The 72,089-nt window shown below is 41.1% G+C and overlaps 1 protein-coding gene across 1 annotated transcript; it reads right to left on the bottom strand.

Moving 5' to 3' along the window:
- Positions 1-19,145: 19,145 nt before the first annotated feature.
- PTCHD1 (patched domain containing 1) lies at positions 19,146-69,334 on the bottom strand. The gene is made up of 3 exons (XM_063085109.1): positions 68,984-69,334; positions 32,073-32,733; positions 19,146-20,800 (listed from the first exon to the last, which is right to left on the bottom strand). Exons 1-3 carry the CDS (start codon positions 69,332-69,334, stop codon positions 19,146-19,148), a joined length of 2,667 nt encoding a protein of 888 aa, XP_062941179.1.
- Positions 69,335-72,089: the final 2,755 nt, after the last annotated feature.

The following is a 72,089-nucleotide window of genomic DNA, read 5'->3' as shown; positions in this document are numbered from 1 at the left end:
TTCTTGTTTGAGCTGTAGTGATGGGTAGTTACATTCTTTTAGGGCTCCCTCCCAATGGATGTTTTTGAACTTGATGGTTTAAGTGGTATGACTCAGGGGAATTTTTTTGTTTTTTTATATTCTGTGAGTCAGTGATGCTTTCTGAAGAAATGAAGATTTTCATATAGATGATGAAATGTCATCTCAGTGTATCACCCATGGGGAGATAGCATTTGCCTCCAAGAGGGTGGGGCCTGGCATCTTGAGTCATGCCTTAGTATGAGAAATTTTCATTTTCCCACCCCTCACTCTTCACTTGTGATTATTTTTCTTCATCCTAGGAAACAACTTTTCCATTTTATAAAGTAAAATCATCGCCTCCCCCATGGTGATTTTGAATACCAACTTTATTTACTCTTTATCAATTTTCTAATTCTAAAAATGATATTTCCATTTTATAAAATTTAATTATTGCTTCTCCCCCTATTTTTGAATGCAGACTATCAGCACCCTCATCCCTTTATTATACTATCCATTCAAGTATGAAGCACAAATAGGAATATACTGCAGTGAGTTTAAAAAAAAACACTTATGTTGAAGATCAAACCCTGTTGTCTTGTTGATCTTTGCCAGCTGACATATACAGTGTTTCATCCTATTTTGTATCCCAGCAAAAGCTAAATACATCATAAGTTGCAACACTCACCAACTTTGCAGAGGGGTGTGGTAAAATAACCTAATTCAAGATCCAAAATCATCTATGGTTTATTTTAAAGTGAAAATTCTTTAAAAAGGAACCCATATTTTTGTCTTTTCTCATGGAGAAAAGGAATAGAAATGGGAAGTAAAATATTTCCCCCTACCAAAAACTGTCCATGTATAGAAGACATCCAGGTTGCCCGATGACCTCATTGGAGGAATATGGAAAGGGACAGTATTCATTCTGCTTCCAACTTTACTGTAGGTTTTATCAGTGCCCTTTTATAGGCAGCAATTTGAGTGTTGGCCTGTATTCAAGAGAGATGTGGACTAATATGGAATTATTTATTATAAAATGTCTCCATAAATCTGGAATGTGCACATATTATTTTGCCATTAGAATGGAAACTTAACCAAGTATATGTTGAAAAATTAAAATGAACTCATTCACTTTCTCTTTTCTTTAGCCCTTATTTTCTGGGCTATTTAGGGAAATGTCAGTGCTTCAGAGTAAAGCAAAACAGGCAAAAATCCAAGGGATTGGGTTTAGTTTCTGTGGATGTCTTCTCACCATAAGATATTTCCAAGCTAGCTAAATTAATTGAACATGCAGTTATAAAATGGAATGCTCCAAGGAATTGGTAGCAAAGGCCTGGTGTGATATACTTACTTTTCTAACCTGAACTTTTCATCTGCATTACAGGTTTGGCTTCTGAAAAAGAAAGTCAGCCTGGATTGCTGGCCTTTCTTCCATTTGTTGGAGCATTATCTCTGATGAGAGTGTGTTCATGCAGAAATTATCCTGTGAATCCTTACACACACACACACTCTAGACATTTCCCCGTGTGTGTGTGTGTGTGTGTGTGTGTGTTGTGTGTATGATCTGATTTCAGTTTCTATGGAAATGGGCTAAATAAGGACTTTAACAGACAGGAGTATGAGTGCAACTTCTTCTTTGCTATTCCCAGCTGCTAGGTTCCAGCTCAGTTCTATTGAGACAAAATCTGAAATCATCCCAGTCCTTTACATTATGAGATCAATATTGTAATTTGGTACCTGTAACATATAATTATGGATTCAAACTTCCTTTTTGACAGTGATAATAACTCATCCATTCAGTTAGCCTGTGAAGTGAACTAAAAAAGAACACCCACCCACCCACCAACCCCAGACAATTGCTTTGACACCTTATGCATATATACTGCTTTGTTACTCCCCTCCCAGGTTTTTCTCCTCCCTCTCCATACAGTTGTTGACCTGTAACTAATACACCCAGCATTTCCCCTCCGCCCAATCCTAAATGCCCGTGGAAAGCCAGAATTCTACAGAAAAAAGAGGCCAAATATATTTTTCTTAGGCCTCTGTTGACTTCCTGTAAGCCCAGGCATGTAGGCACATAGGGTGTTTCCTGCTACAATTTTATTGCCCCATTTGTGATCATATATTAAAGTAAGGCCAGAAAATAATGGATTTTCTTTTCTTTCTCCAGAGACTGAGGTGTAACACTTGTTACCGTTAAGCCAAAAAGGCACCATATGCAAGGTTTTATAAAAAGACATCTGTTGCCAAACAAACTGAAAACCCCAAATCTCTATGTGTAGGATATTGAGTCATATACACTATTTTTTTTTACTTATCTGGAAACAAAACAAATCAAAACAAACAAAATAACAACAAAAAAGAACACACATTAATTGCTGTTAAAGAGCATTGAAATATCTGGACATAAAGAAAAGAGAGTGGGAGGGGAGATGGTGAAAGGGTGGTCAATGGACACAAAATTACAGCGAGATAGGAAAAATAAGTTCTAGTGGTGTACAGTAGTACTAGGCATCTATAATTAACAATAATTTATTGTAGGTTCTCAAGGAGAGGAAAGGAGTTTAAATGTTCTCATCACAAAGAAACAATTTTTTACAATGATAAATTTGCTAACTATCCTGATTTGATCACTACACATTGTGTACATGTATTGAATTATAACTCTGTACTCCATAAAAAATGTTCTAAAAAAGAAAGAAAAGAAAAAAATCAGACTGGAGATATTCTCCTGGCCCACTGTTATTTCACTCTGGTGTGTGTCTATTAGAGGGTCAGAAACATGCCTGAAAAAGTTAAAGCAAAAAAACCAAAAAGCAAAACTGATAAGTATCTGGGGTGATGACTATCTTAATTAGTTTGATTTAATCATTTCACAATGCATACATATATCAAAACATCACATTGTACCCCACAAATATGTGCAATTTTATATATCAGTTAAAAATAAATAGAAAAGGTGCAAGCTATAAATTTGAAATTTTCTTTACACTTGGAATTTGATATCAAGATTGAAATCAGGACGCTTCATTGGAAAGTGGGATTTTAATATGAAAAGACAGTCAAGTAAGGACTAAATGTATATGGCATGGGCTATTTCCTAGGTTTAGTGCACCAAGTAGCTTGGGGGCTTCTATAGTGTATAAACACAATATGCAAGCATGAAATATTGCCCTCTGGTGAAAGCTGGTCAGATGTAGAGGAACTGTGGGATTGCCAATCATAAGTGGTTGGTTTTCCCTGTTGATTTTATTTCTGTGTAGGTGCAAGGTGATGTAAATACATATTTGAGGCATCAGAGAAACTCAAGTAGTATAAAATGTAGGGTAACTTTTTCCTGAAAGAGTTGGCCATTTTTTATTACATCAATTTTCCTTAAACATCTTTAAAAGGGAAAAATACTGTAGACATTTGCCTCAAACATAACCACGTTTTACCTTCATTTTCATAGATTCATAGAAATGCAGGGGTCTGGGGCAGCATACAGAACCTCTTCAGATCAACCATTTCTGTTTAGATCTATGAACTGTTCCCCAGTAGATACTGAAAATCAGCAGTATAAACATCTAGGCTTGTTAATGTGCAGAAGGATATTACCATGATGAAGTACAGAAGCACCAAAAAAGGTGTGTCTTGACTTTAGGTAAAAATTATAGTTTATTAATGGTCCTTGCTAGAAAGTGTTTTAATTCTTTGTGGGAAGTTGTTCTAAGTTTTCAATTAAATTCTACCTGAGCAGGTGCTGCCTGTCATGTATGAAAGTGTTGTGATGACTGGATAAGGAAATTGTGGTAAATATACACAATGGAATACTACTCAGCCATAAAAAGAACTAAATTCTACCATTTGCAACAACATGGATGAGCATGGAGAAAATTATCCTAAGTGAAACAACCCAGGTACAGAAAGAGAAATACCACATGTTCTCACTCATAGCTGGGAGCTGAATCCATAAATAAACAAATGAACAATAAAGAGAGACAGAGAGAAAGAAAGAAAGAAATAACAATCACACTGTGTTGAACCTTTAGAAAACTAGAAGTGGAAAAGGGGAGGGGAGGAGGAGAGGGATGGAGGCTAATGAGGAATTAGTCGATTGACACAAAGAATGATTGTGTATTGTAATGATGAATAAGCTAACTATAGTGAGTGACTTAACCACTACACATTCTTTTATTTTTTTCCCCCCATGTTTTTAAATTTTATTATACTTTTAGGTCTTTTTTTTTGGAATTTTATTTAATTGGCATTTTATATTGACTAATTATATTTTAGTCAATATAAAATGTAATTGATTATTGTGGCCCATTACCGAAACCACCCTCCCCACCCCTTCCAACAACCTCATATCTGTTTGCTTGTCATATCAAAGTCAAGGGATTGTAATTTTGTGTCTTCTTCCCTCTCACCCCAGTTTATTGGTGTATTTATTTATTTATTTATTTTTAGCTCCCCCAAATAAGAAACAACATGTGATATTTCTCTTTCTGTGCCTGACTTGTTTCACTTAATATAATTAATTCTCTCTAGGTCCATCCATGTTGTTGCAAATGGCAGTATTTCATTCTTTTTTATAGCAGAGTGGTATTCCATTGTGTAGATATAACCACCTTTTCTGTATCCACTCATCTGATGATGGACATTTGAGCTGGTTCCAACTCTTGGCTATTGTAAACAGTGCTGCAATGAACATTGGAGAAAAGGTATACCTTCGACTTGATGATTTCTATTCCTCTGGGTATATTCCCAGCAGTGGAATGACTGGGTCATATGGTAGATCTATCTGCAATTGTTTGAGAAACCTCCATACCATTTTCCATAGAGGCTGCACCATTTTGTAGTCCCACCAAAAATGCATGAGAGTTTCTTTTTCTCCGCAACCTCACCAGCATTTATCATTTGCCGTCTTTTCGATATTAGCCATCCTAACTGGGGTGAGATGGTATCTCAGTGTGGTTTTGATTTGCATTTCCTGAATTCTGAGTGATGTTGAGCATTTTCTCATATGTCTGTTGGCCATTCGTATATCTTCCTTTGAGAAATCCCAATTTAATTCCTTAGACCATTTTTTAATTGGGTTACTTGTTTTTTTGTTAAGTTGTTTGAGTTCCTTGTGTATTCTGGATATTAATCCTTTGCTAGATGTATATTTTGCAAATATTTTCTCCCACTCTGTTGGTTGTCTTTTAACTGTTTTAATTTTTTCTTTTGCTGTGCAGAAGCTTTTTAGTTTCATATAATCCCATTTATTTATTTTTCCTTTGGTTGCCCGTGCTTTTGGGGTTGTATTCATGAAGTCTGTGCCTAGTCCTACTTCCTGAAGTGTTTCTCCTATGTTTTCTTTAAGAAGTTTTATTGTTTCAGGGTGTATATTTAATTATTTATTCCATTTTGGGTTGATTTTAGTATATGGTGAGAGGTATGGGTCTAGTTTCATTCTCCTGCATATGGATATCCAGTTATCCCAGCACCATTTGCTGAAGAGGCAGTCTCTTCCCTAGTGTAGAGGCTTGGTGCCTTTGTCAAAGATCAGATGGCTGTAGGTGTGTGGGTTGATTTCTGGATTCTCTATTCTATTCCATTGATCAGTATGTCTGTTTTTATGCCAGTACCATGCTGTTTTGGTTATTATAGCTTTGTCAAATAGTTTAAAGTCAGGTAGTGTTATGCCTCCAGCTTTATTTCTTTTTGCTCACCATTGCTTTGGCTATGCATGGTCTTTTGTTATTCCATATAAATCTCTGGATAGTTTTTTTCCATTTCTGAGAGAAATGTCATTGGAATTTTGATGGGGATTGCATTGAATTTGTATATCACTTTGGGTACTATGGACATTTTCACAATGTTGATTCTTCCAATCCAAGAGTATGGGATATCTTTCCATCTTCTTGTATCCTCTTTAATTTCTCTCAGCAGTGTTGTAGTTCTCATTATAGAGATTTTTTCACATCCTTAGTTAACTCAATTCCTAAGTATTTTCTTTTTTGGTGGCTATTGTAAATTGGCAAGCTTTCTTGATTTCTATTTCTTCATGTTCACTATTAGAGAATAGAGACGCTACTGATTTTTGAGTGTTGATTTTATATCCTGCAACTTTGCTGAAATCATTTATCAATTCCAAGAGTTTTTTTGTAGAGGTTTTAGGCTGTTCGATATATAGGATCAAGTCATCTGCAAACAGGGACAGTTTGACTTCATCTTTTCCAATCTGGATATCCTTTATTTCCTTCTCTTCTCCGATTGCTCTGGCTAGTACTTCCAACAATGTTGAATAGGAGTGGCGAGAGTGGGCATCCTTGTCTAGTTCCTGTTCTTAAAGAAAAAGCTTTCAGCTTTTTCCCATTCAGGATGATATTGGCAGTAGGTTTATTATATATCACTTTAATTATGTTAAGATACTTTCCATCTATACCTAACTTGTAGAGAGTCTTTATCATGAACAGATGTTGAATTTTATCAAATGCTTTTTCAGCATCTATAGAGATGATCATATGGTCCTTGTGTTTGATTTTATTGATATGGTATATCACATTTATTCATTTGCATATGTTGAACCAACCTTGCATCCCTGAGATGAATCCCACTTGATCATGGTGTATAATTTTGCATATGTGTTGCTGTATTCTGTTAACTAGTATTTTATTTAGGATTTTTGCGTCTATATTCATCAAGGATATTGGCCTGTTGTTTTCTTTTTTAGTTGTATCTTTATCTGGTTTTGGTATCAGGGTGATGTTTGCTTCATAGAATGAGTTTGGGAGAATTGCCTCTGTTTCAATCTTTTGGAATAGTTTGTAGAGAATTGGTGTCAATTCCTCTTTGAATATTTGGTAGAATTCTGCTGTGAATCTATCTGGTCTTGGGCTTTTCTTTGTTGGGAGCCTTCTGATAACAGCTTCAATCTCTTTTATTGTTATTGGTTTGTTCAGATTTTCTGCATCTTCTTGGCTCAGTTTTGATAGTTTGTGTGTGTCTAGAAATTTATTCATTTCGTCCAGATTTTCAAATTTGTTGGCCTATAGTTGTTTATAGTAGTCTCGAGTGATTCCTTGTATTTCAGAGGTATCAGTTGTCACATTTTTCATTTCTAATTTTTATTTGAGTCTTCTCTCTTCTTTTTTTAGTTAGCCATGCTAATGGTTTGTCAATTCTATTTATCTTTTCAAAAAAACAACTTTTTGATTCATTGAACTTTTGTATCATTTTGAGGGTTTCGATTTCATTAAGTTCTGCTCTGATCTTAATGATTTCTTTCCGTCTGCTAACTTTGGGTTTGGATTGTTCTTGTTTTTCTAGTTCTTTAAGGTGCAGTATTAGGTTGTTCACTTGCCATCTTTCCATTCTTCTGAAATAAGCATTTAATGTGATAAATTTCTCCCTTAGTACTGCTTTTGCAGTATCCCACAGGTTTTGGTATGATGTATCATTGTTTTCATTAGTTTCAAGAAATTTTTTGATTTCTTCTTGGACCCATGTGTCATAAAGTTAGCATGCTGTTTAATTTCCATGTGTTTGTATTGTTTCCAGAATTTCGTTTGTTATTGATTTCTAATTTTAATCCATTATGGTCTGAAAAAAAATATGGAATAATTCCAATTTTTTTGAATTTGCTGAGACTTGATTTGTGACCTAACATGTGATCTATCCTGGAGAATGATCCATGTACTGATGAGAAAAATGAATATTCTGAGGTTGTTGGATGGAATATTCTGTAGATATCTGCCAAGTCCAGTTGGTCTGGTATGTTGTTTAGATCTTGTGTTTATCTGCTGCTTATTTGCCTAGATGATCTGTCCAATATTGATCGTGGTTTGTTCAGGTCCCCTGCTATTATGGTATTAGTGTCTATTTCCTTCTTTAGGTCTAATAGAGTTTGCTTTATGAATCTGGCTGCTCCAACATTGATTGCATATATATTTATTATTGTTATGTCTTCTTGATGGATCAACCCTTTTATCATTATGTAGTGGCCCTCATTATCTCTTTTCATGGTTTTTAGTTTAAAGTCTATTTTATCAGATATAAGAATAGCTACTCCAGCTCGTTTTTCATTTCTGTTTGCATGGTAAATCTTTTTCCATCCTTTCACTCTTCATCTATGTGAGTCTTTATAGGTGAGGTGGGTCTCTTGAAGGCAGTATATAGTTGGGTCCTCTTTTTTAATCCAGTCAGCCAGTCTTTGTGTTTTGATTGGGGAATTTAATCCTTCTACATTAAGAGTTGTTATCGAAAAGTGTTCATTTACTCCTAGGATTTTATTGATTTTTGTTTGGATGTCTTAAGTGTCTTTTATTCCTTTCTGATTTACTGTTTGTCTTCTGTATTTGTTGGTTCCTTGGGTTGTAGATAAACTTTTTTTTTCTCTTCATTGTTGGCATTTTTATTTTACTAGTGGGTTTTGATTTTTCTTGGGTTTTTATGGCAGTGATAGTTATTTTTCAGGTACCAAACCCAGTACTCCCTTGAGAATTTCTTGTAAAGGTGGTCGTGTGGTAGGGAACTCCCACAGTTTTTGTTTGTCTGAGAACTGTGTTGTTTGCCCTTCATTTCAGAAGGATAGCCTTGTGTGGTAGAGTATTCCTGGCTGGCAATCTCTGTCTTTTAGTATTTTGAATATATCATCCCATTCCTTTCTGGCTTTTAGGGCTTTTGATGAAAAGTCTGATGTTAGTCTTATTGGGGCTCCTTTATAGGTGATTTGATGTTTCTCTCTTGCAGCTTCTAAGATTCTCTCTTTGTCTTTGAGTTTTGCTAATTTGACTATAACACGTCTTGGAGAAAACCTTTTTGGGTTTAATACAGTTGGAAATCTTTGAGCTTCCCGAATCTGAAGATCTGTGTCTTTTCCAATACCTGGGAAGTTTTCTGCCACTATTTTGTTGAATATGTTTTCAATGCAATCTCCTTTTTCCTCCCCTTCTGGAATACCCATGAGTCAGATATTTGAGTGCTCAAAGTTGTCTGACATCTCTCTTAGATTTTCTTCAATGTTTTTAATTCTTTTTTCTTTTTTTTTTTTGTCCACCTGTGTTATTTCAAACAGCCCATCTTCAAGGTCAGAAGTTCTCTTTTCTGCTTCTGCAAGCCTGCTGGTTAAACTCTCTGTTGTGTTTTTTATTTCATTGAATTAATTTTTCAGCTTGGCAAGTTCTGCTACATTCTTTTTCAGGGCATTGATTTCTTTGTACATTTCTTCTTTCAGATCCTGTATACTTTTCCTCATTTCATCATGTTGTCTAGCTGAGTTTTCTTGTATCTCATTTAGTTTCCTTAGAATTATCACTCAAAATTCCTTGTCAGGCATTTCAAGGGCTTCTTGTGCTTTAGGATCTAGGGCTTGAAATTTATTACCCTTTGGTGGTGCACTTTCTTGATTTCTCATATTTCCGGTATCTTTCCTTTGATGTTTAGACATTGGAGCAAGGGATTTCATGGTCCACTGGTTTGACACTACTGTCTGGCTAGGATGCTGCTGGGGCTGCCAATTTGGCATGGCTGCCTCAGTGTCTGCTCAGTTACCCACTGACGCCTTGGGTCTCGGGCCTCTCTGGGGAGGCACCTCTCTGGTTGGCGCACACTCGGCTGGGCTGGGGATGGAGTCTGGCGGCAGTGAGGCCTACTTGCTTGGTCACACACTGGCACCACGGGGCACATGGTCTCCGCGGATCTCGGGCCTCTCCAGTGGTGTGCATCTCAGGTCCGTGTGCACTCGGCCTGGCTGGGGATGGAGTCTGGTAATGGCAAGGCCTACCTGCTCAGTTGTGCACTGGCCCCACGGGGCGCCTGGCCTCCACAGATCTCCGGCCTCTTCAGCGGGGCACCTCTCTGATCGGCGCGCACTCAGCCAGGCTGGGGATGGAGTCCAGTGGCAGTGAGGACCACCTGCTTGGGAGCATGCTGGCGCTGTGGGGCATGTGGTCTCCACAGATCTCGGGCCCCTACAGTGGGGTGCCCCTCTGGTTGGCACGCACTCGGCTGGGCTGGGGATGGAGTCTGGTGGCGGTGAGGCCTACCTGCTTGGTCTAACCACCACACATTCTACACAATTATTGAAAATCAATGTTGTACCCCACATGTATGTATAATAAAAAAAAAATTCTGGAATGTAAGCCAAGATAAATTGGATATATTTTGGGGCAACTCTGTGATGTGATTATGTGGATAATTCTATTGATCGATTACATTTTTTTTTACTCAAAAAATATAGTATTTTTTATCATTTGAAATACTGAAAGAAATGGTGGAAGGGGGCAGGATGGCCAATGAGTCAACTGGCACTCATCTGCCCCTAAAAAAGGGACCTAACTAATGAATAAACTACCGTTTATGTAAGGAGCCAGCTCTTAAAGTTTTCTCACTTTATTATTTTTAAATCCTTGTTAATTTATTTTTCTTCAGTTATTTCGTGAAAGAACTTCAATAAAATCACCTTTTTGCTCAATCTCAAAAAAAAAAAAAAGATGTGACTCATGCTTTGTCAAACTCTGGGTGTGACTGTTTTATTTTTTGCAGTAGTATTTTATACTTAACTGTCTCAAAACTGACCAAGCTGAAATAATTATGTGCTCTAGCATTTGGATATTTTTTTCCTAGTTTAAAAATTATTACTACCAGAAGCACTTATTTGTCTACTGTGAAGAAAGCCAACAAAAATACTGGGGAACATGACATAACCATGGGGTCTTTTGAGAGAAATAGATAAGACTTGTGAATACTGAAGTAGTGGTTACTCTGATTGTCAAGATGTGGCATTATGATCTATTGCCATGAATGCAACTTAAAAATGTAGCCCAGAACTTTACAAAATAATATGCAATTTCAGGAACTTCTTTCATTGGCAATGACATAAGAGAGAGGCCACATTTTAATATTTAAACTATTTTATGTCTAGGGTGAGTATCTTTTCCTACATTAGGTATAGATTCTCTTCCCTTTTGTTTTCTACCTACTAAAGTTGGACTGTTAAAGGAACATTTAACTGTTTTTTTATTAGTTATGAATATTCATGGAGTACAAAGCTGACTGTCACAGCTCATGCCCAGGATGTGATGGCCAGATCCATACTGGCAGCATGCCCATTACCACAAATTGCTATTTTGTTGTTAAGTATTAGCAGAGGTTATCTCTGATGTTAAAAAAAAAAACCCAAAACACTAAATGCATTGGCTATGTAGGCACACTTTTTACAGCTTTGAAATATTGGCATATTTAGAGCGATGAGAGAAATTTGAACAAGGAATTACTAAAACCAAGCTGAAATTTTCTTTGTTTGGGCCTAGCATCAATAATTCTTCTCATGGGTTTTAAGCTGGAGTATTAAATCCACAACCAATAGTGGGTAGTTGAATAATGATAGGAAGAGAACCTGAGTGTATTCCAAATTACTGAGGAGGAATTTTGGGTCAGTAATTCAAAAGAAAATGTGGGTCCTTTTACTTTATTCAAAAAAGTACAGATTCAGGCTCTATATCTTACAGAGAATCCTGAACAACTCCATTATTCTCAGCTTTAATATTCAGACATTCACCACAGATTTGTTTTTAGCTTCCCAGTAATTACTTTTTTCCTGCCATACTCTATGCCTCAACTTTTTAGGAACTGTGCTAGGTGTGCTAGGGCTCCCCTTGATGTCCAGTCCCCATCTGTGTGTGTGTGTGTGTGTGTGTGTGTGTGTGTGTGCTTGTGCACGCACGCGCGCGCGCGCGTGTGTGTGTGTGTGTGAGAGAGAGAGAGAGAGAGAGAGAGAGAGAGAGAGAGAAAGAGCGAGTCAGTTGTAATTTCCTTCTGTTGCTTGTATGACTTTTCCCTTAAACTGATGTTTCCTATCACCAGGCTTCCCTGCATGGCACCTCCTTTCTTTCAGGTGGATGAGATGCACTGATTTTCCAATCAATGCCTACTCCTTCCTCAGACCAGCAGTCAAAAACATGGAAGGACCACCCTATGTGTCCTTCCTCCTTCCTCCCCTGCCCCTTTTCCCCTTCTCTGGATCACTGAAGATTCTAGATAAATTTCCACAATTGCAGACCTTGGGAGATCTCTGTGGTTTTGAGTCTCTGCTACTCTCACTTACTTGGAAAATTCCATCAAATACAGTTTTCCTGCTATGAAACTGTTAGTTAGCAATTTGTAAATTGCAAGGCACGTACACTTCCTCGGGTTTCTTTTCTTTAATGTGTACTGTTTGGCTGTTCTCAGATGTGCTCATGCACAGAAACCATATAGAAGGGGAACAGACCAGCTGAAGTCCTTGGCCTGCCAAACTCCACAGAACCACAGGGCTGGGCTTGCCAAAACATTTTAACATGGCTAAAGTGTGTCAGATATATTGTAAAAAGCAGTGTGTATGTGTGTGTGTGCACATGCATGTGTATGTGCTATATGCACGTGTAACTGTGCTGTGCATGTGTCTGTGTTTATGTGTACATGTGCTATAGGTGTGCTTTTCACACATGCATATATATGTGCATATAAATTCATGAGTATGTGTGCACATATGTGTATATTCTGTGTACATGTATGTGTGTGTATGTGCGTGTAAAGCAGAACCAGTCAGTCATTGCCAATTTTGTCCAGTCATCCATAGTCCTTGAAGGCACCATGGCAACTGTCTTGATGATTCTGGGACAGCAGGCAAAGGCAATTTTGGCAGAATGTTAATTTAAAGAATAAATATCTTAAAGGCTAGGCTAAACACGTTCAAAGGAAAATTAAGGACATTGTTTTGCCAAAGAGAATCCTGTGGGTTATCCTAAGGATGAGTCTGGAATGGGTAATGGAAATGGGCTGAATCTTTGCCATTTTGTAAGTAATTAGACAAAGAAGTTTTTATATTCCAATGTACAAAGCCCTCAAAACTCACTTCAGATGCTACAAAGTGGGACTAATATTCGTCCGTCTGAATAAAAGGCTTCCCTTATCATGGCTGGCAGAGGGTGATGTAAGTGGTACTGCTCAGCCATCAGTGCCTCCTTTGTGCTTCAGGGAAGGGCAAGCCATGATTTCTCCAGCCTTGCCCTCAGGTCAACAACCCGGGTAGATTCTATTGTGCCTAAAGTCATACCAGAAGAAGCAGAGCCAACAGGTATAGTAGAGTCATTTATTCTCCAACATCCTCCATCAATCTGTATCTAACTTATGATTAGGACTCAAGAGAACTGGGCTTCTATTCGCCTATCTGTGTCCAAGACACACTTGTTCTTAACTGTACCCATCTGTCCATGGCCATAATTTATTTGCCCACTACAAATATTATCAAGATGAATGAGATTTATTCTCTCCTTGTTTGTTGAATAGTCAGCTGCTGCAAGTACATGCAAGCATGCTTGGTGTAGACATCAAAGAGTAGGGATCACAAGAAAGAAGCCCTTCCAAGGATGTGGTTCTTTGACAGGGCATGCTTCTATATGTTGGCTTTGTTGGCTGCTCCCTCTGTGTGTGTATTTGTGTTGGAGGGATGGTTACTGTAATTTTGAATCTATATATACTTTGTTGCAACAGTGAGAATGTGGCAGCAACCTGGTATTACTACTGCCAATAAGAGCACAGTGCAGAGGGGTCCTTTCCTGGTTCTACCCTGGAGGGCATGTTTACCTGGTACTGGAATATAAATTGGCACTGAAAATATGTTTTCAGAATAGGCAAATGAATAAATAAAAGAATAAATGAAGAATAAATGAGTAGAAGTAGGCACTTGATTTGGCATAAAGAAACCAATACTTGGAAGCATTTTTGGCTCCTTGGAGAACAGATGATTGAGAAAGTCTTGATTGCCCATTAGCTAAAATGAGGATACCAGGATCACATTCCCAGTGAGGTCTTTATTAATTTAGGACAGTGGTTCTTCACCTTTTTTGGGTCACAGACCTTTTTTTGAATCTGATGACAACTATGAACCCTCTCTTTAGAAAATGCACATATTGAACATATACACACATTTTTGCATATGATTTAATTTTAGGGAGCTCATAGTCCCCCCTCTCACCAACTCATTCACAGCCCCCAGGTTAAGACCCTATAATTTAGATACATAGAATTTGGCAGTAAAGTGGCAGAATGGAGAAAGAACTGAGGCTCGAAACTAGACTTCAATTATAGTCCTGTATCTGCTTCTAACTAGCTCTGTGAATATAATTTCACTTCTCCAGGTTTCAGTTTTCTCATGTGAAAAAGGGGGGGTAGGCTTAATTCTATCCAAAGATTCATCTGGTGTCAACATTCTGGGGAGAAGCTGGCACATTCCACAGGAACACCACTCCTTCCACCAAGGTTCCTCTGCGGGTTGCCTCCTTGGTACACATTGCTTTCTTTACTTTGGAAAGAAGCCTTCTTTTTCCATCAGGTAGGCTCCTGATCTGGAGGTGCCAATTTTAATCTAATATGAATATTTGTAAGAGGCCATAGCTCTTTGGTTACCTCACTTCCGCTTCCTTACATGGAGCCCTCAGAGATATCAAAGAGGACTTCAAACAGATCACCTGGACAGAACAGGAGCAGGTGAGAGGCGGGCTGACTGCCTATTCAGGTGAACAGATTCTAGCTCATTCACTTTCTTCTCTGCTTTCTCCTGGACTGGCATGAAATGGAAATAAACAGTTGTAACCACCACAGGGAGGAACTCTGCAATGTGTTGGCTGCAGCCATCCTCAGTTCTTTGCCAGAAAATCCAGTATAGTACTAACTTAATATTTTCCTCTTTATTGCAGCATTACCATGCTTTAAAAAATATGAACTTTATGTTTTCAAATACCTGGTGATTTTTATTTAGCACAAACTTTTAAAAGCAGATTACCCAAATGGAATGTTCAAGTGTCTTCAGACAAACCAGGCATAGTTATTAAATAATCAGTGCGGTCCCTTCCCCATCCCCAGCCCCAAGTGCCTGTATCCCATTTTTTAAGGATCACAGTTCAACCCCACCATCCAGGGCTTGCACCCCCTTTACAATTGCCACACTAAGTGGTGATCCAGCCTAATTTTGAATGTCCTAAAATGACAGGGAACTAACTACCTTCTGTGGCAACTCATCATATTTTTATATAGCCCTATTCTTGGGCCCAAATCTGCCCAAATCTATTTTCTGTAGCTTTACATCCTAAGCCCTAGTGCCACTGTGTGAGATTAACAAATTAAAAATAATAATGTCTGGAGTTTCTTCTCTTTGACAGGCCTTTACATGAGTGCTTTCTGAATGCCATCTCAATCCTCACAGTAAACCTGCAACACTCAAACGTAGGCTTTATGAGGGCAGACTTTTTAAAAATCTGATTTGTTCACTGCTTGTGTCCCCAGTCTCTAGAACTGCTTGCATCCCCAATTTCTAGAGACTGCTTGTGTTCCTAGTCTCTAGAATATCTCTAGATATTTCAGTATTTAGAAATATTAGGCAGTTAGTAAGTATTTGCTGATTTGAAGACATTTACTGTTATTATCCCCATTTTACAGATGAGAAAACAGAGACACAGAGGCCAAACACTACTACAAGCTGCAGGGGTACTTTAATAGGATCCAAAGGAATAAATCCATTATGAGGAAGATACCATTTGAGTCCAAGAGGCTCTACCTAATGCCACACCCCCGAGGCAGCTGCCCATCCCACCTGTTCTTGTGATGAACATAGCCAAGCTCTGTTGCTGGCGCTGGAGAAAAGTGGTGGCATGCTCCCAGAATAGCACTTACAATTGGGTGTTGGTTAGTTAAAAAGGTTATCAAGTGCCTTGTTTAGAGCACAAATAACTGTGGCCATAGAGGATGGCATATTATCCCACTTCAGACTGAAAACTGAGGGAATAAAAGTGGAAAGAAAAGGAGAAGCAAAATGACCAAACGCAAACCAAACCAAAGCAAAACAAATACAGAAGAAACCAAAAACCCCGAACAAAATTTAGGAATTGGAACCATGGAGAGGAATTTTCATGAGGGTTTCTATTTTTACCTCAGGAACAAACCGTACTTCTTTTATCCTGTGGAGCACTGTTGCTACTTGTTGGAACATTGCTCTAGGACTATACAATAAGGCCCTATTTCAAATCCTATTTTCCTTCTTGCAAACTCCCAGTTCCTTGTAAATCTACATTTTCTGCTGTTTCACTAAATGAGAGAATATTATCCTTATCCTGACTTTTCTTATTTTCCTTATGAATGGCCAAGAAAGCCCAAGTATCAGTTTTTTAGTTGACCAGGAGAAATATTTTTGACCAATGTAATATTTTCTTTGGTAAACAAACAACAAACACCAACTCAAAACCAACCAAATAAGTTTCTTTGGTAAAGTGAATGTTAACGTCTTGGTTGGAATTAATTGAAAGAAAAAAACCCACTACTTCTTCAAGTGTTTGCTGGGATCATTCCTTCCTTCTTTATAGCAATTCACAATGTAAAACTTGATGAAGTAAATATTTAAGTTTTATGGGGATGTGATTCAGAGTTACTTCTAAAGTGGCTTCTCCATGGTAGGTCTAAACCAATGCTGTCAGAGTAATAATCAATAATCAATATTGACAAATAAATAATAATTATATAACAATAAGTAATAAATCTTGGCATGCATAGTCCCCCAATAAAAAAATTCATTTCACAGTCAGAATTCCATAAGTCTTGATTTCAAGCACTGAAAAGAGAAGTCGACAAGTTTGAAAATGCCCTTCATTTAAAAATACAATATCCTAGGGTATACAGAGACTCAGTCAAGTTGGAAAACTATCTTTCATAAAACAAAGTTCCATAGTAAGTCACTCTGGTTGACCAACTTGAATGATTATATTCTCAACAAAATGCATTTAATTGGTGTGCATGTTGTGTCAGTTTTGTGGAGTCAGTTTAAGCCAAGGTGCTCCACGTGGCTGACACTAAATCAATGGCTGATTTAGAACACACTGTTCAGAAAATGATTTAGCAACATATGATTTAAGAATAAAACCAATCCCCTCTTCAGTTGTGTTTTATAAATAATAGCCGAGTTGCAGGCCCCGTGAAGAGAGAATTGATTGAAGATCTATTATGCAAACTTGCCCTTTTGTGAGGACTGTACTTGTCCTCAGATTAAAGCTCATTATCTTCTGGCTGAGTGCATAATACATTGGTATGTTCACTTAGTGTGTCTGCAGGGAAGCCTGAACAAGTGTGTAATGCACTAGCTGCAATGCCCTGCACATGTATTTAGAACTGTGTGGAGAACAGTACATGAAATAGCACAGGTTTGCACTTGGTGTGGTTACATCTGAATCATTTGGGCTTTTTTGCTGTTTGGAAACACGGTGACAAACCTAAATCCCAACATTTTAATCTCAGACATTAAAAAAAACTCCTTCCCTGTGGCCAATAAAGTCATATGTTTCTTTCTTAGAAATGTATTTTGAGGGGAGTAATAGCCATCATGTGAGAAAACCTAAAGTTGGCCTGCCCTGTCTTAGGCATGCTAAATGATGGAAATCCTCTAGTGGTATGACCTGGTTGAGTCGCTTTATTTTCAAAGGTCTTAGTTTTCTCCTCTGTGGAGGATGGGAAAGTTGCACAGTATGCCTGCTAAAGTCCAGAAAGATAAGAGGCTTCGGGGAAATGCTTACCACTATAGATGTCTAAATAAGCTACATCTCTAAAAGGGAAAAATATTGTAGACATCTGCCTCAAACATAACCAGGTTTTAGCTTCATTTTTACAGATTTAAAGAAATGCAGGAGTCTGGGGCAACATACACAGCCTCTTCGGATCAAACCATTTCTGTTCAGATCTATGAACCATTCCCCAGTAGATACTGCAAGTCAACAGTATAAACATCTAGGCTTGTTAATGTACAGAAGGGCCTTGCGATGAAGTAGAGGGGCACCAGAAAAGGTGTGTGGGGGGACCAAGAAGGTGAGGTGCAGCCAGGTTAGCAGGAAAGTTTGCCATTATTGATAGATTTGGGATTACTTTATTCAGTCATTTCCATCTGTCTTTCATTCCTTTATCTGCCTGCACTTCTACAAAGTTTCTCAGTGTCAGGACTTAGTCTTACCAAAGTTTTTTTTTATTTTAACCTCCTCTATGTCTCTAAGCAGGCACGTGTCATAGCAAAGGCAGAGTGGCATTACAAGTTGGAAGCTACGGCAAATAACCATTTCAGTGTTCATTTTTCCTTCCTCAGCTACGTGCGGGCAGATGTTGTTTCTGAGCATCCATGCAAAAAAATGCATGTAGAGCCAAACCACAAACAGCTGTACCAGCTGGCTATATTTTTGTTAAAATGGGGACACTGTCTTTGGGTTCAAGTAGACACCTGCTTTTCCTCCATCATGCCAGGTATTTGGGTTTGGCTCTGTGGTTTTGGGTTCTCAGAGACTCCTGCCAAGAGTTGTAACTAATAAAGCAAATCCATTCAGTGACAAGTGACAAGATATTCCAAAATAGAATCACTTCAATTCTGCAACGCTGGAGCTGTCATTGGCTTCCAGGTACATTAACCAAACTTTACAAATGTTAAAAGTATATCAGTGGGGGAATATGATAAATTCACTCCAGACAACAAAACTGCCTCACCCAGGTGAATTTAGGGGTGACTCAATTTTAGTCCATGGGTGATGGCCACTCTACCACATCTGCTTCTGAGGCTCTGGCTTGCTTTTGATGGTCAGAACTTTCACAAGTATATCCTTGGGTGTTGGTGAGCTAGGTGAGACGGTTAAGGTCTCAAACCACAGACCCTGACTGGAGCTACCACTCTGCAGAAGTTCTGAAAGCCTTATTGTTTGAAAAATGCTTAAAGCTATTTCTGCTTTGGCAGTTGACCTTTCAATCAGTAGGTTTTGTCACAATACCAGTAACATCTGCAGTATAGATAAAATAGAATCCTGCTTGTTAATAAGCTTTTTTTCTATTTGATCTTAGTTGAAGAGGCTATAAGTCTCCTAGGATGTGTGGATGTGTGTGTGTGTGTGTGTGTGTGTGTGTGTGTGTGTGTGTGTGTGTTTGTATTCTTTCTCATAACAACCCTTTTGTTTTAAAGACGGGAAATATGTCATGCCCATTTCCCCCCCTTGTCTTTTACATTTTTTGCAATGCCTGTTTCTTATCCTTAAAAATATGGAACAACTTTGAATTTAATTGTTTCATTAACATAATCTCTTTGCTCTTGATAAGACCTAGGGTGAAAACATACCAAGCAGACACTATCACACTGTTGTAATTTGGTCAACCACTCGGGTACTATCTATATCCACCATTTCTACACACTCAATTTCCTCCCGGTTTTCAGGATTTTTTTTCTCTTTCCTTTTTTTCTTAGAGGGCGGCAGGAAAGTCAGTATCACAGGTAAAATGGCAAAGCAGTGAAAGAAGGTGACAAATGCTATTAAAAACAAGCACCTGAACAGTGTACAGGTCAGATTTGAAGGCACAGCTGCGAGAGGAATTAGACCAACAATATAGCAGAGGTAACTCTGTAAAATAGCTACCCCATGCACTTCCAGGGCATTTTTTACCCATTTAGTTCTTGTGAAATCCTTGCCCAGAACAAATGTGGATAACAGGGGAGCACAATTGTCAATTGTGTAGTTAATTCCATAAATCAAGCATAGCACAGAAATGCAGTCCAGTTCTACTTTCCACAATGTCATGAAACCTATCACTCCAAACTCCACGGACACAACCGTTAGAGTGATCCAGACATTAATCAGAGAATCCGCCACCAGGAATGCCGAGAAGAAGAGCAGGAACAAAGCACTGATGTAGGAGTTGTGCAGGGGGGCTCCCAGAGAGGAGGCATATCGATCCATGTACACAAAGGATGGATTGAAGACAATGAACTTCACCTTGGAGGTGACAGAAAGTCTCCTCAGGGTCTCCAAGAGATCATAGAGTTCTTCTCTGTTCGTTTCCATGGTCTTGGCCACCAAAAACATTCTGGAGGCCACTACATCGACCTCATCATTGTACTTTTTAGAGAAGATGATGTCCTCTTGAAAATGTGAAAATTGGGGAGCTTTCAGGAAGGAATTTCTTAACATGTCTGTGAAGTTTTTCTTAGGCAAGCCAGTGGATACGTTGAGTTTCCGAAGGTAATTTAAATAGCTCTCAAACCAGGATATTCGCACAAATCCCTTGGTATATTCTAGAACATCTTCTTGGACACTAGTATTCCAGTATTCTATGGACTCATATATGTAAAAACCAATCACAGGACTGTAGTTGCTAAAGTACTTTTGCTGGGCAGTAGTGTACTCAATGGTTTGCGTCGCAGTTGCTACGATGTTACTAAGGTCTGACCCTTCACTGACCTGCAGATAGCCCATTAAGGCAAAGGAAATATAAATAAGGTAAAAGAGAACTACAAAAGGCTTGACATAGGTGTTGGTTATCCAGTCACAGTAATAGCGTTTGAGGAAACATACCAATAGGTGACTCTCGTAAGTGTTCGCTTCCTCGCCTTCAGTTGTGTCCTCACTGAATCTGGCTGTCAGAAGAAACCTGTACCATGCCGGCTTCTCCTGCAATGCCTCAGGCTTTGGGACTTTTCTACAGAAGATACTATGCTGGTAATTGTTTTCTATGTAGCCAGTGAACACCAGGCTGGAACCATAAAACGAGAGTACATAGAGGTAGTTGAAGAAGATTGCAATACAGGAATTGCAGCAGAAAATCCTGGCTGCCTCAATGTTCGTGAACGGGCTGGCCCCTATGCCAAAGGTGACCAGGTACATGGCAGTGGTGAGAGAAAAGGAGAGCATGGAGTCTGCATAGACTGCTGCAGTTCTCTCTTTAACATGTTGGTCTTCTCTAGTTTTCCTCCAGGAGGATAACATTTCAAAAGTCCCATATAATCCATGACCTGAGAGGGCAGAAAAAGACCAGAACAAAAGTTTAAAGAAATAATCTCTTTTAAGAGGGGAACTAACTTGATCACTGGGGACGACTGGGTCAAGGGAAATATAAACAGCCCTAGTGGTAACAAGTTTGTAAATGCCAATGATTTCTCCCATGGCGAATCAGACTGCTTTTTTGATGAATCATAAATGTTAATGGATAGTGAAACGGCAGCTAGAGGAGCAAAGATCCTCCTGCTCCCTTCTGGCTTAAGAAAGCTGGATGAACTTTTCCCTATAGAAAGCCGAACAGACTTCTGCCTATGCCTCTCAGGGATTATATACATCAATGGCTTAGGATTGTTGGGGCAGTTTGGTTGGTGGAACACTCCAGAGAAGATGCGTGGACAATCGTAAGTTTGCCTTCCATCCCCACAGATCTGGCTGGGGGTCAGCACAGAGAAGGGCAGTGGGCAGATGGTTCTGACCACCTTATTTAAAACTGGCCAAGTGGAGGGCTTTATTGAGAAAGGCACTTTATTTAATTTGAGTCTTGTCAAGAAACTAAATCACAGACTCTTTTTTTTCTTCCCCAAATATCAGGGCAGGAAGCAATAAATCTGAGAAACAGGGAAGCAAAATAAGGAGGAACAAGTTTGAGTGAAGAGGAAAGACGAAAGAAAATACAGAAGGGACAAAATTCATATGAACTCTTCCTAATACTGATAAAAATTAGAATTCAGGTTGAAGGTTTATGACTTGCATTTTGTCTTCAGGGATCTGCTTGACCAATTGTGGTTGTTCGCAGATGATGTATCAAGCTGGCAGTGACTCTGCTGGCTTCTCTGCACTATTTGACAGTGGCCTCTGTGGGACAGAGCCAGGTCAGTAACCTCTTTCCTTAACTGCTTAGTGCCTTTGCCTCCCTGGTTAGTATTACAGAAACACTGGAATAACAGAGGTACAGTAAATGCTCACGTTCTGACTCCATTCTACCACCTGGGATCTGATCTAGCACAACTTCTACCACCTTTCCTGACTGGAGCTAGACACTTCCCCACTAAGCCTCTCTGGGTTTCCAGGCCACTGCAACATTGGAAAGCCCACCAAAGTGACCCACTGTGGCTTCGTATAACCCCCGTCCTGGCACTGGGATCAGCAGATCTAATTTTCTGCTTCCACGCCTTGGCATATTCAATCCCATTATTGAGGATAATAAAATCTTTACCCTGTAGTACAATAGTCTTGTTTTGTAAAAGGAATTTAAAATCTCCAGCCAAGCGTAATGCTGAGCGAAGTGAGTCACTGTTATCTTGTGTGTGCAATAACTAAGCACACGTCCTCCCTCATGCCCAGGCTGGTTTTTATATCGTATTGTGAAGTCCTGGCCTCAAACCCCAATGTCCACTTTATAGTAATGATACAGTCTTGTTTTCTCAGAAGGGTTTGGCATTTATCTTAATTTACTACGTGTCATTTTACAGCCACTTTCAGAGGTCAGATCAAGACTGTCAATTTGAAAACTAGCACTGTGGTCCCTATTAAATTGGAGGCACCTAAACTCCCCAGACATGAAGTAAAAAGTATACTCATTGACTGGCATCCTGCTGTTAATTATGTTTTAGGTAGTTAACGTCTAGTTTCAGGAGGGAAAACTGTTAAATCTGTTTCTACTGTGTTCTCAGGATGGACCAACAGACCTTTGGTTAAAAGTAACTGATCCCTTGACAATGAGGGTAAAAAGAGGATTAATACTTCTGAGGCACCACCAACCTGGGGAAACAATATTGACCATTTTATCTGGGGCCATGTAGAGCAAGTAAGCTTTGATGGGCAAAACACACTTCAAAGGATTGCTGAAAATGGCAGAGGATTTTTTTTTTGTGTGTGTGGTATTTACTTGCCAGAAACAAAAACATATATTTTAAAACAGGGCTTTAGTAATGAGTCATCAATTATGTTAAGAAAATGAGGATGCATCTAGCAGAATTAGAATTAGTTATGTAGTAGAATTTAAATTAAATCTGATTTGCAGTCCTTTTAAAAATCAGCATGATATTTTATAATGACATCTGGCACTGACTCTTGTTGGAAAATACAAAAAGAATCCATTTCTTACCTTGGTGTTGAATAATCTTAGAAACTAATTGAGAAAAGGAGTTTGAATTAACAGAGCTATTAGATGACAAGAGTAAGGCTTGAGGGTCCAGAATGAAAATCATCAAACTCAAGGAAACGTGGAAGTGGGCTGTTAGCTTGTCTGTTGAGTTCTGTTGCTGCATTTTAAATGCCTTGCCCTTTTCTATAGTTTGATCTTTTTTATTGAGTTCTGACTTTTTGCATATGTTCTTGGTTCTGTGGGAAGCTCCAAAGAGAATTCTAATTTTATTCTTAGTGGCTTTTGGAAACAATGCCTTTCCTTTGTTCCTCTTGGTACAGATGTGTGCATGCAGACGCACACAGAGGCCAGAGGAGGCCTGGAGAAAGAATCTATTCTACCTGATCATTAGTCATCATTGGCGTTGCCTCCAAAGTCCCTTACCACTATTCCTGATAAGCCAGATTCTTGTTTCTGAAGCCACACCTCTCTAGCAGATGCCTACACCCTAACCCCCAAACTGGAGTTCTGTGGTGTATTATAAGAGCCCTTTGGATTTCTGGGACAATTGCTGATGCCATAACTGGGCCTCCTTCCTGAAGCTCAGTCAAGGGAGGGATGAGTGCCAACATAGCAGTGGGTGCCTCTCAGGGATTAACAGCCTGGAGTGCCTGGCTGGCATGAGACCCAGCTCACAGCTGGATATTTATGCTGAAGAGGTCGGTGTGTTACCCTAAAAGAAAGCCATACTGTGGAGACCCTGTTTCCTGGCCTGTACTCAAGGGGAAACACATTCTAAGAGCCCTAGGACAAGAGGAAAACCTCGCCCCCCAGAATGCCTGCTCTACCCAGAATTACAGCTGAATTCCCTTTGGTTTTGGCCTTCAAGGGTATCTTTCTAAATGCAAACTCCTCTGGGACAGTGGTCTACTGAAGCAGCTTCCCTTAGGACTGGGGAATGGGACAGAGAAGGAGGATGGGAAGGAAGTGAAGAGAAAATGGCAGGTAGGAGAACTTTACAGAGACTAACTTCTTTACAATTTTTCCTCCAGCCAACCCTGGCCTTATCTTTTACTGCACAACTCCAGAAACTGGGTCAATCAGAGTCAAGGAAAGGCAGAGAAGAAATATTTTGGTAGGTTCTGTTCCTCTCCACGTTCTTCTCTCAGCAAGTGGCTCCCTTTTTTAGCATCTCCATCAGCCAGCCATTGCTCTCTTAACTCTGGAACTGGAGTCCAGCATGCAGGATTCTGAGGGCAAATCTTATAGACGTAGGCAAACAGACACTGCAAGTGGACTGAAGATACTTTTCAGAGGTTCGACTATTGTTCTCCCCATTTTATAAAGGTGCTTTAAAAGCAAAAGTATTGCTGTTTGCTTTACACTCTAGTTTTAAAAAATTCTCTATGAAATAGGAGCTCTATAAAGCTTTTCTATTAAATCTGACCAAGGAGCCTACGTCATTGGCACAAAGCATCACTTTGGCAAGGGACAATTTCCCATCTCTAATGTCCCAAGTCTGTTCACAAGGACTCCCTGGTAGCAGAGCTGACAGGGGTAGGGGTGGAGGAGCTACCTAAACATGAAGTTCCAAACAGATTTTGACCTTGGTGACCAAGGGCCCTTATGGTTTATGGGAGTCATGGCTCATGATCAGAGGGGCAGGTCACAGCCCCAGACCTGGAAGTAAAAGACTATCATAGTGAGGATGTCAGGAACAGACCAACATCCCGGGGCATTCCTTTTCCTACAGTCAAGTATAGGGCTGAAGAGGTGCCAAAGGGAAATGTTAAGTAACACATATTGATTCTATCAAATTTCAAAGATAAAGAGGCTTTAAAGCATTTGCTTGTCTTTTAAAAGCACATTCAAGATGTTTGTTTCTATTTTTGTTACATTGCATGTTTGTATTGTTACTTGCATATGAACATACACATATCAGTATATGTCAAGACAGACAGACAGACACCACCCCCCTAGACACAAGTTCAAGTTCTAATTATTCATAAGTGAATACTTTAAGGCAACATGGGCTTTTAGCCAGGCCCTGGGATAAGGACAGTAGAGCTCTTTGCCAATGTTCAGACACAATTTGTACCAGGAGTGTTATTTTAAAAAAGAAACTGCTTTTATTAATTTCATTAGCAGTTGACTTTGGGGTTGTTATCTAGAAAATCATACACTAAAGGATTTAGACTAATAGTTTTCTTCTTTTTCAAATAATTTTTATATATGTATGTGCAGTTAACTTTCAAGGCTTTGGAGTCAATGAAGAGAAAAAGCAGCACAGATGATAAATAACACTAATGGAAAAATCTCAACTGGCTAATCTCCAGTTACTTAGGGGGACTCTCAGGCACACTCACAGATTAAATTTTAGTCTCACGCAGACCCTTTTCTGGGGCCTGACCAAAGCCTTCAGGGTTGTTTATAATCCACTAAAGCAGGAATCCAGTAACGAATAGTTGAGAGTTAACCTAACTTTACCCAGCAGATATGCTTCTGAGAAATTTTTCATAAAGTGCATCATATTTTAAATTTCTTTAATGGTTTTGCTATCAGAGGCAGCCTGGGTAATTTGTTTTTGTTCTGTTTTGTTCTTTGTATAATAATAATATGTAAATTGATCTACTTTGTACACCTGGATTTTGTAAATCCGATTTTTCTTCAAATCCCCATTCTCCCACCTTACCCAGTACGCACAGCCACAGCACAAAGGCTGATTGATGCCTTCCAGTGCTCCTCACATTTTAATCCTTTCCACACTAGTAGGATTTCCTTATCCTGAGTTCCTTGAAGTGAGGAATGGCTGAAAAGATGAGGAAGTAAAATGGGATGGCTTATCGATGGATGATCTTTCAGTTTCAGTGTGAAAACATTTAATATCATCAGACAATGAAACCATTTAGAGTATGCTTGGGAAGTGCCAAATTTCATATATGAAAATAAAATTACTACATCTTTCTCAAAATCGATAGAATATTATGTATAAGAAAAATCTACTTAAAACATATTTTATTCATAGGCAAGCTTCAATAAGTAGCTCATGTTTATAAAATGCTTTTCTTTTGATGACATCCAAATAAATTCATGTTTCTTCTGCCTTTGAGAAGAAATTTAAAGTATGCATACATGAGTAACATCTATTTTCAGGGAGAAGTTCATTAATTGGGTTACATTTACACTTTTCCAGTGATAAACATTTATTTTATAAGCTGAATGGTTTGGTTTATCACAGCCTGTTTTGTCTCACAGTTAAGAGTAGGAGTGGAGCTATCCTCTGCTTAAGTAAAGACAAGCTCACATGGGGGAAAACACACATCTTATTCTTTGTACCAGAGACTTGTCACATTTTGATAATTCTAATCACAGCATTGGGTTTTAATCTGAGTAATGATTTTCCTTCACTAGATAGCTGCAAATAGAGCTCAAAAAAACAAATTTCTAGTAGTTCTTTCTTGTTTAAAGATAAGGTATGTACAAATTATGTGCCACATATAAAACAAGTGATCATTGTGTAATATCTTTTTATATAGAAGACATGTTATATATAAATGTATGTATATATTGTATATCTTATTCAAACATTTTATATATTTACATATAAAATGTTTGAATGTATACTATATAATATATATAGAGAAATAAATATAGTATTTATACTTAACAATTCAAACAATACATATTACCTGATATATGTTATAAACACATTGTACAAGGGTACTTCAAAAAGTTTGCGGAAAAATGGGATTAAAAGATAATACACATCTTTCCACGAACTTTATGAAGTACCCTGATATACATATAAATAAATAACATGAGCTTATTACATATTATATTCCATATGATATATAATACAGCTAATGTGATATATGTATTATACACACATATATACACACATGGGATGAATAGCAGGCTGATGGAAAACTTATTTTACTGATGAGGCAGAGAAATGTTAGTGCTGCTATATCAACCAATGCAGAGAAGGGGCTAGAATCCCTCTCTTAGGTTCCATTTGTCTACATTTTGGATTTTGGCTGATAAAGTACCCTAAGTGAAATGCGGGATTTCCTTGACAATGACTATGAATCTGCTTGAGTTGTGAGCTCCTGTAGATGCATCTGGTCGAGACTGCCCAGCTGTGACCTTCTGAGATTCTAGTCCAAATGTAAACACTAGGTGTTTCTCCTCATAGTCTGTTTTTACGAGCTTAGTGTTCTGATGTTGCCTCCTCCTGCCTGACTTTCATGAGGTCTGCTACTACCCATTTCCTGGGCAAGACCGGGTTGACAGACCACCCAGTGGATAACTGGGAGACCTGAGTCAAAGACAAAGCCCCCTCCCCCGCATTTGCATTCCTCTGTCCAAGTTCTGCCTTCCTAAACCTGTGCCCTCAGTCCTTATTCTTGTCTTATTTTATGATTAAGAATGGAACAACAAAACTTGTTTTGTTCCATCTCCTCAAACCTGTTTCTTTTCACCCACCCTTCACCGTAATATGATTGATGAAGCATAAAGATAAAAGGGTGAGAACCAACCACAAAACTAGATTGCACAATCTCCTTGTAAATCAGTCCCATAATGAGCATGGGCCATTACGAAAAAGAAATTCAGGAAACAAACTTTAAAAATATTATAAAATGAAATATCTCTTATTTTAAACCAGATGTGCACAAGGATAGAAACAAAAAACCGTTATAAATCAGTTTTTTTCCCTAGAAACTACTGAACCTATTACTGACATATAGAAGCAGAGTATTTCCACAGAACTCTAATATACTTCTACTCCATCATGCAGATTGTCATACTGTTGCAAATAATGAATTTCTACGATAATGTATTAGGTTGAACCATACAAAATTGCCATTTTTGTAGTTCAAAGATGGCTGGATATTGATACTAATTTTGTAGGTCAAAATAGTTGGATGTTGGCAACTTCATATGATTCAAACTTTATTATTATCTGGCTGATTTTTTTCCCCATGTTCTCATGACTTTAGGAATATATCATAAATATATATCAGGGATGCTTATGATCAGAGCAAAAATCACTAAGAGTTCCAAGTTTTCAGTTGGAATTAAATTTCTTGCACAAGAGTTTTTGCCCCCTCCCCATTTTTATGAGCTTTACGTACCACATCATATTTCAAGTGGCATCATATGAGAACAAATTCTTGGAGAACTGAACCTGATCTTCTGGTTTCTGCTAAATACAGATTATTCCCTTCTATAATTTCCAACATTCCATTCCTTTTCTGATTTGTCTCTGATCAGCAAAGCTGTGGAAATATTAAGCCTGTGGGGAGAGCTTGCACATATAAAACCTGTGCCAATTTCTTAAATCATACCCAACTGGAGAACAATGGTGTAAATCCTCATTTTTTAAAGGAAATTCCATAACGGATCAAAATAACAAGTGTCATATGTTTACAAATGGCAATTCTAGTACCTCACTAGCTGATATCAATACAGTTTGGAAAGAAGGGTATTATTTTATACACGATAAGGGGTATAGACCAAATAAACTCTTCTCTAAATTATAGTGACTAAAAAATGTCAATGAGCATTTATAATACTGTAGACCTTTTAGGATTTCAGCTCTAAGTAAATGGATCTGACTCATCTGGACAGAGGTTTTGGCAGAAGTGGAACTGTCTAACATGCACTACACTGATTAAAAACATTCTAAATCATGATTTATCTATGCTTACATCATTGCCAAAATGATTCATCTGTGTAGGATATATTCTTATTGCCAGAGATGTCACATATTGTCTTGGCTAGAAACACACAGTCACATCCCATTATGGTGAACTCTCAGAGTTTATCCAAATTCTTTTCTCTTCTGGAATTTTGTCAGGTTAATACTGCTTGACACACGTGGTCTTAAAATTTTCCATTCTAAATCTACTGTCATTTTGGCATTTGGCTCTATCTGGCCTTATGTGACCGGCATCACACTGAGAATGTTTAGTTTGTCAAATTTTAAACCTATAACTTTTATCACATTATAGAACTACTGATAGCAAAGTAAATGTCTGCATTTGAGACTTTTTCTGAGATACTTTGACTTCTAATGAAGCTATATATATTTTTATTTGATTTGATATTGTATTTATATAACATTAAATCAAAAAGTTTTGCTTAAATCTGCTTAGGTTAAGAATAGCCATTTTATGTTATTGACAGGCAAATTTAAATACTGACTAGTTTATTGACTTGTAGCGCAAAATCCTTAGCACTGCATTTTTTCTTGACCATTTGAAATATTTATTGGCATTTTAGACTGGTCATCAAAAAACAGAATTAAACATTGGCCTTGAATGCAACATTTACGAACCTCCTCTTGCTTATATTTCATTTTACAATCAAACTCTAAGAATGAAAAGTTTATCTGAGAAATACAGAAGGGCAACCATCCTAAATCCAGGCACTATTAGCTTTATGAGCATATTAAGCACCCATTACATTGTGCAAGTATTTATTGCAATGGGCCTTAGCTACTAAAATTCGTAGCTTCCTTTCATGTTGTGACTAAGTAATTTGAGAACTCTTTGGGCTGAAAATGTACAGAAAAGTTGCACACTGACTGTCAGCAGGGAAAACTGCCATCAAATCAATGCATGTAACAGTCCTCACAAATTGCAAACAAGGGAGTACTGGGCACCTGCAGCGCTTGGTCTCTTTCACTGCAAATGCCAGATTTTTCTGAATTGAACTCTCACGTAAAGTTCAGTGACACTCAGTCTCCGTGGAGTCGTGGCACTACTACTTTTGGATTTGTTTTTTAAAGACACTCCCCTGCTAACAGCATCTTTCTATCCCACCATCGCTTACCCGCTTCCCTGTACCAATACTATCTGGCATATTTTTTTTGTGCTGACTTTCACTTACCCTACTTAAAACTTCTTTTTTTTTTTTTTTGTCTTTTTCGTGACCGCGCTCAGCCAGTGAGCGCACCGGCCATTCCCATATAGGATCCGAACCCGCGGCAGGAGCGTCGCCGCGCTCCCAGCGCCGCACTCTCCCCAGTGCACCACGGGCTCGGCCCCCTACTTAAAACTTCTTTAAAAAGTACAGGACTTGCCGGTTAGCTCAGTTGGTAGAGCATAGTGCTGGTAACACCAAGGTCAAGGGTTCAATCCCCATACTGGCCAGCGGCCAAGAAAAAAGTAAAAGGTACAAAAATAAGTTTTAAGGAATTTTAAATATTGTAATTTATTTTATTTAATAAGATTAATTTTAAGAAGTTTTGAATATTGTAATTTCATTTTACTTAGTACAATTAATTTTTAAGTTTTAAATATTGTAACATGCTTTGAGCTCCCTGGTAACAACTTGGAGTGTCATAAAACCAGTACAGATAGGTTTTTTTCTAGCTCCAACATCCTTTTGTCCTCACCTTAAGAAACTTACTATCTCTCTTCAGTTCCCCACCCTTTTCTTATTCCTGTTTATCATCTCCCATAAAAGCAACAAAACCATTATGTTTTTAAAATGAAAAGCTATAAAAAACCAAAAATTCCCCCCAAATCCCCCAAACACTCAAGCATATGACTAATCATGAGCAAAACATCTTAATTTAAATCTTAACTCAAGCCTCCGTGGAAGCTACTAATACTCAGTCCTGCTCACTCTTCAAGGAACTTCCCTGTATTACACGATCGACCCATATGGTCTTGGGATTATTTTAAACAGGCAAGTTATACTGCCTTCCAAACAGACTGCATTCAGGAAAAGGTACAGCAGCCTCCTTCTCTGTCGTTTTTCAGCAGTGACAAGTAAACTGATCTAGCAAATTCTCAGGCTGCTTAGTCGCCCCACAGTGCCCCACTTTTCACAAAAGCTACTAGTATATGTTTATTTTCTAGGTCTCAATTCCCATAGGCCACAGACCATCGAGGGCAGAATGTAATCCTGTGGCCTTGCAGCCCAACCAGCCCTGCTTATCATTTCACTGTAGTGCAGCTGAAATTTCCTGAGGAAATTCTTTTCTTTTCTACTACTCCAAAACAGGCATACTAATGAATTCAACCATGGTTATTTCCTAGTCAACGAAATGCCACTTCATTTGTCATGTTAGTATCTGATTCCAAATGACATTTTAATTTTGCTAACGGAATTGATGAGAAATTGTCACAGAAAAGAGGACAAACTAACTGCTTGAATCCTTGGCCCACAGGAACCCTGCCATGAGGCTTGTTGGGCATGCCATCTTTGATACCAGATGGACAGAGCAACCGATGTTATGTTATGACCGCTGTGACTTTGTTTTGACCATTGTCTCTATGAGGGTATTCCTGCAGCCCCTCAGAGTGAACACACTGAAAGCACATCATCACTGTCACTGTCCCTTTAAAACATTCTCCTGAGTTCATTTGTAGCAAGAACAGGAAAATAGTTACCTTCTTACTGATATCTCACATGTTGCTTTTAAAGTTCCTGTACATTTATCATGTGGGGAAACTAAGGGTAGCAGATACCATAATTGCCCAATCCATGTATCCTCTCATTTACAATTCTTGAGCTTCTTGAAGGCTTCTTTCTACAAAGTCACCTGAGGCCTTTCTCTGGCTGCAGGAGTATGCTCAGTCTTCCCCGGGAAGTGCTGGGGAGTTAACTACCCTGGGGAGCAGCCCTCAATGAATCACACACAGGGTTTCCGGGTAAACAGTCCAGCTTCCTTACTCCTCAGGGAGGACCTCTCTGAGGTATGTTCTACAAGGTCTCCTAAAGGTCCCCAGTGAGACTGAGCCACAGGTGCCCATAGCAGTAACCTGCTCATTAATACACCTTGAACTCTCTGTCTTCCTGTCTCACTTCCTCACTCCCACATGGGTACTTACTGGGCTCACCTCCCAAATAAACTACTTGTATCTAAATCCTTGTCTCGGGGTCTGCTTCTGGGAAACCAACCTAAAACACTGGGGCACAGAGAAGATTAATATCTGTTAAATACCACATAGCTACTTAATGAAGAACCAGGGCTGGAACCCAGGACTTTGAAATTCTGGCACATTTACTAGATTAGGTTGCTTTTTGCCAATGACCAGCACTTTGTAGAATTGATCCCAGGTCTTCTGGGCAAAACGAAGACACTATAAATGAAACAAAGTTGTTAGATGGCTACTCCTGGCCCTTTGGAAATCCAGTTACCACCACCAGCAAGAGGAAACAGAAAAATGAAGGGTAGTAATTACCTAGCATGACGAAAGGGACTCCCAGGAAGGTGGAATTGTATTTCCCACCAGTAAGATTGATGATCCCGGCTGCAGTGAGAGTGGCCAGGCTTATGGTCACCAGCCCAAGCAGGCCTAGCCAGGGTTTGCTGCGGACACAGTCTTGCATAGAGCAGCAGAGGATGGCCATGGTGACCACCAGGATCAGGCTGGTGACCAGATAACGTTCTGACACGCGACTGGTCTTCTGGAAATCTTCCCTCAGTGACGAGGATGTGTAAGGGTACATTTTGACTTTGCTGTTAGATTTCTGGAACAGTCTGACAGTGTCACAGAAGCTAGATTCCCACCTCTCGGCCACCATGTCATTGAGACTGTTGATTGACTGCAGGTAGTAGGTGAGCTGGATGGCTTCTGCAGATTTCACCCGGTCTTTGCTGTGCACAGTGACGCCCCCAAGCTGGTGCCCATTGTACACGGCCCTCCCATCCTTTAAGTGCGTGATCGGGTACGTGATAGCAAAATTGGTCCGATTGGTGGCCCGAGCATTCTTTAGCTCTTCCAGGACGTGCACTATGTCATCCACGATGCAAGTCTTATCATTATTCAGGATACATATATGGGCAAACGTGTAATTAAAACCAGGCCTTGGAACCTGGATCTTGGTCACAGCAGCATGCAACTATGGAGAAAAAAAGACAGCGTTTATTACTAAAAATTAGGCAGTAATAAGTGACATTAACTCTGTGGGTTCAAATATTTCTATTGTTTTTGGAGGGTGGAGTCATTCATTCCATCTCTAAGCTAAAGAGTTCAAATTAAATGTTATAACCTTAGATCAAACATAAGTAGTAGGGATGCAAAGCACACACTTGACTAGTGGTTCTCACAGTGTTGCCCCTGGACCGGCAGCATCGGCACAACCTGGGAGCTTGTCCGAAATGAAAATTCTGAGGCCCCACCCCAGACCTGGTAAATCAGAATCTCTGGGGTGGGGCCTAGGAATGCAGGTTTTCACAAGCCCTCCAGGGAATTCTGGTGCAGCTAAAGTTTGAGAAGTGCTACATTAAAGCACCAACGTCATTTCCACATGTTCTTTATCTGTGACCCAATTGGTCTATAATGTTTGAAAATCTTATATAGGTCCTCTGTTCAGTCTCACTCTTGAAAATATAATGTAGAAAGTGAACTAAGGTGTGGTTCTGAATGCAGAGGTCCTCTGCAGGCCCATCTCTTGCTGCCGATTTGCAGGGCAGATAAATGGTCTCGTCCAATTCACTCACTCTGTACCATAGAAAAACAAGAGGTTCACCTTGGTGGTCCTTGTATTCTCTGTCTTTCATTGTCTGCATACATGGGAAGGGAACAGTAACTGTAAGAGCTTGGCTAGGATTCATGGCAATCATGCTAAAGGAGCACAATGGGATTTATTCTACACACCTTGCCCCATGTCAAATTCGCTGTGGCCAAGTACGGTATGCCTGCCATCAAAGTGCAGCTGAGGATACAAATATTAATTTAATAGGCCCTAATACATGCCAGGCCCGGTTCTAGGCCCTTTATACAGACAAACTCATATAATCCTTAAAACAAACTACAAAGTAGGTACAAGTACTAGCCTCATTTTACAGATGAGGGAACTGAGACACACAGAAGCCAAGTCACTTGTCCAAGGTCACACACATAATAAGAGGCAGAGCTGGGCTATACCAGGCAGTCTGTCTCCAGAACCTGTGCTCTTAGCTCCTCACCATACACCTCCAGTTTGGCAATGCCAGCAGCTAAATGAAGGTTCTGGCCAGCAACTAATTCCTGAATTTGTGCTTTTACTGCTCCCCCCTAAAAATCACAATTGCTCAAGTTCAGATATGTAGGAGTATGTGTAATCTACTGTCTAAGATGAGAAAACAAAGCAGTGGGGCGGGGCAGTGGGAGTAAGGGACTCCTACCATGTGTCAGGGCTTCACACCTTAAATCCTTTCAAAAATTCATTTTACAGATAAGAAAACTAAGGTTTGGGGAGGCCATGCTGGTAGGGGTGGTAGAGCTAATTGCTGTTTTTTTAAATGGCATCATTTTACTTACTATTTCAGTTGTATCAACATGGGTCCCTAATTTAACTGTTTCGACTAGTAAGCCACTTATCCTCATGGTGGCTTTGCCTTCTCTGTGTAAAATGTGGCCAGCCTACAGAATGAGGCTGGTGACAGATATGTACTTGGGTGTTAGGTAAATAAGTACATCTAGGACTGTGCCTAGCACTGAGTGGGCTCTCCCAAGAGCACAGATAGCCATTACTGCATATCTGATGAATAAAGAACATTTCATATGTAAAGAAAATAGAATTGAACATCCAAAGGAAATGGAATTGAACATCCATAGAGTTGCCATACTGTGGCTGTGCTATTACACCTCATAACCTTCTGAGCATCTCCATGACCCTGAAATATTTTCTCTCACATCTGTTCTAGATGGATGATTTGTTAAGATATTTTGCTGTGTATGTGCCTGGGTGAGTGGGATATTAAGGATTTAAAAAAAAATGTCTGAGGGGCATCAGCTGTCAAAGCCCTTTTGTTAGCACAGAGCATGAATTGTTAATCCTAATTCTCAGTGCCCCATTCCCCCACATCTCTTCATAGGTACCAATCCTCAGATTCAGAAAACACTTTATTGAATTATGTTTGGCTGAAATACTTTGAGTTCTTTCATATATATGTATATGTATGTGTGTGTACACACACACACACACACACACACACACACGTATATATACACACCAAGTATATACATATACTTGGTCTCCCAGAGATAACTGATATCGAGGAGGCTATTTTTACTGTCCTAACCATATGCTAAATTTTTGTTTTGACACTTTGGGATTAATGGTGAGCAAAAATATCTTTGATTGTTTTAAGCTATGAAAGTGTGTTTTCATCCATTCTTCTCTAAGCATGGCCCGGTGAATTTTGATTAAAAGAACTCCTAACTTTAAAAAATTCCAAAATATAAAAGGTTATTTTGGAAGAGAGAAGAACCAAGAGGAATTTAAAGATGAGAGAATTTTGATAAGAATTAAAAGAAAGACTTTGGGGAAAGATTTAGAAAAGACTAGAAAAGGAGTGGTATTGAAAGCATGCATATGTGTAATATTTAGTGCATTGTTTGTTCCCATGAGCAGTGTAATAAATCTCCCTTAGAGTGATTACTAAATATGTCAAGAGAAAAAGATTGCCAAATAAGATGGTGTTAAGCCACAGGGCTGAACCCAATTATAGCAAGGGGATATTTTCCATCCATTCTCTAAGGCGACCATGCACTGCTGGGTGGGGAGTTGTAAACTATTTAGTGAACTGCCAACTCTTCAGATCTACTGCTGTGACCCCTGGGACCATTCACCGAAGAAAGCAGACAGCATGTTAACCCCCGTACCACCAGACTGTAGGAGAGAGTCTTGGAAAATAAAAATCTTACTGAAAATTGGAAGAGAAGGTTTCTTAACTCTTGGCACCAGAGCTGCTATGAGATGCAGCTGCTTTGAATTTCCGATTGAGTGGTGGGTAGAACATGTGTCACTCTTGCTTCTGACTGGCAGGGTGATGCAGAGTGACAAAGCAGCCAGAGAGGGCTGAGGCCACCCACCTGGCAGGGGAAGTCTGTGGGATTCTACTGTCGGATAAGAGGTGAGAGGATAATAAGAGACATTGGAAAAGAGAGTTGAGAATCCCTTTTATGGCTTTTGAAATGGCTCAGTTCTGATCTTTGCTTCTTATGACTACACATCAAATACACACACAATCCACTCTTGGATGTCCGCATAGCCATGGACACACTCTGTACATGCTGCCTGTACAGGGTTTTAGGATTCCCTGATTTATTTTCCTGAGCCCAGCTCAGGGCAGTAGAAACATTGGTAGGTGTTCTAATCTGTGGTAACAGATATATTCACAAGAAAAAAGAAAGCCAGAGATCAAAGGTATGCTTCAGATAATTCACAGAATGGACAATTGCAATCCACACAAGCTTATAATAAAACTAGGTAAGAGACCCCCTTCTCAGAAAAGGAAGGAAAAATGGCATGAAGGAACAGTCCTAACCCTTAACATAGTCTGAATTTGTCATGCAAATCAACATATAATCCATGTTCCTATAACTATGTATAGATTCTAAATTATTCGCTCAACACACATTCAATAAGTACTCATCAAATCTACTGTCTTGTCAATAATAGGATAATTTCGCTGCATTTAGCATGCTTGAACTCACACATGGAAAATCATGAGATGTTATTGTCCAAAACAAATGGAAGGTCTAACAGTAAACAATGCCAAGAGCTTTGTATGAGTAAAGCCCAATCCAATGTCAATTCTGATTGCAATATTTTTTATTATTATGGTATAGATGGTCCCTTACTTACGATGGTTTGACTTACAATTTTTCAACTTTACGATGGTCCAAGAGCAATACATGTTCAGTAGAACATCATTAAGTTACATGAGATATTCAACACTTTATTTGTATTAGATGATTTTGCCCAACTATGGGCTAATGTAAGTGTTCTGAGCACGTTTAAGGAAGGCTAAGCTAAGCAATGATGTTCTGTAGGTTAGGTGTATTAAATGCATTTTTGTCTTACGATATTTTCAATTTATGATGTATTCATTGGGATGTCACCCCATAGTAAGTCGAGAAGCATCTATTATTTGCTGCCAAAGAGGTCAGAACAGAATGTTAAACTGAGATTCATTCTAAGGCTCTGAACATACCATTTAAATTGTTAGCTTCTTTGCTCTCATTACCCTTCAAGTTAAGAATGATAATAGTAATAGTAACAGTCTACTAAGTACTTTCTGCACAGTTTTTAAAATGTATTCAATACAAAGAGTCTATGAAAATGGTTAAATTATACCCCCATTTTACAGCTGGAGCAACTGAGGCCTAAAGAATCTCAATAACTCACCTAAGATGATCAAGTAAGTAAAGGGCAGATGCAGGATTCTAAATCAGCCCTTACTCTATAGAAGGACACTTAGCCCTAGAGCAACACAAATTTGGCATTGAGGATGAAGAAAACTTGCGGAAGAATGAAGAAGTATCAGCCCACCTGGTTCAAATGACTGGCGGTAGATGTGACTGAGCTATGAGATGGTGACACTTAGAGATCTGGGGTCCAATAAGAGAGGCCAGAAATAATCCAAACAGCCTAACCTCATTTTCAGACAGCAACTTTACACGGCAATAATAACAGATAATAAAGGGGATGAGTTTTGAGTTTACTGACTTCTAATTCTCTGTCTAGCCTCTGGAGTTACCAAATAGAACTTTTTTTTTCAGGTTTCAAACGGTTTTATTTATTTATTTGTTTATTTATATTGGTTATGAATATTCATGGGGTACAAAGCTGATTGTCACCAAGATGTGATGGGCAGATCCATACTGGCAGCATGCCCATTACCACAAATTGTGATTCTACCCCGTGTCCCCCACCCAATTATCCTTGATCTCCCTCCCCATCCCCCTTTCCCCCACTCCACTTTGTATCCCTAGGTACGTTCTCTCCCTCTGCAAGTGCAACGCACCACTGTGGTCTTTCTTTCCTTCCTCCTTTCTCTCTGAGCTCCCACTTATGAGTGAGTATATGCAGTATTTATCCCTCTGTGCTTTGCTTATTTCACTCAACATAATTTTCTCCAAGCTCATCCATGTTGTTGCAGATGGGAGAGTTTCATTCTTTTCGGTATACTACTCTGCCACATAAAACTTTTCAAAGACAGACTTACTAAGAAAAAATAATAAGAAGAATAAGAATAATAATTAATAAGTAAGTAATAATAATAAATAATAAGAAGTAATAAGAATCCAGTAATAAAAAGTTTTGGCTTCCAGTATGACTTCTGCTGTTTCCCTTAGGAGTGCTGGTGACCCTAGGAATGCCACTCTATTTCTTCAGGTCTGAGACCCCAGATCTCAGATTTATCAGTAAAAAAAGGGAGTTGGTCTAGCTAATCTTTAAGGATGGACTCTTCCAGTTCTAACACCGCACAATTCTAAGATGAGTGACATTCACAAACTATACAGTCATACTGGTGACAGAAAGTTAACTTGATAAATAATAATTTGATATTTATTACAGCTGCTTGAGGCATGCTTTTCCAACACACTGAAGTTCTTTTTAGGGTAATGACAGACCTGATAGTAAATAAAATTGGAAAGAAAACAAGGTAAAGAAAATAGGTTCACTGGGGGAAAAAACATGATTTCCTTCTCTGAGTGATTTCCCGTTCTGGGGAGGCACTGGCTTTTATAATCCCCTTCTGCCAGAGCCTGGGACAAAGCCAGTGTGGGCTGCCGGTCACGACAGGCCAGAGTCTAATTTCCTCTCTGTCTCTCCTTGGCACACTCAGATCTTCCTCAGAAGACAGCAGGGACACCTTGTAGAGGAGAGTACGGAAGGGATCTGAGAGGAAGTAAGTGTCTGCTCCTGAGTGGTGATTAACATAGGAAAAATACCTGTGGGTTTAGAGGATCTTATACAATACCTTTCAGCTCTCTTGTATTTGTTTCTTGTTGAAAAGGGAAGAGGGAAGGCAGGAAGGCCATTCTGCCCATGCAGGGCAATTAACACACTCTGGGAGCAGGATCAAACTGTCCCCTAGTAATCTCACTTGTGAGGGAAGACTCAAGCAGGTGTGGGTTCCCCACTTCACCAGGTCCTCAGCATGAGGGAGCTCCAGTTACTCCCAGTGGGAGCTGGTCTAATGATGCCCCCCCTTCATCAGCTGCCTTCCCTTTCTTGTCTCATGTTCCCACCCTCTTTCTGTTACTCCTATATAAGCTGCACACATTTTAAAAAATATAAAAAGGGAGATTATTAGTTTGCCTTCTTAATTTATATCATTTGCCCCCAAATATTACCTTCTAAGTAACATTAAATCAAAATCACTTAAAGATGCTTTCAAGGAATATCTGGTTTTATCCCTAAATGAAATGTTTTCTTCACTGAATCCCTCCAAATTCCAGATCTTGATCTGGCTCTATATTCTGCAACTGTGAATGGGTAGGTAGTAACTTGCAAGATCTCTTCACTCAGGACACAAGAAAACACCTTGAAGTGGATGGATCTGGTCTCCGCAGTTCATAAATTACGCTAGCTCCCTTGGTGTTATGTTCTGTCTTTGCATGATCTCACTCCCACCCACTCTCTTTCCTCTTCTTTTAATAGAAGTGCATTACATCAGAACACCAGAAGTCGCAAGTTGGGGATTGTTACCGTGATTCATTTGTAGTGCAGCCAAAAGCAAGTTAGTCATCCCTTAATAAGTGAACAAAAATATCATCCTGCATTTGAAACATTACATTTTCAGAGGACACCAAATTTAAGCTGTGGATGTATCCAAACAAGTGACTATCTATCCACATGCTTCCTCTGCACATGTGTGCCTGGCGTCATGCTGACCTGCTCCAGTGACAAAAGACAAATGGTTACCTCTGTCAGTATTGCAATGCCAGTGCAGGTCTGGGAGAGTTGGACATTTCTGTTTTGCTCCTTACTTTACGACGGGGGTGGGGGGTGGGGCAGGTGGTAAATACCCTTAGTGCAGGTGTTGACACTGAAAAGCAGCCAAGACAGCCACGCATTGTAATTCCCCAAACAAGCTGAGTTTGTCTTTGCAGCCTTGGCTGAATAAAACAAAGCAGCTTTGAATTTGAAGCAAATAAATCTGAGATTTTAGAAACAAAAAATCGTAATGGCAAAAGAAAAAGCAATTGCAATACCTCATTGCAAGTTTTGCTTGATTCCACATTGGTCTGGATGAGAAAGACAGTACAGTAAACCACAGCTCCAATAATCTGTTTATTTCCCTAGTCTGAGAGAAATTTTCACTTGGTCTTGATAAAAAAAAAAAAATCCTTAATATCATGAAGATGCCTGGAAATCTATAAGGTTAAACTTTTTGATTAGAATGATTATTTTTTAATTCCTTATGTCCTCACTTGACTTTCATGGTTAAGCTTAAAACTCTAGTTGAGCAAGTTTGTGGGTGATGAGTTTTGTTGGATAGCTCTAAGAGGATGCTCACAGAAATGGGAGAATGTTAAAGCTGATTGGCCAAATGGCAAAGGAAGTCCCAAAAAACCAAATGCATGGGGAACAGGTAACAGCTGTTTTTAGATTTGGTCAAGAGACCACAAATAACCACGGAAGGGACAGGACAAACAGGATGCCAAGAACATTCAGTTCTACAGAATAACCATGGACCTGAGTGGGAGGAGCACTGCAACAGGAGTCTGAAGGCTTCAAATTTAGCCCTGGTTCTGGGTCTTGCTGACCACACGACTTAGAGATAAGCAAAAAATGAGCCTATGAAAACATGCCACTACCCTGCTCTAAATCCCCCAATGGTTCCCCATTGTGCTCAGAGCAAAAACCCAATTGGTGACTGTGGCCAGTGACATGGGACACTTTCCTTGCTGACCGCTCCGGACTCGTATCTCACTATGCTCACATCACACTTCTTGTCTTGCTCTTGATTCTGCCTAAAATGTCCTTCCTCCAGACATCTACAAAACCTGTGTCCTCACTTCTTTCACTCCTCTGCTTAAATGCAATCATCTTGCCAGACCCCACCTCCAATTAAAAACACAGCATCCCTTGCCATTGCCATCATCTTTTCTTGTCTTATTATTATTATTATTATTTTTACTCATGGCACCAATCAGATGACATTATCACACATTTCTGTTTCTTTATTCTGCTGCCCCCACTAGAATATGAGTCCTGCCATGGTATAGTGTGTGTTTGGTTCACCTTTATATCTCTGTTACCTAGAAAAGTGCCTGGAACACATGCTCAGTAGTTGTGGAGTAAACACTTGAGTATAAATAAATAAATAAATTTCACACACACACACACACACACACACACACACACACACACACACACACACACACACACACACACACACACAAAATACCGGGGGGGGGGGGAAGAAGACATAACAACTACAATTCCTTGAAGTTGATACGACAAGCAAACAGAAAGGACATTGTTGGGTGGGAGGGGGGAGAGGGAGGAGGGAGGGAGGTTTCGGTAATGGGCCACAATAATCAATCACATTGTATATCAACAAAATTAAAAAAAATAACACTTGAGTATAATAATTTCATGAGTGAATGGACTTTAGTCTGTCTTATGGGCATGAGGGCCAAATGAGGTGATGGATGTGCATGCATTCTGTGAACTCTAGAGGGCTGCACAAATGTAATGGCTATTATTACACAGTAGGAAACATGGATGGTAACTCCTCTGGTTAGTGCTGTTATACCTGTCCAGACACAGAGTTGACTCCTGATTGTCCTGGAGCCCATGATATTTCCTGGTTTGACAACATCTTGTGCTTTCCTGGGAAGGACATGGGTTATGAGATCAGAATGCCACAAGTTCAAATCCTGCCTCTGTTAGTAATAGCTGTGGGATGTAGTAGACACAGCTGGGTGCTGCCCATATCCCCTCAACCTTACCACTTCAGGGCATACCAGCCCTATGTCCAATCTGATGTGGAAATACTAGGGCATTAATGCTATATCAATGCCAGGCAGCCTGGACCTATGACTAAAGACAGTTTGTGTATAAACAGCCCAGCTCTCATGTCCCCGTCAGGTGTGATAACCCTGTGGCCTATATTCCTCACTGTTTTCCAGAGTTCACCAGCAGGATTAGGTTCCAGTTGCCTACAGGGTTGCTGGCTTAACAATGTCCCCATAACTGATGGCTTCCCTTCCCGGTCTCATGTTGCCATTCTCTTCCCAGTACTTCCTGGGATTGTCTTCCAAATACACTACTTGCATGGGGTCCTTGACTCCAGGTTCAAGAAGCTGTTCTGGGAGAACCCAAACTAAGACAATGACTTTAGACATTTAGTTCAGTTTCATTATCTGTAAAATGGGGATAATCCTTACCTCATAGGGTCATTATCATAACATATAAAAGGTATCTGGCCTCGCATTTAGTATTAGGTTAAACCATATGAAATTACTATTTCTGTAAGTTAAAAAGTGGTTCGTTAGTGACAATTTTATGTGGTTCACTCAACTGACCTTCAGTGAGTGTTTGTTCTCACCCTCTCCTGCCCCTCCTCCTCCCCAAGAGTCCTGTCAGACCTGAGCTTCCCTAGGAGGTATCAGACAATTTTGTTTGGTTCCCAAGAGGCAGTTTGGTGGTACCAGGGCAGGATCTCAGGAAAAAGACAACAGTCCTGGATATGAATGGTCTCACAAATCCATCCACTCATTCCCTTTTCCGCAAGCAAAAACAGGGCTGCCCACATTGTGGGCATGAGCCCCCACATGCAACTGGAATTCACAGTTTTAGTAGTTTCAGCTTATGAAAAAAAATCAAAATGCCATATAACCCACATCCTTGAAATATTTGTAATTGTGAATAATTAATAACAATGTTAAACCTAAAAAATTATGAATAAGTGTGTCTATCAGATGAGCTCTTTGGCAACTTTTTTCCACTGAAGGGATTTGTTAAGTTTCTAATGGGCACTAAGCTTAAGAACAATGACAATTATGGCTGATGAAAGAAGAAACAGGAAAAAAAGTTCTACCTAATGACATGGTAATGGCTCTCCTGAATGATGGACCATGAGCCTTACAAGAGTGAGGGCTTGATGTAATTCATAAAAGAGCATATTACCTGATAGTGCATTTTTTTTCCAGAAATAATTCTTCCCTGTTCTGAAGTTTCTCATACAAAGCTACTGCCCTTAAAAATCACAGGAGTGTCTCAGCCACTGCCTTCCTTTTCCTGATCCGAAAAGAGGTCTCATAGAGCAGACGGTTGAGGTTATGATAATTTCTGTGATTCAGCCTGCTAAGACCTTGACCATTCTGGGAGGCGCTAACGTTGGTGGTATGGTTTGGGTCGTGGAGACAGACTGCCTGGGCTCAAATCCCAGTTTTGGCAGTTAGTAGATGTGTAATCCTAGACGCTAGGCTGTTACTTAATGGCTATCTCCATGCCTCAGTTTCCTCATCTGTAAAGTGAAGACAATAATAATACTCATCTCATTAGGATGGTTGGAGAATAAATGAGAAATTGAATGTAAACTGCTAGTACAGTCTCTGACACACAAGTGGTACCCAGTAGATGTTCGATAGCAGAAACAAAATGAACAAACAACCCCATTTCTATCTTCTGTTTTGCCTTGCTCCCCACTTTTTTCCTTTGATCAATGGAATTTCCTCAGTTGTTTTTGAAAAACATATTCAATTAAATGTAAAGGAGGCAGACTTTTGTTCACAATTTTGCTGAGAGACTACAGGGTAAATGGGGTTAGTAGCATGCATCAGTACAAATATTTGGAGATAATAGCCGGACAGTATATGTTTAAAAGTTGGCACTCCCTAATTCCAGTGTAAACTTCCAGCCTGAAAACCATCCCATCTTCTTCAGGTTAGCTCCCTAGTTGGATTACCGTGAACATCAACTAAAGGAATCCAGACCATGCAAAGAATGATGGTGGGAGTAAAAGAAGGAAACTGAAAAGTATTATGTGCCTACTGAGTGTCGGAAACTGTGCAAAGAATGCTACATCTATCATCTCATTTAATCCTCACAGCAACTCAGGGATGTAGATATTATATTCCCATTTTCAGGTGAGGAAACTGAGCCTCAAGGAACTTAAATAACTTGCCCAAGGCCACAAATTAAGTAAGTTGGTTTAGATTGTTAAAAATTTAGTAAGCCCAGATTTAAATCCTGAGCTCAGAAGATTGTCCTCTAATGGGAGTTCCTTTGGCAAAGTAAAGACTTTATCCCCTAATCTCTCTGCTTTGAACATTTGGATATTGATAAATTTGCTTTCTAGTATTAGACTTAAGCACAGTCAACCCACAGCATGAGATGGTGGTGACATAGCAAAGTCAAGGGGTCAAACATGACAAAGCAGCTTAAGAAAAGCAAAAAGACTCTTAACTGTACTGAGTGGTGAAACCCAGCAAATGCCAGGTATTTACCATAGAAACCTCAGAGAGAAGCCACAGCCCATTACCAATGACAAGCATGCTCAACTAGCTGGAGACACGGAAGACATGAAAAAAGAGACAAGACTTTCATCAGTTCAAATAGTATACTTCGCATCATGTATGTTTTCTATGTGTCCCCCCCCCCACACCACCCCAGACACACACAGAAGAAAAAACAAACAAACAGAAACAACTTTATAGAATGTATTAGTAAAAAAAGGCTGGCAGTTTGGGGATTTATTACAAAACATCAGATTGAAGTTGGGAGTATTGCAGGACGTGGGTATCATCCCTCCCCAAAGGCAGTTTAACTCTAGGATATATACACTCCATGACGGAAGGGACTTTGTGTCACTCAGTCCTGTATCTCCGGCACCTACAATAGTGCCTGGCACATAGAAAGAGCCCAGAAAGATGTGGTGACTGAATCTTCAGTGTTTGTTCCTTCTTGCTGATTTATATTTTCTCTGGTGACATTGAATGATACTTCATTTGTACCCAAAGGTTACTGTGCTACATGCATTTTATTTACATCTTAAATAAACAGATGACATTGGATTTGGTCCTGTTGCTTACATACAGTTGACAAGTGGCGGGTCTCATTAGACAAATGGATATTGTTAGACTATAATATAAAAACTATAAGAGCAGAGAAACAATTTAGGTAGGTGACTAAGGACTAAAATAATTATGTGCTGTGCTTAATTATAGGGTAGTTTGAATTTTTCATGTGTATTTGTTTTTTTGATTTTTTTTGAGGAGAAAAATTTTAAAAATACAGAAGTCAACAGAGTAACATAAAAACTCCTGTGTATCTACCATCCAATGTCATGTCTATTTGAAGATTCTGCCCCTGCTGTTAATGCTGTCAATGCTGTCAATGGGTAGTATGACCATATAATTTATCATCCAAACTGGAACACTTTTGAGAGTGCTGGAGGGCACTGTTAATTTCACAGGAACAACAGGCTTAAAATTGGGACCATCACAGGCAAAGCAGGCTGTATGCTCTCCCTATCTGTGGATGTCTAAGAGGATGTGAGTACTAATGTGACTTCATCTGTTTATGCCTCACAGTGGACCTGAGATAGCTATACTTTGGTTAGCTGATGGAACCTGATGCACGTGACACTATCCTGTCAACATGAAGGAATCTAGGGCAGGGATCTGGAAAAACTCCTTGGTCTCTAACTACTTCCAACCACACACACTCTCCTGCCATTGCAACTTCCATGTCAAGACTGATGTTTTACAGGATTCAGCTATCCTGCAGCCCAGTTTTGCTTGGTACTGCAGAGGTGGAGTGCATCTGTAGGACCCTCTGAATCTCCATCTACCTTCCCTGAGCACACCTGCCCTGCTGGAATCCACAGATTCCTTCCACTCAGCTGTCTCACTGACATGTGGCTTCTGGAAGTGGTTTAACCAGCCAGGAGCAAAGATTGCTTTTCTGTTCCAAAGATGTCACTCCAGGTGGTTCTATCTTGCTTTAATCCTGAGAGTGGCTTGCTGACTTGGCTAATGAAAAAATTTAGGGCTCACAGATGTGAAGTCTGTGATGGGTCTCAGACACCTGGCAGTTGGGGGGCCAGAACCTGTTTTGCTTCATTGAGAATTAGAGGTCATGCAGAGAAAGTCTTCTGCACCTCATCACCGATTACAGCAATGATCCATTTACTCAACATGTATTAAGTGTCTACACTCTGCTGGGCATTATGTAAGCCCTTGGGAAATAAAGAACATTAAGGCATAATCTTACCTTCAAGTCTAGTGGAGGGACTTTAGGCAAATTCTCAGAATTGGTTAGCACAGGCAAGCCACAAATTGAAGTAAAGTGTTATAGTGCTATGAATGGAGGAGCTAAAGGGTACAATGTGGGTACAGGCAGTCTAGTATGTTGGTGTGTAGGATGTATGTGTGTATGCATAAGCATGTGTGTAACAGTGGGGAGGAGCAGTGCAATGAAATACAAAATCGGAGAGGAAGCAGTGGCCAGATGAGGATCTTCTCATTCATCCATCCAATGAAATTTATTAGTAACTATTAGTAAATCTTGCCTCAAGCCATGTGAACAAGACAAATATGGTTCTGCCCTCACAGAGCATTCTAATTATGGGAGATAAAGACAAGCAAGGAGGCAATCACAAAATCTGTGTGGATTTCTAACAGAGAAGTGCAGGGGGTAAGGGAAGGACACCCACACTGGCCTTGCGGGCATCAGGGAAGACTTCTTGGAGAAAGTGACATCTAAAGACCTAAGAATGAGGAAGAGTTAATCGTGGGCAAACGCTTGGCTGGGGGTATGGAACTGGTGGAGAGAGTATATCAGGCAAAAGCTACAGCATGGGAAAAGTTTAAGGGGCACAAAAAGGATGTCAGGGAAAATGGAAGCAATTCAGGCTGGTGGAAAAACAGACGAAAGTCAAAGAAGCAAACAAGGTCAGAATCACACATGGTCTTGTCTACTGAACTTAGAAGATACACTTTGTCCTGTAGGAAATTGGGAGCCAATGAAAGGTTTTAAAAATGGGGCAAGATGATCAGAATGGTGTCTTGGGAAGATCACGCTGCCTGCAGTGTGGTAGCTGAATTGGGAAGGCTGGAGAGTGGAGGCAGGGAGACAGAATAAAACACTAATGCAATAACTAGTTCATTAGTGAAATGAAGATTGGAACTCCAGTAGTCAGACTGTCTTGAAGGAGGCAGGAGGTTTATGCTTCTTCCTTTTTATAGATCTGGACAGCTTAGTCCAGGGAGTAAGCCAGGTAGTAGAATTGGATGACAAGTTTCAGCTCCATGTTACTGATTAAACATTTGGGCTTCATTCCCCAGGTTTGAGTCTTAATGTGCCATCTATCAATTGTAGATTTACAGATGTGCAGATTTAGCTGATGTGTGGTCTTTCACTTTTCTGTATGTACACTTCTAAAGCGTGGTTATACACCATACGATCACAGAAGTTCCTGTCCAATTGCTTCAAGTTCCTCTGTAGCAGATGCGGTTGGCACCCCGTTCATATCATCTAGCCCTTATCTCTTGAGAGCACACCTGCCCGACTTCAAATGCCACCATCCACACTTCTTTGTCAGAGAGCCTACTTCGCCATCTGCTAGGCAGGCCAGAAATGCTGGGGAATTAACACCCCTTGGGAGCAGCCCTCAACCAATAACATATGGGAGCTGCTCTATAAATACTCAGCTCCTTCCCGATGGATGGGGTCACTCTGGGGTGAGTGTGTTTTAAACTGGATTCCAGAGCTTCCCCAGTGCAATTGTGCTCACCTTGCCCACAGCACAGCCTGCTTAATTACACATCCTTTTAGGCTCCTTTCCCTTTCTGTCTTGCTGCCCCACTCCTTTTCTGGTTGCCCTTCCCCTCCCAAATAAACTGTCTTTACTTGATTTCTTGTTTCAAGGTTGGCTTCGGGGGGAACCCAAACTTAGACAATGTTCAATAATGCCCAAAGCCTTTGGAATTAGTTTGCTAGTGTCCTGAAAACATTAAACCATTCTAAAATCAACTCCCCAATGTCTTATGTATTCAAATATGGTTATGTGAAAATAAAACTCAACCCTTAGGGAGTAAAGTTAGAATCCTGTGAGCTACTCTTCATATTCAATCTTTTGATGGTGTACACATTTTTATGATGATGTGCATAGTAGGTATACAATAAATATTTCTCCAAGTGGCCCTGATCACTTCATGAATTTAGGTGGCCTGGTGCTATTGGCTACACTTCTCCCTCATTTGGGGCATGGTTCAATCTTTTCATTAAGACTTAAAACTAATCACATGTTGGGTCCAGGGTATGTTGATGATAAGAATACAGCATAATTTCCCAAGAAGGGTTGAGGCCTGCATCCTGCCAGGAATGGAGAATTGTGAAATGACATGATCTCTCATTTTTCTTCTTGCTGAAGATAAAGGAAGTAGGCATTTCTTTGGCTTTTTTTTTTTTAAAAAAAAAAAAGCTCAGCTAAATAGTGAGAAGCCTCTTTGCATCCTTCTGGAACATCTCAGCAGGTAAGGTCTCGGGCTTCAGTGTTCTCTGTTGACAGCGAATGCTGGAATACTGCCCAAGTTGGAAGAGAGTCCCTATCTTTGCATTTATGGATTTCTGCTGTTAGGGCAGTAGGTGTGTGGCAGAGACAGTTGATGTGTTCACTGGATTCCTTCCCTAGCAGTGATGTGCCTGGGGAGTATGTGATGGCAGAGACAAACTTTCCATGCATCTGCACTGCTGCCAATACAGGTGTTGAAAGAAACTCTCCATGATAGAAGTGTGTCGGATGTCAGTGAAACTGAGCTAATTTGTCTGCCAAGATCCAAGCTGCCTTTCTTTTTGTTGGCACTCACTATTGTTGGACACTCTGCGCTGCTGGGATAATAGTCTAACTCTTCTGCCTTACTGACAGGGTCACTGAATAGGGTGTACGTGTGAACTTGCACATGTGTACATGTCTCCACTCTTCATTACTGAGGTATAACATGTACAGTAAAGGGTACAAATCTTAAATGTACAGTTTAATGAATTTTTATATTTACACACCCATATAAACATTGTTTGGATAAAGACATAGAATATACCCAGCACCCAGAGGCCCCCTCATGTTCTTCTCCAGTCAATACCCCCACTCCCAGAGGAGACTGATTCTATCAAAATTAATTAGTTTTGCTTGTTCTTGAGATTCTTATAAATGGGATCATGAAATATGTACTCTTGTGTGTCTGCCATCTTTTACTCAACTGACAGCCTTTGAGAGTCAGCCATGTTGTTGTGTTTATCAGTGGTTTGTTATTTTTATATATTTTTGTGGTGTAGTATTCCATTGCGTGAAAATACCACAATTTAATTTTCCATTCCCCTGTTGGTAGACCTTTTGGGTTCCAGTTTGGAATTCTTATAAATAAAATTGCTATGGACATTCTTGTACATAGCCTTTGGTGGACATGTATACTCATTTCTCTCAGGTATATAAAGTGGTGTGTTGGTAAATGTTTAACAATTAGTTCTCTAACAAAAATAGCTCTGGTTTGTAAGTGTTTGTAAATACCCCCACCATGGCCACTTTCAAGCTACCAAGGGGATGTGAGTTAGGAACAGATGTGCCCAGTCAACCTTTAGGAGCCAGTAGGAGCCAGCCCCAGCACATTACTGGGTCTATAGACCCAGGGGCGGAATTTTGGGATCATGGAGTAGGCATGTATTTAGTTTAAGTTTTCCAAAGTGAGTGTAGCATTTTATATTCCCACTAGCAATGTATAAGAGTTCTGGTTGCCCCACATCCTCATCAAAACTTGGTATTATCAGTCTTTTTAATTTTTACCATTCTGGTGGGTGTGTACTAGTATCTCATTTTGGTTTTAATTTGCATTTTCATGATGACTGATGCTAAGCACCTTTTCACATGCTCCAAATTAGCCCCGTGGCTATCCTCTTTTCTTAAGTGCATATTCAAGCCTTTTGCCCCTTTGGTTATTGGGTTGTATTGTCTTATCCTTACTGATTTGTAGGCGAATATCTAATTTCAAGACCAGCAAGACTGACTGTAAACACTGCAAGAAAGAAAGCTCTCGAGGCAGCCTCGCATGCTAGAAAGAGCCTGACACCGGAATCATACAGACTTGTGTTCACACCAACTAAGTTAGTCACTTTCTGATGACCTTGAGCAAATCACCCTTCTGGAGCCTCAGTTTCCCCACCATCAAAATGGGTTACTGTCTTGTAGTGTTGTTGATTCCTGAGTGAGACAATATAGATAAAATGCCTGTCAGAAAAGCCTACCACAGGTGCTCAGTACTCTTTTGTTTACTGAGAAGCTTTTCCACATATCAATCAGAAAGTGTAGCTGGCACTTTCACCCAGGAGTTGCTATTCATGAGGTGCATGATGGTTTTAATGCCTAGAAATCCCACATTCTTCCTGGCTGTCTAGTGGTGTTACTGTAATAGAGCAACTGCCTCTTTCATGATGTGAGGGTTGTATTTGTGAGAAGCAGCACTTCTCTTTTTGTGGTGGATACAATGACAAGGTTTACTAAAGATGATATTCTGCAGTGACTTATTTGATGTGCTGCAGGAAGAACCTACACCACACTTTTCAGAGCCCTGTCCTCTATTCTGTGAAAGAAGCTGCTGCAAACTAGCACTAATAAGAAACTGGAGCTGTTTCTGAAAGGACTGCACAGTGAGCAGCCAAGTCTCAGTACCCCACTCTCCCTTTTAGGAGTTTGGACGTGTGAGGAGTGATGCGCTCAGCTTAGGCGTTGCCTCCCCCAGGAAGCCTGCCCTGGAAATGCAGGTTAGGTCTCTAGTCTCCTGTGTGTAGACACATCTGTTTCATCACTTGCTGTATAATAATGGCATCTTCTTTCAGCTCTTTGAGAGAAGGAACTGAGTCTTATTCTTTGTTATATCCCTGCTCCCAACACAGAACACACAAAAAGTAGGCATACAATACTCAAGACAGAAACATTCTGGACAAGCCAACATACTTTTGTACAATCTCCTTGGCATCACCAGTATGCATTAAACAGCTTCCTCTCACATGTCCTGAAATTTAGTTAAATATTGAGAAGTGAATAAGCAAAAGTACTAGCTAGTTCTCAAAGACTCAGGGAAAACAAAGTAAAACAAACAAAACAAACCACAGAAACCGGAATATGTGGGATTAGATGATTGTTAAAATGAATATATGTGATTTTATGTCTGTAAAGATTCTGTGGTAATTTAAAAACAAAACTAAACCAAAAATACAGCAATACTTTTGCAGCCCAACTCTCAAGGGAATACACAGGCAGATATTAATATATGGATTTGTAGAAAGAATAGCACATTAGAATTAGGAATAAAGATATTTTTAAATTCTCAGTATATCATTTCTTCTTTCCTTTGCCAGGCTGAAGTATCTTTATCACCCAGCTTCCCCTAATAATAACATCTTGCATAACCACAGTACATTATTAAAACCATGAAACTCATTTTGGTACAATAATATTAACTACAGGTCTTATTTGGTCTTCACATGCACTCTTTCTTTTCTGAGATATGCAATACCGTGAAATTTTATCACATCAGCTTAATATGGTTTTAACATGGTCTCTTTTTCTATCCTGCAGTGGTTCTCAACTGATTACACGTTAGAATTTCCTAGGGGAGCTTCAAAAAAGTACCCAAGTTTGGGTCCCACTGTATACTATGCTTTACCCCAGTGCTTCTCAGACTTAAATGTGTACACAAATCAACTGGGAATCTTGTTAAAAAGCAGATTCAGATTTAGTAGGTCTGAGTGGAGCCTCACAGCCTGTGGTTTGAACAAGGTCCTAGGGGGTGCCAATGCTGCTGATGTTACCAGCCTGTGGGCCACATCTGCAGTAAGGTCACCTTGATTTTAGACCAATGGGATGAAAATCTGTGGGTATGAGGTCTGGGCACGGTGCATTTGAATTCCTCTGGTGTCCAAGATGTAGCTAGGGTTGAGAACCACTGAGATATGTGATGGAATTGGAAGGCTGTGTGATCCTTGGAGGTCATACCATTTCAATCTCTACTTAAACCATTCCAGGTCATTTCAGTCTCCCTTGATGAGCTATTGAAATGCCAAAAAACACTTGGAGTTAACGAATCGTTACTTCTACATAATTCATATTCTTCTTCTTAAATTTAAATATATCCTGTGTGAACCCTTTCAACTTGCCTCACTTCCACTTCAATTTCTTCTCTATACTTTTGCTCACCTTGAGACAAATGGGAAGGAGAGACTGTCTCTTTGCTTTTATATCCAAATTCCATGAAAAAGATTGCTTTCATATTACTACTTAGTCTCTTCTCATTCCCTTGTCAATTTGTGGCCAAGCCCACAGATATTAGAGTGTTCTCTTTCTTTAGCACTTGACAAGACTCATTTTCAGCTGCTGACCTTGTTTTCTATCTTGCAGAGAAAACCCAAGCCATCAGATGGGAATTACCTTCACTTTGCTGCCACCAAATCCATAAAAATACCTACATCTGCTCCCATCCTCCCTTCTGTGAAAAATCAAGGCCACAATCCTCCTTCTCTCTAACGTCAATTCTTTCATTGGGTTTTGGCTTTCCTTCTTCGTAGTAGAGTTTATCTCCTCTTCTTCCACATCCTCAAACATTTTGTACTAATTTCTTCCCATGAGCTTTGAAATATGGTCATGTCACTCCCATGATTAAAAAAAAAAGGCTTCATTAACCCCATGTCCCTTCCAACTTTTGTAACATCTCCCCCTTTTTAAGGAGCCCTTTACATTTGTTGTCTCCAATTACACTTCAAAGAGTAATTCATGTTGCTAACTTCATTTCCTCACCTCCTACTCACTTCTGAAACCACTCCAGTCTAGACTTTATCCCAGCACTCAACCAAAAACTCAACAATGACTTCTAAGAAGATAAATCCAATGGCTACTTTTCAATCCTCATCTTCTTAAACTCTCAGCAGATATGCACAGTTAAGTCAATAATACAAGGTCAAAGGAGTACTTAATATCTGAGACGCATAACCATGTTGGGATTTTTACGAGAATCTAGCAAGATCTATTAAGGCATGCACATGGTTTCTTCTCTCTGCATCCCCTACTATTTGCCTGGCAAAGAAAGTTGCTCAATAAATATCTGTGGTTTGACAAAATCCCTTCCCTCTTTCCCGTGATGAATTTCATGACTAGACTCTCTCCTCTCCTCCTACCTCTCGACCTAGCCTTCTCAATACCTTCTAACCGAGTATCTCTATCTTTGCCTACAGGGAAAGTGAAAATGAATGGTCAGGATCCCTTGGCTGTTCAGAATCTTGCCAAGCATTTGATGTAAATAACTGTGCATGTGCGTCCAGATATTCCTTGGTTATTGTCTGATGTAGAAGTACATGGGCACCCAGGTGTCCTGGGTTATTGGACTTAAGTATAAAGGATGAGTGGCTGTGATCCACAGTGCTATATGTCCCCAGGACACCCCTGGGGGGCCATGGAGAGGCCACTACTGCTGCTGGAGGCTGTTGCTGCAAGCTGTTGTGGCCAGGGCCACTGGGAGGCCCTGGGAGGCCACTGCTGCTGCTGCTGCTGCTGAAGGCTGCTGTAAGCTGCTACTGCTGGGGAAGCTGAGGATTAAGGTCTGAGCTTGTGTTGGAGTGAACCTGTCAACTCTGTCAATGGCTCCCGAGATCTTTCCCAATTACCTAGCTCACGACCTGTATGTGAGGGGTCTGTGACCCAGCCTAGCACGTGAGGGGTCTGGTGACCCAGCCTGGCACGTGAGGAGTCTGTGACCCAGTCTGTACAATGGATTTGAAGGGTCTCTAAGCCCTAGCCCATCATTGCCTATTTGTAAATTTGGTATTACTCAAGACTCTGTCTCTGGAACTTCTGATCTTGTCACATTAGAATAAGTTCTTTGTAGGCAATGGATTCCACCCTCATGGTTTGACTTGTCACCTTTACATTGACCAATCTCCAATTCACATCAACACCTCACCTCTCTTCCAAACTCCAGATATGAATTTCCATCTGCCTCCTGAAGATTTGCAAATACATACTATGGCAGTATTTCAACTTGTATATATCCAACAGCTGAATCTTTTCCTCCAAATTTGTTCTTCCACCTGTTTCCTGTTATGGTTAACAGCATCATCCTCTTTCTACTCACCCAGGTGGGAAACTTTTAAGCCAACATCACTCTTCCTCCTTAGTTTACTCCCAGATCCAGTGATCCTCAAGTTCTATTGATTCCATCTCCCTATTTTTGGTCTAGTATTTTTAGTGTATGTTCTGAAGCACATTAGTTCCTTGGGATGTTAAAAGGGGTCATCAAAAAGTAAAAAGTATTCATATCAAATAAATTTGAGAAATGTTAAACTGGACAGAGTTAAATAGGTTTAGTTCTAGAGGAACCTTTTAGAGCCTTTAATATGATGATGTGCATTCAATACAGGGATCTGATATAGGGATACCGCATGTATTGTTTGCCAAAGTTACTTGGCCATATAGCCCAGTTTTTTTCAGCACCTAAGGAAACTTTCCCAGAACACAGTGTGGAAAATGGTGGTCTAATCTATCTCCTTCCTTCTCCTTCTACAGCTATTCTATTCCAATCCTCTTGCTTACAGACTTGTAAAAGCTCGCTAGTTTTGGGGGGGGGTCTCCCTATCTCCAATGTCTTGCTTCTCCAATTTAACCTCTATAATTCTTTGAGAGCCATCTTTATAAAAAGTTGGATCATGACTCTTCCCAGAGTAGTAAACATCCTGGCCTTTACTCTGTTCAGGCCATCTATATCCTTTACTTATTTTCTGCCTGCTTATTCTATCAACTACTGACAGAAGGATGTTGAAATCTCCAACTATATTAGATCTGTCTATGTCTCCTCTCATTTCTTTCAGTTCTTGACTCACATATTTTGATGCTCAGTTGTTAGGTGCATACATATTTAGGATTGTTGTATCTTCTTGGAAGAATTAATCCCTTTATTATTATATAATGCCCCTCTTTATTCCTGATAATTTTCCTTGTTTTGAACTTAGCTTTGTCTGAAATTAATATAGCTACTCCAGTTTTCTTTTGATTAGTAGTAGCATGATATATCTTTTTCCATCCCTTTACTTTTAAAGTATGCCCTTATATTTAAAGTGGGTTTCTTGTAGACAATATAGAGGTGGGTCTTGATTTTTTGGTAATCAACTCTGAAAGTCACTGCCTTTTACTTAGTGTATTTATACCATTAACATTTAAAGTGATTATTAATATAGTTTCATTACTATCTATGATGGTTGTGACTTCTCTATTGCATTTGTTCTTTGTTTCTCCCCCCCTCTTTTTCTGCCTTCTCTGATTTTAATTAAGCATTTTATCTTCTCAGTATAATTGATGATTATATTTCTTTAAAAAATTTTTTAGTGGTTGTTCTAGCACTTACAATATACATCTATACCTAATCTAAATTCACCTTCAAATAATACCATTCTGCTTCACATGTAGTGCATTTATGTTACAACAGAGTATTCCCAATTCCTCTCTCACATCCCTTGTGACATGACTGCCATCCATTTCGCTTACCTATATGTTATAATCATCCAATACATTCTTGCTATTATTGCTTTAAATGAAGTTATCTTTTAGATTAATTAAAAGTAAAAGTGAAAAAAATTAACCCTCATTTATTGCTTTTCTAATACTCTTCTTTATGTAGAGCCAAATTTCTGACCTATATCATTTTACTTCTGTCCAGACAACTTCTTTTATTATTTCTTGCAGGGAAGGTCTGATAGAAATGAATTCTCTCAGTTTTTGTCTGAGAAAACCTTTATATCTTCTTCACTTTCAAGCATAATTTTGTTGGATACAGAATTTTAGGTTGGTGGGTTTTTCCCTTTCAACACTTTAAAAATTTCACTCCATTCTCTTCTTGCTTGTGTATTTTTCTGATAAACCTAATGTAATTCTTTTCCTTGTTCTTCTATACTCGTATGTATTTTACCCCCTCTAGCTTCTTTCAAGATTTTATTTATATCTTTGGTTTTCTCTAGTTTGAATATGATACACCTAAGTGTGGTTTTATGAGTACTTACCCTTCTTGGTATTCTCTGAACTATGTGGATCTGTGGTTTGGTGTCTGCAATTAATTTTGGGAAGTTTTTGGCTATTATTACTTCAAATATGTCTTCTACTTCATTCTCTCTTTTCTTTCTGGTATTCTAATTATGTGTACAAGGGGATTTAAAAAAACTTTGTGGAGAAACAAAATTAAGAGATAATACATGGATATAAAATAAAACAAAAATAAAAGAAAAACAACAACAAAAAAGAGATAATACAGATCTTTACATAAACTTTTTGAAGTACCCTCATATGTTATACCTTTTGATACTGTCCCACAGTTATTGGATTTTTTTTTTTTTTTTTTTTTTTTTTTACTATTTTAACTCTTTGTGTTTGTGAAGTTTCTTTGCCCTGTATTCAAGCTCACCGATTCTTTCCTTGGCTGTGTTAAAGTCTACTGATGAGTCCATCAAAGCCATTTTTCATTCTGTTACAGTGTTTTCTATCTCTAGCATTTCCTTTTGATTCATCCTGAGTGCTTCCATCTCTCTGCTTACATTACCAATCTGTTCTTGATGTTGTCTACTTTTTCTACTACAGCCCTTAACATATTAATTGTAGTTATTTTAAATTCCCTGTCTAATAATTCTAACATCTATGTCATATCTGAGTCTGATTCTGATGCTTCCTTTGTCTCTTTAGACTATATATTTCTTTTCTTTTTGCATGTCTTATAATTTCTTCCCAATGTTGGACATGTTATATCAGTTAATTGGAACTGAGGTAAATAGGCCATTACAGTAAGGAATTATTTTAATCTAGGAGTTGGGATGTATTTAATGTTTGTTGTAGCTATAGATACCAGAAGCTTCAAGTTTGTCTGTTGTCCTTGTTTTTGTCTCTCCTGTTGACTTTGGGCTTCCTTATACACTCCTCCTCAGAGAGAGTCTGTGTAGTGTTGTTCTTTCAGCTGTAATCCACCGTTATTATACTAGAGCCCTGCTGATGTGGTGGTAAAGTGTGGGAAGGGAAAATGCTATATAATCTTCCAATGAAATCTCAGTATTTTAGTGGGTCTGTGCCTCAAGGTTGTGGCCTTCACAAGTATTTCTCCAGTAGTATAGTCCTACTCATCCTCTATTTCCTTCCTTGACTGCAGTACTCCAAATCTATCTTCTTGAATCTCTAACCACTGTTGACTTCCCCCTCCCCACCCTTAGGTAAGACAGGAAGGCTGAAGGGGGCTGCAGTGTGGAGGAGCCTAGGACAAAGTTTCAGAATTGTGCTCTGACAAGTCCATTCCCCTGGAGAGTACACCTTTGTTACAGAGAAGACTGGACAGACTTTGCAATGATAATATTGTTGATCCCATTTTAAAGGTGAGAAAACTGAGACTCTCCCCCAGAGAGGTTAAATAACTTGATCAAGGACACATTAATAGTTCACAGCCTCAAACACATAACTTTGGGGTTGTAATGTTTATTACACTGTGCCAAAAGTGGTACTTAGTGAACTTCAGCTGCAGTCTCCTTCACCTCTCTCCAACAACACTGACATCAAACAGTAGTTGAGACTGATCATTAGCTGCCAGGACCCTTCCTGTGGACCCCTTACCTCTGGCAACTGACAAATACTCTCTCCTTGACCAAACTCTAGTCAGGCTCCTCTGAACCATCTTCTCAACTAGGCCTCCACTTTTAAACTTCCTTGTTTGTCTTTGCATCACCCAATTTTAGCAAGAATCCTGCTAAGTTTGTTTAGCCAGATTCCCCCACACTCTGTATCTGATTAATCTAGATAGCTGACCAAATTCCTCACCTCTCACCATCCCCCCAGGTGATATGTGATCACAATGGCCTGCCTTCAGCAAGATCCTATCAGATCAGTTTAGCCCGAATCCCCACTAACCCCTGATGTTTCCTCTTAGTAATTTTCCATCCACTGATCCCACCTGGCTCCTTGGCTATAACTTCTTACTTTTCCTTTTTCTATTCAGAGGTGAGCCCGATCTCTCTTCCCTACTGCAGCACCCCATTGGAGTAGTCCCTATACATATTTCAATGATTCCCCATTGTCTTACTATTGTTTAACAGGTGTTATGAGTAATTTTTTTCTTTAACACAACCACAGAGCTAGGGCCCCGTCTCAGAATCACAGCATGTAGCTCCTATTTGTGCCTGCTGCGCCTTCTGGTTTGCTTTAAAGGAAGTTTCTGCAAAGGCAAATGACAGGTGACCCCGTGTGGGAAGTCTCTGGAAGAAAGAAGGCTTTGGCAATTAGGTATGTGGTGATGGTCGCAACAACATCCACAGAGTGTGTGTGTGTGTGTGTGTGTGTGTGTGTGTGTGTGTGTGTGTGTGTAAGTGTATGTGTGGTGGGGAGGCAGGTTATTTCTTTTCTTCCATCTCAGGGTGTCCTTTCTTCTACTCAGTCCCTTTTTCCTGAGCCCTTGCCCCTGGAGACACGTGGTAGAGTAGGCACCTCTGTCCAACAAGCCTGCCTTACACTGCAGACTTCAAATATTCAGATTTATGTAGTACCCTTTGCACAATAGCTATTACAACATCATTCAGAATTAACTGCTGAACAAATAACTTTTGCACCCTGCTTGTATCTGTTGGCCAGCTTTTACAGGGAGAGACTGCATTTTTGGAATTAGTCCTAGCAGCTAATTCCTAAGATGCTTTACAGCAGTAGCTCTCAAAGTGTGGTTCCTGGACCATGAGGAAAAGCATCACCTTCGGAACTTGTTAGAAATGCAAATTCTCATGCGCTACCCCAGATCCACTGACTCAAACTCTGGGGGTGGAGCCCAGTCTGTGTTTGGGCAACTTCTCCAGGGGCTATCTGCTCAAGTTGGATAACCACTGCTTTCACGTATAGAGGCAATTAAATAGCACTGAGTAATTAATCAGGATACAGAAAGGTTCAGCAAGCTTCCTCAAGTTCGATAATCCAGGGCTCTACTCAAAGTGTGGTCCACAGACCAGTACCATCGGCACCCTTGGGAGATTGGAAGAAGTGCATAATCTCAGGCCTGCTGTATCAGATGTATGGAATCAGAATCTGCATGTTCACAGAAATTCCCAGGGAATTAGGAAGCACATTTGAATTTGAGAAGCACTGCTAACACTCACTTACACTGAGGTTAGTTTTGTTTAAAGAGATTAAGCATAGAAAACTAGGTAGGCAGAGGAATCTTCTTTGGTGAATTTGATTTGAAGCCTAAATAATTATAGATTTCTTTTAGGACCCTATAAAATGAAATTTTGAAAAGGGTGGGTGGGGACGTGCACTGACCTAAATGATCAAAATCCCCAGTCAGCAACATTTCACATTTCAGTTTCCAGGGGCTTTACAATTATCGCTTTGCCTGGTTCTCCTGATTTCTGGCAATTCTGACGACACTCTTCCCTTTGAGTGGGCAAGATTTCCCAGGGAAACACTGTCGCCATGTAAATTAAGTGAGAGAGGAGAATTATCAACACTCTCACCTAAATTGCTGGAGAATCCCGTTTTGGCGCGCTGTGCTGTGAGGAGTGATGAAGAGAACCTTGAGACCACAGCCCACAACTTCCTAGGGATTTTCATTCCAAGGGCACTTCCCTGGGCAGGAAGTGAAGGCTCCCTTTGTGTGCAAAGCCCTGTCAAGCATGAAGATGAGGTTCTGAGCTTGGAGAAACCACCTTGATGAGCTAAAATGCAATGTGCCCATCCATACTGACAGCTCTGCCTGTCTAAGAACTTTCTGCAGGAGGAGGAGCTGCATGCTCAGCAGTAGGATGAATCCAATTGTCTGTAATGACTCAGATGGAGTCATTAAAAACCAACAAATTGCCAATCTGAGTATTGAGAATGTAGATTGAACACCCATTATTGCCTGTTGGATCAAAGAAAAAAAAAAGCCTACATGTGTATTTATTCAACAGGCAATAATGGATCTGAAAGAGTTGCCACATGTGAGGAAATAACTGTCATTTTCAAAGCAAATAGTAATCATGATAACACAACTTACAGAAGGCTATGGTTACACAGTGCCTTCGTGTACCTTATCTCATTGTATCCTTATCTTAATTGGGTGAAGGTGATACAAATGAGGAATCTACTTCTCAGGGAGGTTAGGTGACTTGCTCAAAGTCACATACTTAGGAGAACTGAGACTTGAGCATGGCTTTCCTGACTCCAAATCCAGTGTTTTGTTCACAATAGCTAAATTTGAGCCTTACTATTCAAAGTGTATCAGCTACTGAAAAGCTTGTTAGAAATAAAGACTTTAAGGTCCCACCCCAGACCCACTGAATCAGAATCTTTATTTTAACACGATTCCCAGGTGATGTGTATGTGTGTTAAAAAGTCTGAGAACAGCCAAGCTTTACTCAATATTGACCACTTGCCTGGATGCTATCCCACAACAAGAACAAAAACAAAAGCTGACAACTCAAACCTCACAAAATTAAGGTACTAAATATCACAAAGATTTTTTGAGCACTTATAATGATAGCCCTATAGTAGAGATGCATTTTTTTCTTGAGACAATTAGAAGGAATGACAAAGCCATGGTATTAGTGACAGCAGGAGAGCCTCATGGTAGAATGGGCAAAGGTATCTCCACCTTCAATGCTGAAAAATCAGCAGTTCTAGTGTTTTCATGAAAAACTTACAGAGCTATGCTGATTTCATACCAGCATCATTGTTTTTTAAGTTCACCTCTTAGAACAACTCTTTCTGTTTTCCTGTGCTCACTCTTAAGAAGAGTGGGGCTAAGTAACATCTCAATGGTGAGCTCTTGAACACTGATGCTATGGTTGGGAAAACCACCTGTCCTTGATTTTTTAAAAGTGTTTCATGTTTACATTTGAGTATGAGTTTGGCCAATGTTTTGAGACTTTACTTCAAGCAATAAGGGTGTGTGTAGCATGCAGAGCTGACTTCCAGGGTACTTGCTGGAAAATGCAAAGTGCTTCACTCTCCCACATGGGAATGAACCACTGAATGGAGACTGAGTTGGTCAAGTTTACACCTACCAAAACTGTACTTGAACCAGAGGAGGTGGTCAGGTATTTGGTTTTCTAAGAATTTCTCCTCATATAAAGTAAATATTAGCAGATCTGGAAGCAGAATGAATGCTTATCAAGTTTGAAACCAAGACTTGTTGAGGATGAAAAATGAAGACAGAGCTAAAGAAATCTCATGGTCATGCTACCAGACAAAACCATATCTGACCAAAATAAATTGATAGGGACGGAAAGCACACTTCCCATCCTATAAGCCACCAGCCAGCAACAATGTATTAAGTATCTGCTGCACACTCCACCTTATGCTAGGCTCTAGGAAAGATTTGGTAGTATCAGACATTGTTCCTGCCCTTAAAGAGTTTATGATCTTGCTCAAGAAAAACTATCACATGACAACACAGCAAATTATATAATGGTCTACCGTTAAGCATTAAAGAATGTGGATATGAATGAAAGCCAGATAGACTTAAGGGAGAGAAGAAGCCATGAATCTGAGAAAGCCTCATAAAGTAGGAGGCATGTGAGTTGGATCTTAAAGGAAGGAGGGAGGGCATCATCCTAGGGAGGAGAATAACAAAAGTAGATGTGTGAAGATGGGGGCTATGAGATGGGGGCCTGCAGACTTCCGTATATTCATTAAGGAAAGAGTGGCTGGATACATGCCACTCAAATGCAGAGGCCTATAAAATCATATGTCCTGGTGGTGTCTAGGCCCTGTTTGGAATCATCTTTACCAGCATCCAGTGGCATTTGTCAAACTCAAGAATAACTAAACAGCTATGCTGGATTAATCTTAACTGTAAGCTTCATGGAGATGGGCTCATGACCGTCTTGTTGAATGAAGGGATGGATATCCCTGAGGGCCTGGGCCCCAAATGCCAAGATGTATAATTCCGAATGGGTGTAAGGCCCTTAGGGCAGATGCTCTTGGGGTCCCACCCATCCTCTCAGCTCACACTCTCCTCTACATGCCAAGGTGGCTTACTGTAAAAACCTGTAGCTCTGTGCCTGAGGCTTTTTTTAAAAAAAAAATTCTGGTTGTAGCGACAAATACAGCATATGGAAATAACCAGAGATTTAATGCCCCCATATGCAGCTGGATTAACCAATGATGGCTGGAATTGGAGAATAAGTATCCAGCTTCATCACCCACTCCTGGGATTTCTCAGACATACGAGCTCCCACTGTTCCCCAGTGAGACTGAGTTCAGTTGCCCACTGTGGATGCTTGCTTGATAATACTCCCCTGATTAGCTTTGCTATTCTCTATGTTTACTTCCCCACTCCCCTATCAGCCTTTTCTGATATCACCTTCCAAGATAACTGCTTGCACTCAAATAAATGCTCATCTCCACTGTACTTGGAGCCCAGGAGTTAAACCTAAAGTGGAAGACCTAACAGTGGGGATCTCTTAAAATACCAGAAACAATATTCTCAATAGGATTTCTTAGAGAGCAAGAAGATAAAAATAGCTTCTCTATTCCCTCATTGTCTCCTTTTGTTTAAAATATAAATTCTGAAGGTGAAGGCACGACATATTATTCAGCGCTTCCCATATAAAATAACAACTGGTGTTGATTTCCTTTTTTCCCCCCTGTCTTTTAAAGGTTAGAGATTACTCACCTCCCCTGCTGGTCATTAAATCAGTCTGGCAGGATTCCTCGGTAGTTCTGTGGCCTTCCGGGTATGTGGCAGAGACACCGGCAGTGCTGCAGACAGGCTTGCTTGCTGTGATGTGCTACCAGGCAGGTGACTTCAAAGGTCTGCTTTAAGCCTATCTCAAGTATCACTTGGGGCTCACACTGAGCCCCAAAGTCAGGTACCAGATGGCACATCCCACAAAGTCAAAGTTGATCAGCTCACCACCATCTTACATTTCCCTAGCTCCTGTGCCAAGGGATGCTGCAACCTCTCAGGTAGAAAAATAACTTCTGTTAACTTACTTCTCCCTCTGTTATTTATCATAGGAGTTTCCAGTTAAATGCTCAGCTGTTCTGTGAGGTTTGTAGGTCTGGTGAATCCCAAGAGGTTCAGTTTTTGTGTTCATTTAAAAAATAATCATCCTTCTCTAACTCTAGTATGTCATCTTTCAAGATATCATGAGTCAATAAAAAGGTGGGCTTCCTCTCACACTATGGCTTTATATTTCAATTTCAGTTTCAATGATCAGTTTGACCCATTTGTTCCCAAATGCTTACCTGCCTGGGGAAGTAAACAATTGCTCCCCAAATCTAAATGAGAAAGTGGGGTGGGAATTTGAGATACTAGTCACACAAATGAAATGTGCTTAAAAGTCAGACACCCCTAGAAGGAAACTGTACTTAGATTATTTGGATATACATGCTATGAAATGTAAGGAGAGTGAAAAGTCATCTCAATCTCACCTTAATTTTCCCCTAGTGTAAAAATAAAGTGTAAAAGGCATTTGACTGGCCCAGCAAATGCAGAAATGTTACCCTGGGCTCAACCTTTTCTAAGAGTATCTGCCACTTGGATAACTCACAAAAGGGACAGGAGTGCCCAAAGCATCATAGCACCTGTCACCACACAAAGCACCCTGAGATGCTAAGAGCAGATTTTAGTGTCAGCGTCTGGGAAGATGACCTTTAAGGTGCCTTCCAAATCCATGGTTCTTTGATTCCATGTTCCTTGGATGCAAGCTCTTCTATTGTCATTTTATGCTGAGAAGAGCAGAGCAGCTGGAATAGACAACAAAGCACTGTCTCCTGCCTCCTCGGCAGGTCACTATTCACAGTGGGATCTTACACATGGTCAGAAGAAGCCCAGCCTAAGTGGGCAACTGCTATGGAGTGAGGCTTCAGGCGTGCCAACAATGAGCACTCTACTAATTGACAAGTCTCAAAGGCCAGTGGCAAATCAGCAGCTTTGCCATACAAGCACTTAGACTGAGTGCGGTTTTTTGGGTTCCTCTACATCAGGCAGAATTTAGACCATAAGGGACAGAATTGTAGGATAACTGCATCTTGGGAGAGATTATACTGGAAAATCTGGTCTCTGCCCAACTGCTCTAGAGAGCATTTCCTCAGAGGTCCTAATATTTGTCCACAGTCAAAGTTCTATTAGATTTTTGGATGTGAACTTCTCTTTGGCATTTTTTCATTTTACATAATCAATGTATGAAAAAAAGTCCTAACAAAAACAAAAGAAACACATAAGGTGGAAGACTTCTCCACTTTGGCACTGTTGACATTTGGGGTCAGATAAATCTTTGTTGTAAAGGCTATGCTGTACATTATAGGATGTTTAGTAGCACCCTGGCCTCCATCCACTACATGCCAGCAGCCCATGAGCTTCCACCCCCACCCCCCCCAGTTGTGACAACCAAAAATGTCTTAAGGCATTGCCAAATGTCCCCTGGGGGGTATAGTCACTCTTGAGAACTATTAATGAGAACTACCACCTTACAGGTTATTTTAACAGTATTAGCTTCCTGAAATTGCTCCGGTAATGGAATTTTGGAATACAATGTAGGAACTTTTTATGTAAAGAACCAGATAGTAAATATTTTAGGCTTTGTGAGCCACATACAGTCTCTGCTGCATAGTCTTTGTTTTTGTTTTGTTTCATTTAAAATCTTTTAAAAATGCAAAAACTCATTCTAAGCTCAAAAATAGGCTGGAATTTGCTGATCCTTAGACTGGTAGAGCAAAAAGTGGTGGTGATTACCATAATGATTGAAAGTGTTGAGAGAGTATTTGGAAAAACTGGGATCTTGATCCAGCTACTGGGTCTCTGTGACCCTGAGCTGGCAGTTATGCTGCCATTCTTGGAAAGCCTGAATCAAATAACTCCATGTTAAATTCCATTAACCTTGTTTGCAACTTAGTTCTGTTTAATGTATTTAAACATAAAAGGTTTCAATAAAACAAAAACTTGATATTTGAACAAAATGAGATTCCCTAGTAAATGGGAGAATGTTTGTTTTGTTAGGATGTGTCTTCTCCTTAGTTTGGAATAAAACATCCTATGAGGTTCCTCTGAATAAGAGGGCATTGTATAAAGGAAATGTCTCCACCAAATTTTAAAACTGAAATATGCTTTGATATGCCTGCAGCGGTTATCAAGTAAGGAAGAATCGTATCTTAGAAAAAAGAGAAGCCTAGAAACTGCCTGTAAAGTTACAGAAATAAAAATGTCATTTTGAAAATACATTTCAAAGTAGTTTCTATGGAAATTTCCTTACTCATTACATAAATGTCTGAGTAAATTAGGGAAGGTCCATCCAACAAGTATTTTATTGAGTAGCTACTGTGTGCCAGTGCGAGGCACTAGAGTTGGACCCACCTGGACTCTGCCAATGACCAGCACTCAAAAAGGAAACAGCTACGTTCAATCATACAGAGATTGTTCCAGTAAAATTTTCTATCTTTTTGACTTTGTATATTGCTAATTACAAATATCTTATGCTTTGCTTTGGGCATTTTGAGTTTCTATATGTCTATTTTAATTGACACCAGACAGAGTCAGTCAAAAAGATGTCCTTATGATCCAATTACCACTGTTAGAACAATGGTGTGGGATGGGATGTAAGACTTTGGTCAAGTATACTGCATCTAGATAATAAAAACATATTTTTAAATCATTCAAATAGTTTATTATATGAGAGACAGTAAATTATAATGAAAAGAGCACTGGACTTGGAGTCTAAAACCCTGGATCCCAGTCCTGGCTCTGTCCTTATCTTTTTTTTCCATGGACAGGTCAATTAACTTCCAAGGAGCAATTTTCTCATCTGTAAAATGGTATAACAGCACTTTTCCAGGTTTACTGTATTTAAACATACTGTCCTGTTTATAACCTATAAAGTGCTGTAAAGGTGATATGATTATCACAAGGACTGGGTTAAACTCTGGTTTTGCTCTACACGAATGATTCTGGAATAAATCAAGTATTGTCTTGGTCACAGCCCAGATCAATTATCAACAAGACCTTCTTACACTCATTTTAGGTGATCACAAAGAAACATATCCATAAAAGCTTGTGAGGCCCTACTTTGAAATTTGCTCTGAGTTGAACATCATAGATTTTCTGTTAAAATATATAATGAGCTTAATTTAATTTTCTAGTGAAATGAAGACTTTTGAGATCAACATTTATTTAAAGAGGTTTAGAAATTAATGGTTGAAACCTTACCAGCACCACCAGGTCCTACCCACGTTTGCCCAAAATTACATCTCTGCCCTGTAGCCTTCAGAGGAAACCATTGCTAGGGAGAGCCACCTCCTCACAGTTTGGGGTCAAATTCTGTTACAGAGTCAGAGCATAGTAATCATATCACTTGTGCAAATTTGGAAAAGTTTCTCCATTTCAAACTTAGATGTTTTCTTCTATGATACTCTCAATTGCATTAAAAAAAAAGTCAACCTGGTTTTTCATTTTTTAATCATCATACCCTCCCAGTCTTGGGACTAATATCCCAAGAAGGATATCCTTTGTTGAATAGGTACAACACCAAACTCCAAAACATACAAGGACAGGTCTATTCTTCATGCCTGAAGCAGCACACTACACAGCTCTACAAGTTACTGCCTCTAGTTTTGCAGTGGGGTCTGAGAAAGCCTCGAACCCTGCTACGTGACACGCTGTCCACTACGCTGCACTTCAAATGTGATGCCATAAAACAGGCAGGTACTCTTTGGTGCGTGTACAGTGTTAACTGTTAGTGCTGTCCTTGATGCCAGTAAGGGAGTATCAGAATAACACTAGTAATGGCAGTAACAGTGGCTCTTTCACTCCTAACACCTTTTGTAAAGGACAAGTCATCATGTCTATAAATGGAAAAAAAAAAAAAAAAAAAGAAAGAAATGGTGTGCTCACTCCCACATTTTACATTACCATGACTACTGAAGGTCCATTTTCCTGTCCCCCATCTCCAACCTATCAAAATTAGGGGTTGAATGGAGAAAAGAAATGGATATATAAATTAAAGTCGCAGGCAATTCTCTCGGTTTCATAGGTTTGGCTTCTTATAAGCTGTATGAACTCACTTGACCAGAGATCATAAGCTAGAAATGAGTTCTGATCACTATTAGGCTTGGTTTTTATTTTACTCAGACACCTAGAACATGAAAAACCATGCCATTTCTTAAAACAATCCACTGACTCCAGCACTGTCCTTTAAAGTTGCCCTTTAGACATGCAGGCAAAACCAGCCTCCTGCTCTCCAGTCCTAATCTTCTTTTATAACACTGTTTTCTGTCCTGAACTGATCAAAATCAAATAGGGGAGAAAGAATCCAGTTGAAAAAAGATCTGATGTGCCTGTTGATGTCTCATTAACCTTGAGAGTGAATGTAACTGGTGACTGCCCGTCACAGTGGCGTAATGGTTTGTTAGGGAAACAAAGCCAGTGGAAACATCTCACACACACACACACACACACACACACACACACACACACACACACACACACGCCAAAAACAAAGAGAAACATCACTTAGGACATCATCTTTCAAAAGATGGGAAACATCACACACACACACACACACACACACACACACACACACACACACACACACACACACACACACACACACACACACACACACACACACCCAAAACAAAGAGAAACATCACTTAGGACATCATCTTTCAAAAGATGGTGCATTTCCAACTGTTAGAACTGGCTAAATCGTTCTCTTAAGCCCATGATGAATTTACTACATGTTTTCTTGGAAAAGCATTTGCAGCAGTATTTATCTGTGTGTCAAAATATGTTCACCAAAGTATTGAGAAAAAGAAAAAAAAAAAAAACACAACATTTCGATCTTGGAAGTATAATCGTGAGAAAAGCAAACATCTCAGAGCTAACACTACTAAGGTTCTGTGATGAGTGAATGTATGATTTTTGTGCCATTAAAAATATGAGCCACTCAGTGTGGGAAGGTCCTAATTCCATTGAGCCCTTAGTCAGATTTCCCTCATTGCTCATTGCCAATTGATAACATGTCAACAAATAGAGGAACAGAAAAAATAGAGAAAAATAAAAGAGGAAAATAAGCTTGTCTCTAGGGATAAACTGCTATGTGTAGAGGAGAAGAGGAGGAGAGTTCACCAGGTTCCCTGGCAGGCTCCCCTTGGAACAAGTCGCCTAGGTATCCGACCAGCCTCTGGTCCAGATCTGGACCGGAGACCCACAGAAAACCAGCACCTTTCATCCCTTCGCACCCGGGGGGTCCCAGTTGGGACTGGTTCTCGTCTTCCCTCCCTGGAGGAGAACCTTAAGTAAACAAGCCCCACAATCTCCACCAGGGATTCACATGGAACATTCTCACCTATTTTTGCTTTCCCCTCCCGCGGTATCCACTTTTCCATCTCTAGTCCTTACTCCTCTGCTTGGGAACTTCCCGGAAAGTTACCACCATTAACCTCACTTTTTCCATCAAATTCCCACTTCGGGCTGATGGTACAACCGGTTTCTGTGAATGTCCCCCTCTAACCAGCTTCTCGGTTTCCTGTGCTCTTCTCAGGGCCACACAGCTTGGCTTCTGACCTTATCCTTCTGGCTCTGCCCCCCACCCCTATGCTCAAATGCACCCAAATCAAAGTGGATCAACCAGTTCCCTCTTTTTCCCAAAGAAGTTTAGTTTTAGCATTTCAGAGGAGAGGAGCTACTGTGAAAGGTGAACTAACTGCGAATTACAAACATTACAAACATCGTTCCCTACCCCAGAAGGCAGAGATGGCGACCTCGCTTCGGGGGAAGAGGTCAGCAAGGTAGCCCCCCGGTCCTCACCAGGGACCACACTTGTTTGTGGCGGGTGGGAGGCATTTGCCTAACCCTCCCACTTCACATTGCTCTGCCTCCTCCCAAGCCCCCTCCCCCCAGCAGCCTTTCCTCAAACACTCTAGGGGCCAGAGGAAGGGAGAAAAATTGGGGGACGGGGAGGAGTGTCTCTGCATCCCCTCCAAGCATAGTATTTTGTTCTCAAGTAGCAGGACTTTCTAGAATTTCTTCTCTCATTTTGCTCCTTTCTGGCCCAGTTACCCCAAAGCTTCCCCGCCCCCAAACCCACTGCGACCAAAACAAGCGCCCCGTAGCACCGTGGCCACCGCCGCCCCAACTGTTGCAGCAGCTGCGGGCTGGCGGCGGAGGCGGCGCGGGCAGGGCCGGGCCCGGACCCGGACGCTCCCTGCCCAGGAGGCTGGGAGACTTGGGGCGGCCGCTCAGGGGCGCGCGGTGCAGGGGTGCCCCTGCGGCAGCCGCCTGGTATAGGAAAGGCGGGTGCTCTCTGCACCGGGACCCCGGCGCAGAGCCCGGCCGGCCGCTGCAGCCGCGCCGGCGGAGGTTGCCTGCACCCGCCCCCCTCTCACCTTTAAGATCAGGTCTGTGTGATGCTGGTCCAGCATGTTGGCTTTCTGGAAGGAGGTGACGATGACCCGGCCGTAGCGCCCGGGGGTCTGCAGGTCCGAGTAGAGCCGGTGCTTGGAGCGGTTGACCGGGAAGAGGCTGTTGACGAGGTTGCGCTCAATCTTGGCCAGGCTGTGCTGGGGCGCCAGCAGGTGCTCCACGCTCTCCTCGACCTGGTAGCGGCTGAAGCTGGCGCCGAGCAGGATGGAGATGAGCACCGGCGCCGAGGCGAAGAAGACCGGGTGACTGGCAATGAAGTGGCCAAGCCGGGAGAAACACGTCCTCAAGCCCCTGTGCAGAACCTGCCGCAGCATCCTAGAGCAGAGCGGGCGCGGGAGGAGGGCGAGGCGCACGCTCGGCGCGGGCTCGGGCGGCGGCGGCGGCGGCGGCGGCGGCGGTGGTGGCGCCCGCGGCGGCGGCGGCGGCGGCGGCGGAGGCGAGACCCTGAGCTCTCCCGGAGCTGCGGCACCACCATCGGGGAGTCCCGCGCCGCGCCTCGGGAGGGTCCCCTCGGGCTGGAGACACGCCCCCTTGCCCTCGGCCGCGCCCGCCCGGAGAGCCCCCCAGCCTGGCGGCCTCCGCGCCGCCCCCACCCCGCCCTAGCCCGTGCGCCCTCCCCACCCCCCGCCGCCTCCCCGCCCGGGGGGCTCCACGCGGCTCGGCCGCGTCCCCTCTCAGCGCGGGCGGGGCCCGGGGCAGCCCCCGCGGCGCGTCATGACCCCACTCACCCGACCCCCAAGGCCAACGACCGGGTGGCGCGGGGAGCGGCGGTGGCGCTATAGCCCGGAGACTCTGCGCGCCAGCCCAGGAACACGAGGACGGAGAATTCCAGGCTACACCCAGTTCCCTCCCCTCTCAGTGCTCCCCTCCCCCGGCCTGGTCCGCCGCGCTCGCCCTCCCCTCCCCTACTCTCCTCCTGGGAGACCCACAGATAAATAAAGAAATGGCCCCGATTTTCCAAACAAAAAGTAAAGAGTTGTCCCTGGGGGGCGTCGGGCGGACCCGCTCAGAGCCGAGTCTCCCCAGAGGCGGAAAGGAGCAGGCTGAAGACTGCGTGCGCCCTGGCTCTCGCCAGGCTCAGGTGGTGGCGCGCACTGGCTGGTGCTGAGAGGGGGTGGGGAGCGAAGACGCTCGAACGTGGAAATCTCGCCTCCTCCCAAGTAAGAACCATTTAAAATACCCCCAACACTGCAGCTTCAGCGGGACCACGGGGTCCGGGTGTGCATCTGGAGCACGTCCACCCAAAAAGGTGTCCGTGGAGAATCTTTCTCTCTCGCCCTAATTCAGGGTCGCTCCAGAGTGGATTGGGGCTGGACAGTTCTGCTGCACGTCCCCAACCTCCCTACCCAGTTTCCCAGTAATAAAAGTGCTGATAATGACGGTCAGTCGGTGGAACCGTCCGTTGCCAGGGCTTCGGGGCGCCCGACTCTCAGCCCTGCCTCCTCCTCCTTCTCCTCCTCCTCCTCCTCCCTCTGTCGTCACCGGCAGGTCTGGGGGACCTGGTGCGGCGGGGCTGGCGCGGGCGCCCCTGCTGGAGTAGAGTGTTTGAGAAAGGCTGGTCAGGGAGTCAGTGTCATTAACCCCCTTCTCTCCCTCACCCCGCCCTCTCCTCCACACTCGAGGGTGCGCGAGTAGAGAGTAGGGGATCCTCATCTCAGACCTGGAGAGATACAGGTCTCCGAAAGTGTCAAGCCTCAGGGGGCGCGGAGGAGCCTGGGGGGGGGGGGGCGCCGACAGCTTGGCAAAGTTGGGCGTGTGCGCGCCAGCCGTGAGCTAGCATGCAGCCACTGTGGTTCCCCTCGCACTCCCCCTCCGGAGAATTCCCCGAGAAGGCGGGCGCCGGCTTCGGGCCCGGGATAGACCTGCGGCGGCGGCGGGAACGGCCACGCACAGGTACAATTTAGCGCGTTTCATCGCGCGCTCCAAGCCCTTGGGTCAGTCCACTGCAACGCAGACAGAGCCGGATCTCGGAGTCTGGATCACTGAGGCTCTCTGTCCGGCTAGGGTGGTGGGGACCAGGGCCCGACGAGGGGATTTCTTGCTTCGCTCTCTGAGCATTCGGCCTCCCCATCCCATCCCAAGCCTCTGGTCGCTCCTTCTAGGCCTCCTGGTGCCAAAGGTGGAACGCGAGGCGGTGGCCCACACTACTGAGCATTGACATGCAAATAAATCAAAGCTGAAGGAAGACGGAATAGGGACAGGAGGAGGAGGAGAGAGGCAGAGGCAAAGAGAGAGAGAGAGGAATGGGTGGGAGAACGCGACTTAGGGAGGCATGTCCCTAGTGTTCCCATCTCGGACTCCCCAACGCCAAGTGGCCTTCCACTTCTCGAACTGAACTTGGGAACTTGCACGTTGGTAACAGGAAGTGGCGGGAGGGAAAATCCTCTTTTATTTGATCCTCTCCTCCCTTCCCTCTCACTCCATAAGCTCAGCAACACCCACAACTGCTGCGATGCCCACCCCGGGGGGCTCATGCGGCCCGCTCTGCCTGAGCTCCCTAGGTCCTTCCACCCATCTCTCCTCCACTTTCTCTGCTCATCCTCGCTATTCCCCATCCTGCTCCCTATTTCCAGAGACTCCCCAGGACGCCTAAGTCCAGCAGCTTCCAGCTAACCCCCCACCCCCCAATATTGCCATCCCCGGGAGCGACACATTGGAAGGGGCTAGAAATTCCCCTGCCACACTCCTCTTGTGCCCTTCCCCCAGCATCTTAATTTCTGCTCGCGGAGACGCCGCTCTGCAGCGCTTTGCTGATTCACGATGATCGCGGAGGGAAAAGCCTCATTGACTTGTGCCCCTGCAAGCGGCGAGGCGAGCGCGAGTAGCTGCGGGGACAAGCGCTTTGGGAAACCGCCCACCATTGCGCGGCGGAGGTGCTAAATGGCAAGGTGGATGCCCTGCGTGGCTCCCAGCGCGGCAGACGGCAAGACGGAAGGGCGGGGGGTGGGCTTGGGGGGGGGGGGCAATGACTGAGCTAGCGGCAGCTAGTGGGTGGGCATCTCTCAGGAGGCCCAAAATTGGTCTCTAAGCAGGGAACGAACAGGGATGTCTCATGTGCCGTGATGCCAG

The sequence above is a fragment of the Cynocephalus volans genome, chromosome X (genome assembly GCF_027409185.1).
Source record: "Cynocephalus volans isolate mCynVol1 chromosome X, mCynVol1.pri, whole genome shotgun sequence".
NCBI lineage: Eukaryota > Metazoa > Chordata > Mammalia > Dermoptera > Cynocephalidae > Cynocephalus > Cynocephalus volans.
The sequence above is the reverse complement of the archived record's forward strand: the minus strand, read 5'-3'. Positions and strand labels throughout refer to the sequence as shown.

Coding starts and splice junctions, on each gene's coding strand:
- PTCHD1 (XM_063085109.1), bottom strand. CDS start 69,334: ATGCTGCGGCAGGTTCTGCACAGGGGCTTGAGGACGTGTTTCTCCCGG. Junction 32,734..68,983: donor ACACAGACCTGATCTTAAAG/GTGAGAGGGGGG, acceptor TTTTCTCCATAG/TTGCATGCTGCTGTGACCAA. Junction 20,801..32,072: donor AGTCCCTTTCGTCATGCTAG/GTAATTACTACC, acceptor CTGCCCTCTCAG/GTCATGGATTATATGGGACT.